Source organism: Molossus molossus, unplaced genomic scaffold, assembly GCF_014108415.1.
Source record: "Molossus molossus isolate mMolMol1 unplaced genomic scaffold, mMolMol1.p scaffold_m16_p_6, whole genome shotgun sequence".
Taxonomy (NCBI): domain Eukaryota; kingdom Metazoa; phylum Chordata; class Mammalia; order Chiroptera; family Molossidae; genus Molossus; species Molossus molossus.
In genome coordinates, this window is record NW_023425399.1 from 114,875,814 (window position 1) to 114,947,902 (window position 72,089).

The following is a 72,089-nucleotide window of genomic DNA, read 5'->3' on the forward strand; positions in this document are numbered from 1 at the left end:
ACGAACAAAACTGTGAACTTGTGCAAACACCGCCGATACCCATCCCCCTTCTCCCTCAGCAACACAAATATGATTCTGTTTCCACTGAACTTTTTTATTTTTTTTTTGGTACGTGCCCCTAGTGGGAACCGAACCCGGGACTCTCTGGTCCGCAGGCCGACGCTCCAACCGCTGAGCCAAACCGGCCAGGGCTCCACTGATCTTCTTGTGCCTGATTAATAAACCTGTATTTGGTGAAAAGATTTGTTTTAGTCAAGGTCTAATCAGGAAAATAGAATTAACTCTTTATATTTCAACCAAGAGAATTTAATAGACCAGTGCCCATGTCCCCAACAGTGCAGAGCAGGCACACGACTGGTAATGGGCACATTTGCCAAAGAGGTACCACACCCCCATCTTAACATGGTTTCAAAATACAAAAAATGTTAGAAATGTTCATAGTTACAATGTAAAATTTTAACAAATACTTCTCAAAAAAATTAACACAGCAACTAGAAAAAAAGTCAGGAAAAACAGAAAGGCTTGAGTAACCTACGTAACTTTGTTTTAATGAGTAGATACACAAAATGATACATGCGAAGCCAAAAGTGCCCCCAGTTTTCAAATACTTATGCCTGTGTAAGCAAAAGAAGCATTTCTTATGCTGTGAGGAAAACCCAAATTCCCAACAGAAGAAACAGGATCCATCACACCCCTGGTTGATGGTCTGTGATCACTGTGCGATGAGCAGGAAGTCTTGCCACACCTTTGGAAATAATTCTTGGATTCTAAAAACTCAAACTGGAAATCTCAGTCGACTGGACTTAAATATCAATGATGACAGAATCGATGTTGTACAGTCAGAGGAGAGCCTCGTAACCTCAAATGCACGTGTTAGAAACAAGAAACACTGAAAATAAAATCATTTGTCACCCAGCCCTGGATTTCCTTCATGGAGAGAACCAAAAGTAATTAGTTACAAAGGAGAATGGAGTCATAGAAGATTATGATTTAAAGTAGTAGAAATATTTTAAATATTAGTGTTCATCAAAACTAGTCTTTCAAACATCCAATACAATAAACATTGATTAATTCTGATTAGAGAAAGTAAGAATAAACATTCAAATGGTGAAAAGAAGCCAAAACTAAAGATGCAAAGAGGTTTTTGCAAAAGAAAAAAAGCTTTCATTTAAAAAAACTTTTAGTCCGGCCAGTGTGGCTCAGGGGTTGAGCATCGACCCATGTACCAAGAGGTCACTGGTTCAATTCTCGGTCAGGACACATGCCCAGGTTGTGGGCCCGATCCCCAGTGGGGGGCATGCAGGAGGCGGCCAATCGATGTTCTCTCTCATCGATGTTTCTATCTCTCTCTCCCTCTCCCTTCCTCTCTCTGTAAAACCAATAAAGGGGGAAAAAAAATTTTTAAATAGAAAAAAATTGTAAGCCAATTGATGATTTTCTAGAAGAATATATATTACAAAAATTGCCTCAAGTTGGAAAACTCGATTCGAACAATTCTCATACAACAAATTGAAAATCTAATGTTCAATTTTTACAGATTTCCTTTCAAAACTTGACAAATTAATTTTTCTATCAAGTCTAACACATCTTTATGGAAAAACCATTTCTTATAGTAACTAAAATACTGCAAACATATTCTCTTCGTGCTCATGCTGCCATGACCAGTACCATAGACTGGGTGGTTCCGACGGCAGAAAGGGGTTCTGGCAGTTACGGACATCAGGATGTTCACGATCAAGGCGCCCGCTGATGTAGCTTCTGGTGAGGACGCTCTTCGTGGCTTATAGACACAGCCTTCCATGTCCCCACATGGCCTTTCCGAGCTGTGTGTGGAGACAGAGACAGAGACAGAGACAGAGACAGAGACAGAGACAGAGGGAGAGAGCAGTGAGCACTCTAGGGTCTCTTCCTGCAAGGACACTAATCCTACCTGATCAGGGCACCACCCTTGTGACCTCCTTTAACTTCAATCACTTCCTTCAAGGCCCCAACTCCACATACAGCCACACTGTGGGTGGGGCTTGAACGGATAGATGGATTCGGGGAATGCAGAAACATTCAGTCCATAACACATGGAAAAGGAAAGCAGAATGTCCCAACGCGTTCTATGGAAATTGGGGTGCAAAGATCACCCGATCAAGTATTAGCAAATTAGCTCCAGAAGTATGACACAAAATTACTGAAAGTAGGATTCATCCCAGGATCGTTCGACATTAAGACATTTGCAACTCTTCATTTACAACGTACCTTGAGACGGTCCTCAAGTCATGCTTGGTATCCCCAAAGAGAAGGTTTCTGGGTCCGGGTCTGGGTCTGGATGACAGCAGACACACGCACTTGCCGATGGGGGGCGGGAGGCTCCGCCACCCGGGCTGCGCACGCCACATCTGCCTTGGCGTCCCCGCCGTCCTGCACCCTTGCTGCAGGCTCTGTCCTCAGCCAAGACGGCCATGCCTGCTGACAGTTCTCGTGGGCGAATGCTGAAAGTGTTATCAGCACTTGGCTGAGACTGTTTCCCTTAAATGCTTAAACTGCACTTTATTGCATAAAGCGATAAATTTAGAAGGTTGACATAGTCGCTATTAAGCAGGAATCTCTAATTTCTAATAAAAGAATGTAAAGGCCAGTTAATTGCAGATGAAATGACTTAGCAGCCACTCACTGGACACGGGATTTGAGATGTTAGAATGAAAACGGAACTTAGTGATATTCAGAAGGTGCCCTTCTCAAGGTGACTGGGACTTTCTCTACACGCAAAACATTTTTTTCTATTGCTGATCAAAGATCGTCATCTCTTCTTTGTCCCTTGGGCCCATCCCTGGTGCCGCATCGGTCTTAACTGGCTTCCCTCGGCCCTGCACACTGCAGAACCGCCTCTCAGCCTCACGCTACTGTTCCTGCTAACGCCGCCTGTTCCTTCCTTTCCATCTGCACGTGAAATTCAACCTTAAAACCAGCAGCCCTTTCCCGTGACAACCTTTATCTAAATCTACTTGGGGTTTTGTTCGCGCCAATATTATTTCCCTAAAGAGGAACCAATAACTCTAATCTCACTCACTAAAACATTGTTTTCTTAACCTTTTCACCCACAATAAAATAGCACTGGAAAACTAGAGAGAGAGCCCTGGCCGGTTTGGCTCAGCGGTTAGAGCATCGGCCTGCGGTCCGGAGAGACCCGGGTTCGGTTCCCGCTAAGGGCTCGTACTTCGGTTGCAGTTTGTCCCCGGCCCTGGTTAGTCGTGCGGGTGGCAGCCACTCGATGTGTCCCTTCACGTCGATGTTTCTGTCTGTCTCTCCCTTCCTCTCTCTCCTTCCCACTCTATCTGTACAAAAAAAAAAATGGAAAAATATCCTCGGGTGAGGATAAAAAATAAATAAATAAATAAATAAATAAATAAATAAATAAATAAATAAAAAATAAAAAGAAAACTAGAGAGAGAGAATCAAAAAGGGGGGAATCTACATCCATCCATTTTTCCTCAAAGTCACAAAAACTTTATAATTTATTAGCAAAGTTTTTAAAAATCCCCATGTAGGAAGGCGAGTGAAACTGACATGGGAATGAACAGGGGGCGGGGCGGGGGTCCCAGCCACAGTGCCCAGTAGGAAAAGCCTTTCCCACCTCATACCGAGGAATGGATGGGTCAGACAGAAATGTGCAGGTGTGTGGGGACAGAGGACATCTGGAGGACAGGAGCAGCGTGTGTTTGCATTGGTCTGGCTTCGCTGGGGTCCGTGTCCCTCTCCATTCTCTCCTGTGAATGCCCCTCCACCCGCCCACCACCACCCTGCAAAGGGCACTGGGCTGAACTTGACCTGCGTTTCCCACTCGCTGACCGTGAGGTAACCACTGACCCCTCTGAGTGTCTTAGGAGGCAAATAGGGTCGTCTTCGTTTACAGATGAGAAAACTGAGCTGTACTGAGATCCATTACTTAATTAGGGTTAGACACAAGGAAGCCAAGATTTTCATTAAGATCTTTCTCTGGAGCCTATTCAGTCCCCAAATGGGACCCAGAAATTAATAATCCTAACCGAGGAAGGCAGACTCCACTTTCAAATACACTTTGGGAATCCTGAGATAAACAAAACTACAGAGTTCATCCGATTGGGTCCCACGGTGCCACTACTGTGACCTGGGTGTCGTGACTCTCAGGAGGTGGCTCAAACGGGTGGCCTCCCCCATGCCTACGGAACACAGACGCTTTCGTCCTCAAACACCTACCAGGCTGAGTTGTTTGGAAAATACGCTTTCCCAACACGAAACTATAGCAAGGCGTCCTTCCTTGCAAGGGATGGCAGGTTTGAAGGCGCGAGGAAGGGAAAAAGAAAAACAACCCCAAATGACCCCATCAGAGCCCATAAGAAAGAGTGACGTTCCGTTACATGAGATGACAGATATTTGCTGGGTACCATGTTAAAAGGAAACGTAGTAGAGTATGTTTAAAGTAGCATTTTGAATACGACAACTAACACAGAAAATCTAACACTGAGAGAAGATGGCGAAGCCAAAGTTGTACTAAAACCATACGCAAGCTATGTCTCTATGGGCTGTATTTATACGCAGATAAAATACGTGTTCGTTAAGAGAAGAGGAAGACTTGGGAGTCGACATATGACGCACTTACTTCATTTATGTTTAGTAATAGACCCGAGCTTTTGACAAAGTGTTCTAAGAATACTGAGCAAGACATGAGTCCCGTTCTCATGAAACGCACAGTCTGCTAAGCAATAGCAACACTTCACAAATAATTACAAGAGAATCGAGTGTGTCATTGAAATGCTATGGGTGTTGGAGGAGGATTTTGTAGAGAGACTTAAACCTGTTCAAGGACTCAAAGAACCTCAGCTTTGTGACCTAACTTGTATGCATTAGGGTGAGTTATTTACCTTTCTGGTATTTAATTTCGTCATTTCGAAATGAGATTAACATCTTACAGCATCCATATGAGAAACAGGTCATATATCATGTGAAATCACCTAATAACACTGGATAAATAGTCATCACTGTCATCTATTGAGTGAGCACTGTATGCCTGGAATAATTGTCCACGTAGGAAGTCATTTAATCCTCACAACAGCCCTAAGAGTTGGGTTGGCTGCTGTCCTTTTTCCCTTTATAAATCTATACATTTACAGCTGAGACACAACCTAAGTTATCAGGTTTGGAAAGTGAAGGATCTGGGGGTCAGAGGTCAGCAGTGACCTGTACTCGAAGGTCCTAACCCTGCTTTGCACCCCCTGTAGCACTTGAGCTCCAGGGACACTGCTTTCCCCAACCCGACCCAACTGTACCCAAGGAGCTGGAGAAACTCAGGAATGGCCAAGGGCAACACAGAGCCCGCGGGAGGCCCAGGTGCCTCGTAGCAAAAGTGTAGTCATTTAAGAAGATACCCCGATACTGAACTTCAGAGTGTGTGATCCTTTAATCCTGTAAGATCAGACCCCTTTTTCACAAACAGTAAGTTATAGTAAAACTGTTGCCTGAAGGAAACCTGGCTTGTTAGAATGTATAAAACCCCAGCTCAACGGGCAGTAAGGACAGAAATACATGCACCTCGCAGCAAAACCGCAGCTCTGTAGAAACTGGTGTTGTTGCACCAGTCTGTGCCCCAGATCCAAATTGGTTGCCCATAGCCTGTCAATAAAGGGAACTGGACAAATCAATGAATGACGAGTAGAACTGATTAAACCAGTATCATAATTATAGCACCGTTTGCTGCAGAAGCTTGTAAATGCTTTGGCTTCACAGCAGAGCTGTCGGCAGGACCACGGGTGATGTATTTGCTTGTTGGTCTCTCTGGACACAGGAGTCGTGTGAAACCATATCAAAAAGGTAGATCATTCAGGTGAGGCTAATTAAAAGATAACTATATAATTTTTATAAGCTCTGGCCGGTGTGATTGAGTGGTTACAGCATCGGCCCTCACACAGAAGGGTCGCAGTGAAGGTCAAGGTTCGATTCCATTCAAGAGCACGTACCTGGGTTTCGGGTTCAGTCCCCAGCCCTGGTCATAGTCATGGGGGAGGCAACCAATTGATGTCTCTCTCACATCCATGTTTCTCTCTCACTCCCTCCCGCTCTCTCTAAAAATCAATGGGAAAATATCCTTGGGTGAGGATTAACCAAACAGAAAAATAAAAATAAATAAAAGGTAACTATATTAAGACATAAGTAGATTTTTTAGCAAATCGTTTTCAACATTATAAGATTTAAAACAGGAAAACAATAGAAAATACACGCTTAGTAATTAAAAACCACTCCGTGAGTCGTGCCTGAACCCCCAGAGATGTTGTCAAACTGCCACTGCCTCTGAGTCCGAGTTTGCATCAGGCCTCTCGTTCTACCGAAAGAGGCAGGAAAACTCCAGCAGCACTTTAGGGCTGAGGCGGTTTGGCCACGTTTCTTAACATATACCTCGGTTGCAGCACTTTAGGGCTGAGATCTGGGGAGGGGAAGTTTTTCTAGTTAAGGTCACTGGGAATTTGTGCCCAGCTGAAAACCCTGCATCTACAGACTCAAAGCCACACTGTTGAAACAAGGGAGACAGCCCGCTAGCTTCCTCCAGGGGCTTATCATCATCGACTGGTTTTCCTTGGACTCAGAGTGCATTTGATCTACCTGTGATGCAGAGCAAACGACATCTCATTCAAAGTGACCTTGGCATCGGTAAGCGGACATTTGTAGACGCCTGCACTGGAAAAGGCGGCGGACTCCAGTTTCTGCACCTACAACCATCGCCCTCGCCGTTCACTTTGCACTAAGAAAGGGCTCCCAAATTTAGAAATTTTGACTTTGTTGGAGTGTTCTGAAAAGTCATTAAAGAACTAGAGGGCCGTTGTTGGAAATTGATTTAAAGGATATGATAGATAATCAAGAATGTGGATTTCTCAACATTCCGGACATGCCCCGTGGACCTAAGCAGGACAGCAAGCTTTGCTCAGACGTCAAGATAAATGTTATTTGTACTTACTTTGTTTATTTGGGAGGATAAAGTATAAACAAGATAAACTGAAACAGCTCTTCTAACAATGTTGCTAAAACAGGCCGAGTTAAAGAAAAATCTCACACACTGCCCAAATGAAGCCAAAAAAAAAAAAAAAAGGATTCAGCAAGTTTGCTGCCAAGTCCATAAATGGCTTTACATAATTTAATGAAATTTAAATACAGTGAAAGGATAAAGCTTTGTTACTCAGACGCTTATTTCAACATTTTAAGCTATTGAGTGAGAAAAATAAATCCACAATGACCTTGCTTAGGTGTTAATCGTAATAAGATTTTCTTATTAAATTACTGGGTGACTGTCATTTATTTGCATTGTTAGCACAAATCCAAGTTGGGGAAGCAGTTGGCATGTTCATATTGTCCCCAGTGACTATAAAGAAAAATCATTTTTTCCTAATTTAATGTCATAATAGTCCATTCTCATCTCTCACTGTGTTTCTCAACTTCTGCCTGTGTTAAAAGAGGGAGGTCATCAGTGGTTTGCATTCTTTTAAAATAAGACTAGGAATAGAGGAGCCACAATGACCTGAATTTCCTCCACTAACCGTCTCCGCCGCCACCAGTGGGCTGCCTTCCCCGGGGACCCAGGGAGGGACGAGAAGGATGGGGTTTTCTCCACCAGTCATAGAAAGATGTTATTTTAAAACATTTACTTAACTAACATTTTTCTTTTTTTAAAAAGATCATGCGTTTATTGTTGAAAGAGTAAAGTACTGATCTACAAAGTGAATAAATGCAGGAGAAAGAAGAGGAAGTCATCCGCTCACCCAGAAAAACCACTGCCATCGGGGAAGGAAAAGCAACCCTCTCCGTGCTGATTAACAACATAGCCTTCTGCCCTGGCCGGTTTGGCTCAACGGTGAGAGCGTCGGCCTGCGGTCCGGAGAGACGTTCGGTTCCCGCTAAGGGCACGTACCTCGGTTGCAGTTTGTCCCCGGCCCTGGTTGGGTCTGTGGGTGACCACCATTCGATGTGTCCCTTTCACATCGATGTTTCTCTCTCTCTCTCTCCCTCCCACTCTATCTGAACAAAATATTGAAAAATGTCCTCGGGTGAGGATAAAAAAAAAAATGTAGCCTTCTGCTTAACAGTATATTGTGAAAATGTTGCCAAGTCAGAAAATGAATCTCCGCCCCTGGTTTTTTTTGTTTGTTTTGCTTGTTTTTTTAATGTTTTTATTGATTATTTTAGAGACAAGGGAACGAGGAGAGAGAGGGAGATAGAAACATCCATCAGCCACCTCTCTCATGCCCCCAACTAGCCTGTGCCCTGACTGGGAATAGGACCTGTGACCGTTCAGTGCACAGGATGACGCTCGACCGAGCCACACTGGCCAAGGCTATCTTTAACTTTTATTTTATCTTTTTTTTCTTGTATTTATTTATTTATTTTTTAAGTGTATGTGCCCTTCGCAGGATCCGAACCCAGGATTCTCTGGTCTGCGGGCCGATGCTCTATCCGCTGAGCCACATACCCCTGGTTTTTAATGGGCCCATGGTACGACTGTGCCGTGATTTCTGGAACCATCCACCTGTCGTTGGACACATTTCTCTCTCTCAACATGACTGCAACGCTTTCTTTGTAACTGCTTTGTTATGTGAATTCCCAAGATTATTTTCTTGAGATAGTTCTCTAAAAATAGAGTTGCTGAGTCAAGGGGTAGGAGCTCTTGATAAATATTTTAAAAATTGCTTTCAGAATGTCCGTGTAAAGTTCTATGCCTACCAGGGGTGGGAGCAAGCCCTCTATCCCCAGATCCTTGTTGCTATTAGTAGTAGTATTCTTATTCACCATCTTGTGGGTAAAACGTATCTCTCATGTTTAGTTTTCATTTTTCAAAGATAAGCTTGAACAACTGGATCTATGTACTAGCCATCTGTGTTTAACAGAAGCGTGTAGCCTGTACTTGCTCCACATCACAAATCATCAGGGAATGCCAATCAGAACCATGAAACTTGTCATCTCACACCTGTCAAAATAGCGACCACCAGCAAATGAACGAAAACAAGTGCTGGCAAGGCTGTAGAGAAAGGGAACCCTTGTGCACTGTCGGTGGGATTATACATGGCTGCAGCCACTATGGAAAACAGTGCGGAGGTTCCTCAGAAAGTGAAAAATGGAGCCATCACACAATCCAGCATTCCCACCTCCGGTGTATGTCTGAAGAAAACAAAAACACGAATCTGAAAAGATGCATGCACCTGTCTGACCATCGCAGCATTACTAGTAAGAGCCAAGATATGGAAGAAACCCAGGTGTCCATCAATAGATGAATGGACAGAGAACATGTGGTCCATACGTACAATGGAATATTACTTAGCAGAAGAATAGAATACAATGTTGCCATTTGCAACAACATGAATGAACCTGGAGGGTATAATGTTCATTGAAATAAGTCAGACAGAGAAAAACAAATAGGATACGATCTCACTTATTTTTGGAACCAACAACAAAAATAAATAAATAAACAAACAAACAAAACAGAAAAAGACTCCCAGATACAGAGACCAAGCTGCTCGTTGAGGGACGGGGGAAGTAAATAAATGTAAACAAAAGACTCCTGTAGCACGTATTTGGGTGCCTGACCTCTAACAGAGGACAGTTGGCGTTCTATTTCCCAACAAAAAATAAGAGAACAAAGAGGCTATGCTTTTATTAGGAGACAAAATGATGCTAAAATATAAAACTCCATTTGGGCAACAAAAAAGGCATTTTCTCCATGTTTAGTACTTTAAAGTACTTGGTTTCAGTACAGAAGAATATATGAGCAGCTGAGCTAAATATAATTATTCTTCCCATTAAACGGATTTGTAAGTTGAAAGTCAATGACATGTTGACCAATGCACAGAGAACCACCTGGGAGAGGTCCTGAAAGACTGGATCACTCCAGCTTCGTAAGAGTTCTGGGTGTATCTGCTGGTGCTCGGAGAAGCTTAATTATTCTCAGCAGTATCTTCCAGGACCCTTAACCCCTGGAGGAAAAGCGGCAGACTGAGAGCAAGCCCTTACTACCAGCGATGCCCTGGAAAGTTCAGTAAGGGCGGGGCACACTGGACCTAATGACAGACACGCCCGTGACACCCGGAACCTGGAGAATGGGCTGGGCTGCGGAAGGTCTTACACCACCAGCTACTGGGAAGACAGCACCAAAGGGAACCCCGGAGGGGGGCCAGGACCAGCCAGCTCACCTTCCCCTTTGGGGAGGAGAAGGGATGGAGAAAGGGAGAGGTCAAGAACGAAATCAGAGAGCTAAGACTAGAACCAACTAAACAAATGGTCTGAAATAGGGATGGAAGCTAGCTGTCCTGGTTTCTTTAACGTTCAGTCAGTTAGTAACAACTTTGTCCTGTAGAATTTTTTATATATCTAGAGAACATACAACGGAAGAAAACTAAACACATTCTTTCCTAAGCCTCTCATAGAGGATGTTTGACATTCTGGTCTCTAGTGGAATCATAAGAATCAAAATTAACTTGGGCCTCGGAATGAAACTCTGGGACATCGTCCCTCAGGGCAATGATAACAGACACAGGTTTGCTTCGTGTGTTTGCCTGGGTGGCTGTAAGTGGCACGAGCAACCCAGAAGGGGTTTGGATCGGTCTCTGGGTTCCCACGGGGTATCTGGATGGAAAGTTTCTCATAATAGGAAGCTTTAACAATGTTAAGCAAGGGTGGGGTTGAATCTGATTATTTGAAGGTCCGGAAATCCAGAGATTTCTTAAAAGGAACGACAGCTAATAATCTCAAAGCTGGATTATAAGATACTTTCACATGCAAGAACTTTCAGTGGGGCATTTGATCACGTCGTGGAAGAAACTCAGGCCTGTGTTGCTCTGTGATTTCGCTGAGCCGCGGTTTTCATGAAAGAGCTGAAATTCCAACCCGTATATTTTGATTCCCTCAATGCAACTTGATTGTCATTGTGTCTTTGCCAATTCACATTCAAGTTGAATTAGACTATGAATTAATTCCGCCCTCTTTCCTTCCACACTCAACCATTTTAGAAGTCCGATCAGTACAAGTGTTTGTTGAACATCCCAATTTGGGGGCTGTTTACAAAGCAAGAATTTGCTTTTATCTAACCCCATTAGTTGGACGCAAAGGAAGGGAATTTGACCTTCAGCAATTGTCTAAGATGACAAATATAAGAGCCCCAACTGCCACCTTTATCCCTTTTATTTTATTCATTTGTTTATTTATTTTTGGCATCCTCCCCAGACAAACACACGAATTAAAGTAACTGCTGGCTATATCAGGTGACTACTAGAAGAAATCAGCTATGCAAATAAGATTTACTTTCTTGATTAATTCCAAAGATAAAAACACAGTCTTCTATGCTCAACATTAGCTGGGTGCAATGTGTCATTTCTGAGTAACGTAAATCCCATTTGGTTGGACTGAGATGAAATTCCTACCCTCCAGCACCCCAGCGGAGTATACGGACAGCCAGATTTAAAGAGCGTAGCTTGTTTCTGTTTTAACAGAAAACAATGTCAATTTCTACTTTTATAGCCATTTCCTGGGGCTTTGACAAGAATGTCATAATTACGACGTATGCATGAGTCTGAGGCAAACTATTTCTTTTTTTACTAATCAAAGACAATTTGATGAGATGATGAATAAAGGAAAATCTTTAGAGGGTCTTCAGCATGTTGGGGGAACAGTGTGAGCTGCATTTCAGAACAGGGGGATTGAGATGCTTCTAAGACAAGGACGCAAAATAAAAGTCTCAACAGGGGAGTGAGGTAGGAAATACTCCGGATGCCAGGCATGGAGGGTGCCGGTGCATGTGAGACACCTGGAAGGGATCAAATAACAGAAAGGAGCACATCAGTGCCTCAAGGGTGGACAGAAGACCCCGTGGTAACGGAGAACAGGAGGACCGGCTGGGGCTGGAGCTGGGGAGGGGGCGGAGAAAGAACAGGATCGTAGAAGCCACGGGAAGAAGGTGCCGGGAGGAGCGGAGGGCCTTCAACCAGGCCGAAGGTCACGGAAAAGCTGAGTCAGCAATAAATGGAAGTCACCCCCTGGCCTTACGCAACTCGGCGCTATCGGGTCCTGGCAGACTCTGTGAGGCAGTGGGGCAGAGCCAGGAGAGAAGGCACCGAGGGGCGAGTGGAAGGGAAGAGGATGAGTGAGTGTGTGGCGCCGTTTCTTTCGGGAAGTGTGGCTCTGATTAGAGGGAGATACTATGATCGTATGACATCCAGAGGAAGCTGTTTTTGTTTTACCTTCTTTTTAAAATGGGAGAGACAGAATCATGTTTCAAAACTGACGGGAAGACCAAGTTGAGAGGGGGAAAGCTGAGAACATGCAGTAGCCAGCGGGTATGTTTATTTAGAAAGCATGACTACAGTAGCCCCTAGAGGAGGTGTTGATCTCCATCCTTCACCAGTGGCTGGAGCAGGGGGACCGATGGACTCCAAATATTCACATGCATTTGTCGGTGCAGAAAGGTCGATGGAGTTCCTACCCAACAATTTCTGTTGTCATGGTTTCGGTAGCAAGAGTCGTCATCTGCTGAGATTCGGGGTGAAGGAGGAAGGGCTGGAGGTTGGATAGAGCTTCTAGCAGCCGAAATGACTGTTCCCAGAGCTGGGACGGCAAGCCAAGCAGAGGGCACCGGGAGAAGAGCCAGGCCGTCCGCAGGAACCTTTCGCGCTCAGTGACCGTGACTTCCAGAGAGGTCAATGTGCCAGGCAGTGCAAACATAACCCCAGTGTTCCCTGCGTGAAAGATTCTGATCACTAAGAAGTGTAGCAGTTAGCGAGAGTTCGTGATTTGGTGCTCAAGAAGGAATTTGGGAATTGGACAAATTGGGCCCAAAATAACCACAGAACACCTGACAAATGGGAAGGAGGTCAAAGGTAAATCATGTTTGCATTGCTGACGGAATGACATGAACACAAAGAAAAGTCATTATGCAAGTCACAGGAAAAGGCAGGGACAAAAGAAGATATTAGTTCCTATTAACAGTATTTAACAATATCAGTTCCCATTAATAAGTATTAATAAAATTTTGATAACCACATGGGACCACATTCAAATTGCGGCACCAAGGAGGAATTCTTATTAAGTAGACAGGAACAGAAAGGACGGTTTTTATGCCCACGTGAAAGTGTACACGTACTGATTTCCTCCACCTCATGGTAACCCTAACCCTCCGACCACACAGTCACCCTAAGCGTGACCTTGGAGAGCCCCGGCTGGGCAGGAGGGTAGGATTCTGCTCTCTAACAAAATATACCCCAACCTACTTTGCTTCACCCTTCGATTTTTTTTTATCCTCACCCGAGGACATTTTTCCATTTTTGTTCACATAGAGTGGGAGAGAGAGAGAGAGAATCATTGACATGAAAGGGACACAGCGAGTGGCTGCCTCCCGCACAGACCCAACAGGGGCTGGGGACAAATCGCAACTAAGGTATGTGCCCTTGGCCGGAATCAAACCCACGACTCATTGGTTCGCAGGCCGACGCTCTAACCACTGAGCCAAACCAGCCAGCGCACCCTTAGATTATTTTTAACATAATTTCGGGCGCTCTAGCATTTCATCCTTAATCATGACACTTGCATCTCTAAAAGATAAGGACTCAAAAATAACTGTAATATTATTGTCCCCCTAAAATCATTAACTAACTCCATACTATCTTTAAATATCCATATTCAAATTCTTTCAGGTGCAAAAAAATTAGCTTTTTAATTTGTTTAAGATCCAAGTAACATTCATTACTTACAGAGGGGTGCTCTGCAGGGGGGGTGCGCTCTTCGTTCGATCTCTAGTATCCCCCTTCCTTCTGTTCCGTTTTGTTTTTGCTCACAGTTTATTCCTCGAAGGAGTTGGACTTTGGTTCTGTAGGACGGCCCGCAGCCTGGACTCTGCTCCTTGAATTCCTGTGGTTTCATTTAACATAGTTCTCTCCTCTCTGTAGTTCCAGTAAATTGGTAGATTAGAATAGACCGAAGTTTGATGTTGTTGGCAGTAATACTGTGCAAAGAGGGATTGTTAGGGTCACAGGGATCGTTTTTCTCTTCCCAAGGGCAGAGGCCATGGACAGTCTGGAGGCGTTATTTCATTAGGGGCTGCAAAAAAGTGACAGCCTAGTTCAGCCCTTCCTTCCTCGTCTGTGTTGACGAACTCCGCAAGGAGGCGCTCTCGCTCATCAGCCAACCACGCCTGCCCTCGGTGCAATCCACACGGGAACACACACGTGATAGGCTCCGATCCATGCAGGCACAGTCCTCACGGACGGACAAGCGCCATCGACACGGGCCTGCTCGTCCGGACCCTGGTGGTGGTGTCCTGCCACCTCGGTTTCTCATGCAACAAGCTGGGCTCGTTGTGTACATGGGACCTGGAAGCGGCCACTTCTCAAAGAGCTTCTCCCTTTAAACGTGAAGTGATGGCTGGAGGCCACACCAGGGCGCTAGGGGTCAACCAATCTCTGACCAGCGCGCCGGCTTCGTTAATGCTCTTCTAGGGATCTCGGCCACGCTGGGTTTTCTTCTCCGTGGCCCTTGGTTGTCGCGGTGTCTCCAGAGCACACGGGCACGTGCCCTGCACGGCCCCTGAGAGGCCCGGAGCGCACTCGGCCCCTGAGAGGTCTGGAGGGCAGCGTGGGGCACGGCCCCTGAGAGGCCGGAGGGCAGCGTGGGGCACCAGAACAGAGCATGACTCCCAGTGCATTTCTCCAGCTGTGCTCTGCAGGGGGGTGCGCGCTCAGCCATCCCTAGCTGCTCTGCAGGGGGGTGCGCGCTCAGCCATCCCTAGCCGGGGGTGCTCTGCAGGGGGGTGCGCGCTCAGCCATCCCTAGCCCGGGGTGCTCTGCAGGGGGGTGCGCTCTTCAGCCATCCCTAACCCGGGGTGCTCTGCAGGGGGGTATGCTCTCAGCCATCCGGAGCCTGGGGTGCTCTGCAGGGGGGTGCGCTCTCCAGCCATCCCTAGCAGGGGGTGCTCTGCAGGGGGGTGCTCTCCAGCCATCCCTAGCAGGGGGTGCTCTGCAGGGGGGTGCTCTCCAGCCATCCAGAGCCCGGGGTGCTCTGCAGGGGGGTGCTCTCCAGCCATCCCTAGCCGGGGGTGCTCTGCAGGGGGGTGCGCGCTCAGCCATCCCTAGCCCGGGGTGCTCTGCAGTGGGGTGCTCTCCAGCCATCCCTAGCAGGGGGTGCTCTGCAGGGGGGTGCGCTCTTCAGCCATCCCTAACCCGGGGTGCTCTGCAGGGGGGTATGCTCTCAGCCATCCGGAGCCTGGGGTGCTCTGCAGGGGGATGCACTCTCCAGCCATCCCTAGCAGGGGGTGCTCTGCAGGGGGGTGCTCTCCAGTCATCCAGAGCCCGGGGTGCTCTGCAGGGGGGTGCTCTCCAGCCATCCCTAGCAGGGGGTGCTCTGCAGGGGGGTGCGCGCTCAGCCATCCCTAACCCGGGGTGCTCTGCAGGGGGGTATGCTCTCAGCCATCCGGAGCCTGGGGTGCTCTGCAGGGGGATGCACTCTCCAGCCATCCCTAGCAGGGGGTGCTCTGCAGGGGGGTGCTCTCCAGTCATCCAGAGCCCGGGGTGCTCTGCAGGGGGGTGCTCTCCAGCCATCCCTAGCAGGGGGTGCTCTGCAGGGGGGTGCGCTCTCCAGTCATCCAGAGCCCGGGGTGCTCTGCAGGGGGGTGCTCTCCAGCCATCCCTAGCAGGGGGTGCTCTGCAGGGGGGTGCGCTCTCCAGCCATCCCTAGCCGGGGTGAGCGTTGGGCGTCACATCACGGTAGGCAGTTACCACTGTGTCCTGCTCACCGCTCAGCACCTCTGGGAAGTGCAGACACACCACAAGCTCTCAGTGAGGCCAGAGGCCACTCTGGGGACCTGTCTCAGCAGCTCGCACGGGGGGGCCCAGCTTCGCCGATGGTGAAGAGTCAGCCCGTCAAGAACGTCAAAACTACTGAACAAGGTCTGGCTGGCTGCTCCTGTGGCAGGGGTCTGTCTGTGGAACCCAAACCGGTCTGCGTCAGCGACCATCTGGCCCTGCCGGTCATCGTCTGAGACAGGAGACGCTCTCTCCTCTCCCAGGGTGCGTGGTACGTAAGAAAGACACTGGACAGCTGCAGCAGAAGCATCACCCTTTGCAAAAGGAGCAGAAATTTCCCCTTCGGACAAAGGAAATGAAGGTTTCTTCCTAGGAGTGAGTTATCTCCCGGGGGTCCTCGCGGACAGTTGCTGTATTTCACTAGGTTAATGCAGATGTTTGTTCGAGAGGCCTCTGTATAAAGCAGTGGCCAAGTCATCCTAGTTATTTAGTTACTTTAACATAAAGTTAAATGTTTAAATGAGAAGACAGCCCCCATGGACCTGCCCTTACCGAGGGCATATTTCTCACTGTTGAACCCACAGGGGTTAACTAGTATCTGTGTTGAAACTGTGTTTCTAGTTCCTCTTAGTCTTGTCATTACTCTGCCTCGCTGGGACTTCTGATGCTTTTAAACACCCCCCCCCCGAAACGCTGTCAGAATTGGTAGCAGGAGCGCCCCCCTCTATCATCACGCTCCATCTCCTTCACTGGGGACGTGGTCCACGGCAGCCCCTCGAATATCAGCCTTCACCCCGGTCTTCACCGTGCTCTTGTTTTCTGAACCTCAAAGAAACCGATCACCTTTGACCCACACTTGCTCTTCTTCTTCACCCCGTGTCCCTGAATGACCGCACCGGGGGTGGCCGTGCACCCAGGAACTGGAGGTCACCTGGATCCCTTCCTATCCTGCGAACCCCCACTGACTAGACTGCAGCCATGTCTCCATCACTGTGGCTGGCTCGGCCGCCCAGCTTCCTTTTAGGCCCTCGCCCTCTGGGCTGCCCACCTCCAATCCAGTGCGGTGCCAAACGGGAGCCAGCTGCCATGGCCGCTTCACATCCTAATTAAAAATGCAGCCCCTCGGTCACGCCCGCAGCAGTTCAAGTGCTCGCCAGCTACGTGGGGCAAGTGGTACTGCGTGCACAGCTCAGACCTGAAGCCTTCCCGTCATCACAGAACACTGTTCCGCAGTCCTGCGTGGCTCACTCACATTCCAGTGATGCTCCAGGGCGAATGGACAAAGCCCTGCCTGCCTCCCCCTGCCGAGCTCCTGGAGATCCCTCCGAGCAATCAGCCTCCGGGACGCTTCCCCGGCCCTGGGAGGGTGATGACACGCTCCACCTCTGAGCACCAGTGACGTCGTGGGCTCCCCCTTAGCAGAGCGCTGACCGCAAACAGCAATGACCATCTGTTGATCTGTCCATTTCTTCCACCAGGGTGTAACGTTGAGGACAGGAATGAAGACCGTATCTCAGGATGGTGATACGTGCCCTTAAGTATGCGTTCATTAATCCCATAAACATGCACTGAGCAGCTCTGGGAACGGCACACACTGGGCACACAGCGATTCAACGCATTTCGTGTATTGAGACCCCAAATAAGTGTTTGTTGCGCCGTAAGTGTTTGTTGACTAAGTAAATCTTGACTGTGACTCTAGGGGGTCAATGTCTCAGAAATCAAGTGCTACGTGTTTCAACATAATGTATTTCGCAGGTCTGTCACACAGAGCACTAGACTATAAAAAAACCCCACGTTTACCCGATGAACATTGTTTTGCTTTCTTCCCATGAAAGAACAGATTTGGGGGGCAGAGTCATCCCATTGACTATAATCTTCAGGGAGACAGAGTCTACGTCTCTTTTGCTCAAAATTGTATTCTGCACCTAACAAAATGCCAAAAATATTGCCCATCCTCAAGAACCACTTATTGAGCAAATGTTAAATAAAAACAGGTATCGATTTGTTTCCTGAGTTCTTTAATCATAAATAAAAAGTATTCTTGAAAAGGTCCTCCTTATTGCAAGCCAAATGTCTTAACAGCTTTCTTTTCCAAATTAGATTAACCTTTAAAATACTTAAAAGGCACAAGGAAACATTGTGTAACAATGAAGTATAAATAAAATGCACCTTTAAAAAATATGTTACAATTATTCTGCTGGGTAAAGTGCCTATTGCATCATCCATTTCATTCCATTAGGTAGTTTTCACCATACGACCCTTCCTTTGTGATGTATCCCTAGAGACGAGACCAGACTATAATACTACAGATATTTTAAAAGCGATGGTGAAGTTGTATAAAGCAGCCAGAATATACGGTACTTGTTCTTCAAGTCACAGGAGAAATGTACATAGAGTATCAGCAATTTAAAAGATTTCAAGGGAGGAAAATGAGCGAAGTTATGGATCAAGTGTCTCATCGCAATGCTTTGAGTAATTCTCATAAAAAGCGTGAGCTTTAAATTGAAACGCTTCAAGGGCCTTGACAGAGAGTATAATGCTGAAACGTTGTGTGGATGAGGAACCTAGTTCCCTGACATCCAAACCTCAATTCTTCCTGCGGAATTTAGCAACTTCAAATTATCATTTCATGAATTTAAAATAATCTGAACATAAATGTTCTTGCATTTAACAGAGTAAGCAAACACTAGTTTGCAGATAATCTTACACGTTCCTTGTTCACCATGAATAAAGTCATGAGCTGCCAACAAGTCATCGATAGAACTAATTGATAGTGTTAAATGTTCATGGAATACGATAGAATCTTCTGTTATTTACACTCTTTTATGGTGTCTATAAGGTCTCAACTTTCCTTTTTTCTGTACTTCATTAGTTCCAAATTACTTAATTCTTATTTACTTCATACCATTTGTTCAATATTTAGACCAAACACCATTTCCTTGGCAAGTCGCATAATGTTTTGAAATCCATAAACTCGATGAGTCAACAAGAATGTGAGAAATGTATTGCTGTTTGGCCTTTTTCCAAACCTCTCTATCTGATTTAAGTGTGGCAGATGATGTTAGCAAATAATGAACTCAGAAAAAAACCACACAGACCATATGGCTGCAATGGATGTGATTCTAAAATAGTACCTGCAGACTTTTATTAGGATAAAGAAGATGTTACAGGATATACGCACAGCAAAATTTCCCTTTTAAATTAAATAAGTGAATATTAAACTGAAGGAAAGGAATTCATTAAAATATTAGGTTCTACATATGGTTGCCAAAATCTATAATCAAGTTGTTTTCAGTCAAATACACAGTCACAGATAGAGGTACAAGTAAATGTACACACACACACACACACACACACACGAATTCTAATTAATGTTTAATATATTAGGAATGTCAAAATAGATTTGTGGCCCTGGCCAGTTTTGCTCAGTGGTTAGAGCGTTGGCCCTCGAACCAAGCGGGCCAAACAGTCTTGGGTTCAATTCCAGTCAAGGGCACATACCTCAGTTGCAGCTCTTCCCCAGACCTGGTTGGGGTCACGCAGGACGGAGGCAGCCAGTCGATGTGTCCCTCTCATGTTGATGTTTCTCTCTCTCGATCCCTCTCTCTCATCCCCTCCCGCTCTATCTGAAGATAAATGGAAAAAAATATCCTTGAATGAGGATTTTTTTAAAAAAGATTTGAGTCTGCTTCTTAAGCTGAGCTTCCTATAAACTTGGACTACACGGTGCTGTGTCTGTCCGTGTTATAGAAACCAGTGCACTATTTTTATGACACACAGATCTGCCGGGACGGGGTGTGAAATCTGCACACTCTCTCTGCGCTCAGAAATCACCTCGCAGACAGTGAGGAGCTGAGTCATCAATGACTCCGGTGTTAAGATGAAGCATTGCAGGCTTGTTGCAATTCTTAGACGTCTAAGAATTAACTCTCATCTACTTTTAAAACGGTGTTAAGAGAATTAAAGAGAGATTTACAGTATCCAATGATACAGCACAAAACTGAACTCACACAGATCAGAATAACAGTTCACATACATCACCAAACTTACAACTGTAAATATTAGGGTATCACAGGGAGAGGAACACCTGTTCATTATCAACAAACTGGATTACTCTCCAAATTGATCCCAAAAATGTCTGGAAGTATAAATATAACTCAAGCAAATTCATTATGTGAAAACCACGTGACGAGGCACAGTAGAACGAAGGCTCAGTGTTTGGTGTAAGTGAACTAATTCTTCGTGAAAATGCAAGATGGGTCAACTCCTACCGAAATGCTTCCCGGAATATAATCACAACTAACGTTATGTAGTTATGACCACGCACTAGCCCTGTTCTGATTACTTTATGTAGATCAGTTCATTTTATCCTCATGATTAAATGGTATCATTATTCTTCCACTTTACAGAGAAGGAAAAATGTCGAGTAACTTTTGTAAAGATTCACAGCCAAACTGGAGGGGTCTGGAGTCTGGGGCCCTGATCTCTGCGCTCTTCGTCTTCTGCGAACATGATCTCTTACAGATCAGCAGCAGAATCTTCTGGTCTAAGAAAACATATTGCTAACCCAGGTGTGTGTCACAGACACCAATTCACGTTGTTTTATCGTTAAAACAAAGTATTCAGATTCCCTTAAATAGGCGAGCTGTTATGTGTGCTTGTATGTTAACTTTTTAAAAACAAATATGCTTTTAGTGTTTTTTAGAGAGAAAGAGGAAAGGAGAGGGAGAGAGAGAGAAATGTCAGTGAGAGAGAAATATCCACTGGCTGCCTCCTACAGGCCCCTGCTGGGGATCAAGCCCAACACCCGGGAATCGAACCAGCAACCTTTCAGTGCCTGGGATCATGCCCAACCCACTGAGCCACACCGGCCAGGGCTGTATGCTAACTCTTTATTAAATAGAATGTCACACAGATGGATGGTGATTTACAACTCAACTTCTGTGCATAAGAAGACAAAGATACAGACACAGTTTCGTGACCTGACCGAGGTCATTGAGGAGTGGAATAAGGAACAGGGGGTGAGTCTCCTTGTTCCCCATCCCCACCCCCAAGTGCTCTCTCTCTCTGAGCAGTCAAGAGGCCGCCAACCTCCTTCTGATAGTCCACTGGCTGAGTTAGGATCATTTTATTCCTCTCACAAGTTTTGCTATAAATACCTTGAGAAAATATCTGTGTATGTATAAAACCAGAATATAAGTGTGAGGTAGCATGATTCTTTTCATCAGTGCTGTTATGGGGAAAAAAAATAAAAAGAATAATTTCCAAAAGGGGGGAGGTTCTCTTCCTTTCTTGTTAAACTGCATTGATTCAGTGCCAAACACAGCATGTTTTCCCAGCGTGAAAAGGCGTGTTAAATATTAGAGAAAGCGTACACGTATGTGGCCAGGTGCTTGAGACCAGCCGGGCTCTCAGCATGGTGACCCGTAAGGTACACGACATCGGTACATTCCAATGCGCTTCTCTCAGTATACGTCACTGTCCCAAAAACATCGTTTCGCGTCTCTGTGACCAGCCTTCATGACGTCTACCGGTCTGATGGAAGGTCAAGCTTGGTGAAGAGTCAACGATGTCATTTCTTCTTGTCACGAGCAACCACACTGGCTCGAAGACCCACAAAACCACCCCAGAAAAGATGTCTCTGCGGCACCCAGCGGCACCTCCTTGTAAAAGGGAAACAGAAACGTGAATATCTCATCCATCGCTGGGCGCTCGCAGGAGAGCTCATGGATCATCTCTGAGCAGCAGCGTTGATCATCCGCGCCTTTGAGGGTCACTGCTGACTAATTTTTAAGTAATTTTGCATCTGGTCTCAATGAGGCGTCGATGAGGGAAAACAGTCGATAAAATCGCATCCATATTTGCTGAAGTCTTGCACCATTAATCGGATTCGGAGATGAAAAACACAGCTAACACTTCCAATGTCCATTCGCTGGTTAGTCACCATTTGTAACGGCTGTGTTCATGCCCCTGACTCCCTCTCCTGCCCTCTCGGCCAGGGGCCAGGGGTCAGGACGTGCTGTCTCCGAGGAGCCGGGTTTCCGCTGGTTGGTGCTGCGGGGAGTTTTCCTCGGCTCGTTCTGCACGTGAGAGGACGAGAGTGCAGGTGACTCCACCCGGGCGTACATCACAGACACCGGCAGTGTCCCCCCCGCGGACTCGGTCGGTGCAACTGCACCGGCAGGTCTCCATCAGCCCAGCACGCGAAGAGTGGGACTTGTTTGTCAGCAACGTGCCCAGAAAACAAGCCGTCCCGTGAGAAAAGGCAACGCGGCACACTTTTAACTCGCTCACCACAGATGACTGGCTGTCAGTACGGCTCCATGACCAAAAATGTTCCGTGTCCACGGACGTCGCCAATGACCTTCACCCATCGGTACGACTTTCCTCCTCCAAGACCCAGAGTCCCCACGAAGTGACTGACTCCCTTCGCCGAGTGAGTACATGACATCAACCTGAACTGGACAAGGTATGGCTGCAGCAAATGTCACTCTTGCAAAATGATCCTCATCTTGCTCGAGGGCTCGAGTCTGGGTGGGGGCAGATTAAATTGTTGCGGTCATTCTGGCTTCGGTGTCTTCCAAACATCACAGTCACTGCTGAAATGATAGTCCCAGTCGGTGCTCAGAACTCCTCACCAAGGCTGATTCTTCTCCGATGCCCTGTTCTCTCTGCCTGTCCTGCCCCAGCCAAGGCATCTCACGGGGACGTGGGCGGAGGGTCTCGTACTGGCCTCTGGGTCCCCGTCACCCGCACACCAACACACCTGTGCTGCTCGGTTAGCTATCACCGTGTAGCAAACCTCCAACCTAGTGTTGCAAACAGTAACTATTGTATTTGGCCCCTGGATTTCGTGAGCTAGGAAGTTGGAGAGGTTTGTCTTTACTTCGTGGTGTCTGAGGCTTCACGAGACTCATGATGTCAGGACCACTCAGGGAACCTGGTCAGGAAGGGTGCTCACTGTCATGTCTGGTTTCCTGGGTGGCGTGAGGTGGAGGTTGGACTCTTGACCAGACAGCCCCACCTGGTCTCCCGTGACGCCGGACCCAGAGGGGTCTGCAGAGTCAGGGATGCATTTGCTCCCCCAAAGCATCTCCACTTCGAGAGGCATCCACCGTCCTCTCTGAGTGCATCACAGATCGACCTGGCCGACCAGTGAGGAATCTTCCTCTCTCCCGATCGAGTCCATGAGACAAGGGCACTTGTGTCTGTTCAGGGAACTCGAAACAGCTTTCACCAAGTCTATCATGAATATGCAGGCACGCTGAATCATTTCCTCTCCATCCTCAGGGCTCACAGGAGCAGAGTGCTTTCTGAAAGAGTTCATATCAAGCCCACTTGTTTGCATTCAAGAGTTAGAGTACCCAGGCCAGACACACGCAGGCTAACTCCCCTTCCGTTTTTGGAACTGCAGGAGGTTGCTGCAGGAAGAGAGAGCTCATTCTGCAGCAAGAATAGGAGACACACAGCTGCTTCTACTGAGCCCTTGGAGCTTTGCAGACTAAGACTTCAGAAGACTCTTTAAAAATCTCTCTACCTCCCTAGTTGAGGTCATGTAAGTGTCTCAAGGGTGTTCATTTAACAACAACAAGAAATGCGCCTGGGCAAGCACGAGGCTGCAAGTAAAGGCGTGAAATCCTGGAGAAATGGGTGGGGTCGGTTATCACACAGAAATGCTTGAACATTCATGATGCACAGCAGGATCGACTGCAGCTCTTGGCGGACAAACTCTTCCACGTGGACGGGCGTGCAGAAGGGGCCTGGACTTTTCTGGACGTAACTCCGGCAGGTGAATGAATCCATGACTCACCCTGGCAGCATGGTTACGAAAGGACTTCGGTCTTCCTTGTTTTGTTTTGTTTTTATCCTCACCAGAGGACATTTCTCCATTTTTTGTTCAGGTAGAGTGGGAGGGAGAGAGAGGAACAGAGAGAGAGAGAGAGAAACATCGACATGAAAGGGACACATCGAGTGGCTGCCACCCGCACAACCGACCAGGGCCGGGGACAAACTGTAACCGAAGTACATGCCCTTAGCGGGAACTGAACCCGGGTCTCTCAGGACCGCAGGCCGACGCTCTAACCGCTGAGCCAAACCGGCCAGGGCCGGTCTTCCTTGTTTTAAGTCTCTTACTGACTTGCACTTCATTTTCGCAGAGCACATGAGAACTGCGTCATAGACCCCATCGAGCACACTTTTATTTTTATCCTCACCCGAGGACATGTTTGCATTCATCTTCAGATAGAGCAGGAGGGAGAGAGGGAGGAAGAGAGAGAGGGAAACATCGACTTGAGAGAGACACATCGACTGGTTGCCACCCACACGACCCCAACCAGGGCCAGGGACAACTGCAACCGAGGTACGTGCCCTTAGCGGGAACCAAACCCAGGACCCTCTGGTCCATGGGCCGATGCTGTAACCGCTGAGCCAAACCGGCCTGGGCCCAAGTACACTTCTGGGAGGCAGGCCCATGCCCAGCAAGCTTCCTCCGCACCTCGCTGTGGGGAGGCCAGCAGGGGAAGGGGGGGTGCAGAACGGCCCCTCGGGGTGAGGGTGTGCTACAAAATCGTTCTCTCCTTCTCCCTAAGGGAAGGGCACCACTGTTGGTAAAGAATTGTCAAGTTCTATTGTCCTGAACACCCAGTGTCCCTATGAAAAGAAAGATTCAAAGTTGCTCCAGTACCTGAAATCCACTAACTGCGCATTGTTCCCAGGCTTGTCACCCCCCCCCCCCCCCCCGCCCCAGCACTTTGCAATCAGCGGTACTGTAGTGTTTAGGGCTGTTGCTATTATTATCATCATCATCATTACTTCCTCTTATTAGACAACAAGCCAATGTTACAGCACAGAATTTAAAACCCTAAAACTCAGAAGATGTAGTTAATTATTTTCATCATAGTGAGTTCGTTCCCCGGAGGAGATATAACGTGATCTTCAGACAGCAGTTGTGCAGAACAGAAAATTAAAATTAAAAAAAGGAAAACAAAGAATGGGAGAAAGTGCGTTGGATAAACAGTCAGAGCTTGTTTATACTGCTGACGCGTGGGAGCTGGGACCTGCGGGTTGTGTTTATGACCTCGAGGTACTGGGATGGGGAAATAATGCGTGGACGGTACACAAAACAGGATTTCTGCAGAATCGGAATGTCTGCAGTGTCCACAGCCCGATCCTGGGGTGGGAGGAGGCTGGAAGGCAAACCGTAATCACGAAATCGGCCGTGGGGAGGAGGAGAAATCACCAAGGCTGGTGATCACAAAAGTAAATGCTGATACAAGGGAATGTCGACAGCCACTGGGTCCTAAAATTAAGTCTAAAAGAGCTTCATTAGTTCTTAATAAGATGTGACGGAACGAACATTATCCACGTACCTTAGTGAAGCAAAGCTTGCAAGTTGCAGGAAGGTGATGTAGATGCGGGAACCACGGATGTACCCGCGGAGACTCAAAGGCAAAGCGTTATTGAAAAGGGTTCTGAAATATTTGCAGTCACACTCATCGAAGTTGATACGTTTGTCAACAGATTGAGAGAACGACTTGATCCCAAGGCCACTGAACAGTGTGAAACCTTCTACAATCCTCTTTCTTGGGGTTTGCAGGGATACAGAGACCTTCCGCCTCTAATGTGTGAAGCGTGAAACTTTCTGAGGTCGGACGTTTGCATGTTCGTGGAGCAGGCACGTGGGTACTGTTATTTACCAGACATGAGACCATGTCAGCCACAGCCTTCGCGCTGAGATCACGCCACGCTGTAGCCCAGGGTCTCTGTCGTTTCCACGCTGGGTCCCATGTGTCGTGGCTGTGTTCTGTGGGAAGCTGATCTTGTCGCGGTGGGAGCTCACGTGGATCGTGCGTGGATCTGACCCTCTTCCTAACGCACGGCAGGTGTTCCTGGGTGTTTATTAAGGAAAAGACCGAAGAAGCAATACTTGTAGGAGGCCGTTCACATCAAGATGGTTACAGATGCCTCTCGTGTGTATTTCTGGCTTAAGATGAAGTGGAACCCGGGGCCATGTACCAGACATGGCTGTTGGGAGTGGCAGCCTGTTGACCGTCCTGTGAAACAGAACAGGGAGGCGGTGCAGGGGCCGCATGCAGATGGCACCCCAAACGCAGCCCCGGTCTCTAGGCGGACGGAACTGCAGCTCACACAGCAGAGGGCTCTTTCCCACGACGCCTGACCTGTGTGAGGGGTGACTCCCCGCTCACCTCTCATCACTCCTTGGGCTTTTCCACTTGGAAGTGACCTCGTGGGGGAGGCCACCCCGTGGTCAGGCCCCAGCCTGGGCGAGCGCCCCTCTGAAACGTTTCTGCAGCGCCCGAGCTACAGGGTCGGCCTCGTTCATCACCCAGAAGGCAATTTCCTGTTTCCTTGTCTTTTCCCTGAGCCCATGAACTCGGGGACAGCACGTTGTACTCTATTCTTAAATATATTCCCAGGAAGAAGCACGATGCCCGACCCCGTGGGACGGACCCTGTGGCTTACTCTTCTCCGGCGTCTGACGACCATGCCAGGCCCTCCGGTCTGCCCCGCTTCCAGCATGAACGGGTCTGTGGCCCCGCTTCCCAGGGTGGCCCAGGGTGGCTCCCGGGAATTTTCCTTGTTTGTGGTAAGCATCAGAAGGGAGAAAACACCTCTCCGTGGGATGTCACCTTGTCTGCACGTGGCACCCAGGACACGTGTCCCTGTGGGAACCAGATGTGTTCACGTGGCAGAAGGACAAAAAGTCACCAGTGTGCTCAACATCGGGGAACTGCTGCCCCGATTCCGACACCACCTGCCCCGGGACCAGTGAAAACCTGAGAAAAACTGTCAGTGGGGGGTGAGCCCCCAACTGACCCGCCGCGGCCCCCCCCCCGCCCGCCCGTCAGGGGGTCCTGATGTCTACCAAATGCTTCGTCGCTTCAGCCTGCTATTAAAGCACCTGCTACTGACGGGAGAGACCTGCACAGGGGACAGTCCTCGGGGTCACCACGCCTGATGGAGCTGGGAGCCGAGGGTGGCCAGCATCTCGGCAGCTTTCTAAGGCGCTTTGGGGTTCAGATTCCGGAAGAACCCTCCGCTGTGGTGCGTGAACTGTCCTCATTTAGAAAACCTGTAGGACCGCACCCGCCAGGCCCAGTGGTTTCCGGCAGCGGCCCGAGCAGCACGGTCTGACACCCGAGGTGGCGGGATTCCAGCGCCCGGTCACCGCGGGGGCTCTGCCACTTCGATCGTCAAGCCCAGAATCCGAATGACGCCAAGATCGGGCTTTTCCGACAGTCCCGGGCTATGTGAAAAATAACCCGAAAATGCAGTCAAAATGCCATGCCCTGGACTAACGCGTGCGAGTTTTAAATGTGCCTTTTAAGTGGCACTTAGCCATTCATTCCCGACGCGCGAAGTGAATACCTCGCAGCTGCTATGGAATCTGAAGCCCAAAAGCAGTGGCCAAGAAAGACAAAATCTTTGCCCTCGAGGGGTTACCTACATTCCACGGGGAGCCAGCCGGAGGACAGCCGTCCGAGGGACTCTGTGGACAACAGAATGCGACACTGTCACCCCACACCTATGGTCCTGGAGCAGGGTGATAGCAGAGTCAGGGCGACACTCAGCAACGCCGTTAGGTACTCAGGGGTGTTCCTGTCTTTCTGGCTTGGCCACACGGACGCACCAGTCTCTGGTCACTCGGAAGGGCACCAGTCTCTGGCCACACGGACGCACCAGTCTCTGGTCACTCGGAAGGGCACCAGTCTCTGGTCACATGGACGCACCAGTCTCTGGCCACTCGGAAGGGCACCAGACTTCGCTCCAGGTGAAACGACAAGATGCGGAAGGATTTTAAGCAGGAGCGTGAACTTGTTGTAACCCAGGAGATCGATCACACTCAGACTCAATTTTTCAGTTTTGGGGGATGCTTTATTACCTGCGCGGGGACTGCAGCCAACCTACACAGAGGAGAACTGCAGCCCCGAGCTCAGGGGGAGGGCTGCTTATAGAGGGCAGGGGTCACTCAAGAGTTTAGCAGAGCAAGCAAGCTGCTTGTACAGAAGCCGAGGCAGTTAGCGATAAGCAGGAGGGAACGGAGGGGGGAGGGAGCTGAGGCGAAAGGGAACTGGGTGAACTGGGTCAGCATACATCGATCCTGTTATTCATTCCATTATCCAAGTTTTAAAAACTAACAAATTCGAGACGGATATCAGCGGTCAGTCAGGTGCAATACACACATGTTGAACAGTTACAGTTTTATGGGGTGAAGGGAGCTTCAGTTTCTCCCTATCAGTTTCTTTACAGAGCATGCAGGACACTCTGGCCTTGGGGCCGTTTCTGTCCTCCCTTTGCCTGAAGGATGTTGCTTTTCAAATTCCCAGTGAAGGTCAAACTCTGGTTAATTTTTATGGGGCTAAAGCCGTCTATACCATTCCCCATTGTTCGTCTTGCGGTTTCTGAGGTTGTTAATTAGGGCAGCTCAAAGACAAGTTGTTTTTCTTTATTGGATTCTAAGGACAGTGAGCTACAACAAACTGAATTCATTCAAAAGGTAAAAGCCCCCTTTTCACGTGGCGCTTCCGTCATTTTTATTTTAGCCAAAGCTGGAGGAAGACATTCAGTGCTGCCTCCATTCAGTACATGGGGAAACTGAGGCTCAGGGAGGGTCCTCTCTTGCCCATGGCAATTCAACTGGTGAGAGAGAGAGCGAGAGAGAGCGAGAGCAAACCCGAGGTCTCCTCCAGTGCGTCCCGCTAACCTCTCACACGGTTGCCTCCCTCACATCCGCCTTCAACCAAGTTACACGCAACAACAATCAAGTGTCAAGTAGGAACATTTTCTTTAAATGTCCACATATCTAAAATGACCTCTGACTATAACCATGGCCTCAGGTTGAGCTGACGAGACACGAAAGTGTGGCCCACGAATGCGCGTGCAAGACACGCTCTGACCTAACACTCGAAAAGCTTTCGCGTGAAAAAGACCGAACCCGACCGACGGCGATGCACCGCACGTGGCCAGGCGACCGAGCCCCCACCCTCCCCCCTTTCCGTCCGCAGACAGGACGCGATGTGCCTGGGAGGCCCCTACCTGGCCTGTAGCCTCCTGCGCTGGGCTCGTCACTGCTGGGTCGCCGTCCGCCCTTCAAGGCCGGTCCACACCACTGGCCGTCCTTCGTGTGACCTCTGGCGTCGACCACAGTGCCTACCGTGAAGAAGATGACAAGGGCTTTTAGGATCCATGCGTTGCTCTCAATGCATCAAACCCACGGCCGTAAGCAGGTGGCACGTTGAGACGGTTAGGAAATGCTAGGGTATTGTCTTGAACAAGAACGAACCGAGGACATCAAAGCCAGGGAAGCAATCCAACGCACCTGAAGAATTTAACAAATCGTACAAGGAAAAGAGAACGAGGCCTCTACCTCTGCTGGTGCAGGTCTCTGGACACCTTGCGCAGACACCAACTTTTCCCCGATTACATGTAAACTTCTGGCTTGGCCGCCTGTGGGCTGTGAGGTCCCCAGAGAGGCCGAGGTTTGCTCCAGGGTGGGGCAGGGGGCACTGGGAAATCTCTCTGCCAATAAACCCGCGCCCTGAAGGGGACAGCCCTGCCGGGAGGAGACCGTAAAGATGGTGTGTCAGCCCTCGGCACAGTGAAGGGTTGCAAAGTGAGGGACCGAGGAGTCCCGTACCATGAGCTCTGTTGAATCTTTATCGGTAGCAAAGCTTTTCCGTAAAGAACACAGCGGGCCCAGACCGTTGACAGAAATGCATCACACACTCGAGGCCCAAAGGCACCTTGCTTAAACCATCCGAGGGTGTAGACGCCACAGGTGTGTTCAGTTACAATACGACACAGATGGGCTCAGGGCACGAGGGAAAGACAGGTCAGCCCTGCTCATGAACACTGACCCAAAACTGCAGCATTGTCACAAACCGGGTCCCACAAAGTATGAAAGGGATAAAATAGTGGGGGGGGGGGGACTGTAACCGAAAAATTCACAGACAAGTCAGCGAATGATGGTTATGTGACGTTTATCACATGAACATGGAAAAGGCGTTAAGCCCCATTAGAGACAGAAAGTTTATTTGAGAAATTTTAATATTCATTCACAATAAAAATGCCTAGAAAACAAGAAAAGGGGGTGAAAAAGTTTGGCTCTCTTTGGGTGATAATCCTCGAACAAAATATACAGTAATTTTCATGCTTCATGCTTAAATAATTATGATCTGGAACAAGGAAGGAACCTCCTTAGAAGCAATTCTGTTCAACCTCATCCTGGAGGGTCTTGTCAGTGCAGCGAGATAAGAAAATTATACATAATATTTGGAAGAAAAATAAAAATCACCACTATTTCCATAGATAGATTGTTAGAATTAGTAAGGATGCAGCTATCAGTTGGAAGCAAAATCACTAAGTAAAATCTGCACACAAGTAAGAGCTAGCAAAATATCATAAAAAAGGTATCAATTATAATTTATATCAACATTATTAATTACAATACATAAATTTTGTGGGGGAAGTGATAAAACTTTGATGAACATAAAAAGAACAACAAATTAAAAGGAGATTTTTATCCAACTTACAGATTTCAAGACTCATTATCATGAAGATGTCCACTGTAGAAACACTGTATGAAAACATGTCAACTCTTAACAGAGACTCAAAGCAAGTCTTTAGAAATCCCAGACAGAATTTGGGGTGAAACTTGACAAATTCTTCCACCCCAGACCAATGTGCTTTTTAATGCAGTTCTGCAGTTCTTTGATCATCCTGAACTACACTGTTTTTATGTTTGTTTGTTTATATCTTTGTTGATTTTTGAGAGAGAGAGGAAGGGAGAGAGAGAGAGAGAGATAGAAACATCGATGTGAGAGAAAACCATCGATCGGCTGCCTCCTGCACTCCCCACACGGGGGTTGGAGCCTGCAACCCCGGCGTGTGCCCTGACGGGGAATTGAACCGGGACCTCCAAGTCCATGGGGTGACGCTCCATCCACTGAGCCACACCGGCCGGGTGGACTACAGTGTTTTAATGAAGGGCCTGAGTGGAGCACAGGGCCAGCTGGAAGAGCCCGTTTCCATGGTCACGCAGGGAACACGAGCCCGTCGGCCAGCCGCCTTTTCTCACCCCAGCAGTTGTGACTGTCAGGGGAGGACATTCAGTCTAGAATCAGAAGTTACGTCCTGGGCTCTCGCGAGCTCAGAAAGTCCCCCAGAACCCCCAATCCCATACTAGGAAGTGAGAGGCAAAAATATCTGGTGAACTTTCCTTAGAGTTAAGTGACACATGTCAGCTGAGTATCCACTGAAATTATAAAGATGCAGAGAAAAATGCAATCCCAGAGCAGGGCAGTGGCCCAGATGGGTGGAAGGAAAAAAATTGGAAGCCATCACCTCTGACCTCTACAGCAGCCAAGAAATGGCTAAGACAGGGACAGCAAAAGCTGAGTACAAAACGTGGGCACATCAAGAAACTGTCGCCACGCTCAGTTAGACACATCGGATCTGCCAGGGCCAAGGCAAGAAGAGCCAGGCGCCAAGTGCCACCTTCACGCCAGGGAGAGCGTGGCGTGGACGGCCTGGAGTGGCCAGGTCCGACCCAGCTGCTCCGTGCTGTGGCGGCAGCCGCGCGCTGGCTTACAGTCGGGTTCGGACACGGCCTCCGCAGAGAACAGGGATACTGGGCCGGCTGAGCCCAGAGACAAACTCACATTTTTTAAAATTGTAAGCAATTTTATCTCTCTGGATTTCGCAGCGGCAGAGAGAACCGACCTCATCCGGGAGATCCTTACAAGTAGCCAGGCCTCTCCTTTGTGTCCTCGGAGGAGCAAACGAGGCAGCCAGCTGCCAGGGACCCCACGGGGGGGCCGCTGGGTGCAGATTCTGAATGAAAACCAACGAGACGACCTCTCCGTAGGTTCAGGTCATAAGAAGGCAACAAACCACTTTTCACTGAAGAGGTTACTGAGATATGTGTCAGTCCATGTGGTTCTAAGATATCCTGCAAAAGAGATGCTGCGTCTTCCCCAATATTGACATTTTGTAAAGCACTGGGGTGTCCCATCCGCAGCGAGATATTTACATGGACACGCGTCAGCAAATGCAGGCTGATCCCCCCGGGCTGCTGGCCCCCGGGCGGGGTGCATCGGTGCCATTCAGTTCTGGCGTCTGAGTAGGTTCCTGTTCCACCCAGACGGTCAGGACACAGGACATTCTGCCCCAGGCAGCGTTAGGGAAGCGGAGGCCCGTCTTCTCCTGCAGCGCTCTCTGTGGGCCTGGACACCGGCATCTCTCTGAAACGCTCTTACTGCCGTGCCCCTCGTCCCTCCTGCAGCGCCCACTCCTCAGCGTCCTCGGAGGCTCTTTGACGGCCCTGCTCTTGGCCCTCTCGGCACCAGGCTCCAAGGGCGATGGTGCGAATCTCAGGTTTCAGCCTGCTGGCTGCTGGGCGAGGCGAGCAGGTCGGCCTCCTCCAGCTACATCGGTTCAAACCCCCCCGCGACTCTAAGCCTTCGCCTTCCTTACCCTGAAACCTGAAGGGAACTCAAGGTCGCCAGGAGGGGTCACCGTAGAGGCTTTACGACGGTCACTCACACCTCAGAGACACTTTTACGTCTCACTCCCAAGGCCTGCACCACGTCCCAGCCAGAGTTGGGCTTGCCGAAAAGTCCGACTTGCAGAGACGGGAGGGACCCTCGTGAGGAATGAATTGTTGAGAATCAGAAATGCCTCGAACAGAAAATTACTTTGTTTCCCATTGTGGACAAAATAAGCTTAATGGCCCCTGAAAACACCAAATAAAGAGGGAAATAATTGCTTCATCTTGTGGAGGGTAGTGATCTCTGAAATTGGATAAAATAAAACAGAGGAATCAGCCATCATCATGTTGAAAATGAACAAAAAGAACCCTGGCCAACAAATGGAAGACTCCCGTGTAGAACCCAACCTCTCCATTTCAGACGTAAGTATTCCGTGCGCGCTCACCGGTTAATGGCAATCATGATATTTGTTTTAAAAAGATGAAATTGACTGTAGGGGGAAATGTCAACATTAAAAACGTTTAATAAAAAAATAAAATGAAATTACCGTTAATATATCTGTGAACCACCTAACATACCATATCACGCGTCACATTGAACTGTTGATTGAGTATAGTGTGAACAGGGGAATGCAGAGCTTTCAATCACGTGAATGAATGAAAATGAGGGGAAGAAGTTGTTTGGTAAATGTTGCCTTACTGGCTGCCATCCGATCCTACTGCAATGAATTGGTTTACTTATCACGGGATAAGTAAATTATTTGCAATATTACAGTCCAACTGTGATTCTGCCCAAAAGTAAACCAACTTACTATTGACACTGACCAGGAAGGAAATGCTTTATTTATACCACTTGGAACAATATCTTTGAAACTTGAACATCAGTTGTTAATATACTTAGCACATATTGAAAGATGCAAATTAAAACAACAATGAGGTATCACCTCACATCTGTCAGAATGGCCGCCATCAACAAATCATCAAACAACAAGTGTTGGCGAGGGTGTGGAGAAAAGGGGACTCTAGTGCACTGCTGGTGGGAATGCAGACTGGTGCAGCGCTGTGGAAAAAAATATGGTGTTACCTCAAAAAATTAAAAATTGAACTGCCATTTGACCCAGTGATCCCACTTCTAGGAATATATCCTAAGAAGCCTGAAACACCAATCAGAAAGAATATATGTACCCCCATGTTTGTAGCAGCACTATTTACAATAGCTAAGATCTGGAAACAGCCCAAATGTCCATCAGTAGATGAATGGATAAAAAAGGTGTGGTACATATACACAATGGAGTACTATGCAGCTGTAAGAAAGAAAGACCTCTTATCCTTTGAGATGACATGGAGGGACCTGGAGAGTATTATCCTAAGTGAAACAAGCCAAACAGAGAAAGACAAGTATCATATGATCTCACTTATTGGTAGAATATAATAAATATAACAGTGTAAGGAATGGGGTAGTCCCAGAGACGTGGAAGTGGGGTACAGACTGACAATCCCCAGAAGAGGGGGGTGGGGGGAGATAAACCACAGAACTTATATGCATGTGGGCATGAACAGTGGACATGGTCAACAAAGCTGGGGACAGGGCAGGGAGGGAGGGAGAGGGGAGAATCAGTGGGGGGGAAAGGAGAAGCATCTGTAACAAAAATTAATTAATTAATTAAAAAAAAAAAACTTGAAGAAATGACAGGCGATTTCCAAAAAAAAAATAGCGGAAGAACTCCCAGATCTCACGGGTTAGCGAGAAAAACTGCTCAGCTCATCGCACAGGCTTCGTATTTCATGACTAAAATAATGTTCTTTCACTGAGCGACAACAGACGTTCATGTGACAGTATGTTCCTTTGTTTTACACCCTCGCCTTTCACAGGAGCCTGCAGCACTCTCTGGGAGGGAGGCTGTCGTCTTACCCTTCTCGCCGGACCGCAGTCCCTACAATCACATCGGCCACAGCGCTGAGCAGCCCACTCACCAGTGAGAACCAAAATGAGACTTCGCTTTGTGGTTCATGAGTTTTATCCCCAGAAAGACCTCCTGAGTGTAGCTCAAACAAACCCTTAAAATGCGTAATAAGAACAAATGAGTTCTACGAATGCACAGATGAAACATCACAGCACCCGTCTCTGGGGACATCGGGTGCCTGGACACAGGTACCCATCGCATGAAAGACAACAGGAGTACTGCGAGCCACATGTTCCGCGGTTGGAAGTGCGCGTGCAGACGTGTCCAGGTGGCACACACGCCTCCGTCGCGCACACGCCAGCCTGTGGTCAGCGCTGGTGCCTCACCCAGGCCTCCTATCGGACCTCTGCAGCCTGTGCCTGCACAGCCGAGAAACGAGCCGGACTCGGAGGGTCACGGGGATACACACGACTTGGAAAGAAATGAACTGGGCTGGACAGGCGATCAAATCCAACAGCGCCAACATTTCTACCGATGTCAAATGACAAACAAAGATCAAATCCAACAGCGCCAACATTTCTATCGATTTCAAACGACAAACAAAGATCAAATCCAACAGCGCCAACATTTCTATCGATGTCAAACGACAAACAAAACAAACGTTTAGAAGAGGAACTTTGAGTCCCTCCTCAACCCAAACACAGCCATCGTGGCCAGCAATCGGCTTTCGTTGTCATTTTACGAAACGACTTCCCCACCTACGTTTTCCCAGTTTAGACCCCTCTTCTACACTCGGCCCTGTACCTCCGATTACCCTCGGAGCAGCTAAATGTACGTACTTCTTTAGCCCCGAAAGGCAGCACGCCAACACCGAATCATCCTGGCCTCTCCTCGACCAAGAAATGGCCCCTCTCCCACTCATCTGCTCTGGAAACTCGGGAACGCGGCCGCAGTCCGCCCCCAAGGCTGCCGCCTCTGCAGCGTCACGGTGTCTGCTTCCATCTGTCTCCATTTGCTGACGCCGCCCCGGACAGGTCCCCGTTATCTGTTCCCTGGACAGGCGATGGCTTCTTAACCGCGGAAGGTGGAGATGAAGCCCCCGCCGCCCCACAGTTCCCTCGGCGAGAACCCAATGCACCAGGTCGCTCCCTCCCCCGGTGATGTTGGTTCTTCCTGGGCCCTGGCGAACCCGGCTGGAGACGGCCGTGCCGAGATGTTCCGTGTAAAGCAGAGAGGGCTGGGCCGCGCTCCTGAAGACGAACCCACAACATCAGCCGTCCACGTTGCCGGGGACCTTCCGACGCTGGTGTGAGAATGGGGGGAGGAAGTCCCCCTGAAGGAAGACACGGGGCTCAGTGCTCCCTGAACATGATCCGACCACAAAGTACTGTCTCAAGTAGACTGACTAGTAGCTTGGCTTGCAAGGTTTACTCTAAACTCCTTGATTAACATTTTTTTCTCCTGAGTCACATACCTGGACTCCGGAAGAAAGAAAAGGGTTTCAACAGACTGATTCCGCGGCGCGGGCATCACAGAGGCAACAGGGCGGATGGAGACAGAGCAGTGTGCCTGTCTCAAGGCAGTAGCCGCTGCCCCAGGGATGTTTCTCCCCTGGTGCCTGCCTTTCAGACTCAGAGTGTATCGCTGTCACAGAACAGGGCTTCCGAGGAAAAGAAGGAGTAAGCCCGCCCCGTGAGGCAGGTCCCCACCACGAGGTCAGGCAGGGACTCTGAGGCCATCAGGTCTGGGACTTCACCTCCAGAATGAGTTGGAACTCTCTCATGACACGAAGCATGACTACATGGGTGCTGCCACTTCACTGTGAAAAGATCGCATCAAAATACAGGATGGCCCTGGCCAGGTGGCCCCGTTGGTTGGAGTGTCATCCCACGGACTGAGGGGTCCCAGATGGATTCCCGGAAGGGAGACAAGCCCAGGTTGCGGGCTCCATCCCCAGCAGGGGGCGTGCAGGAGGCAGCTGATGGATGTTTCTCTCTCACATCCATGTTTCTCTCTCTCCCTTTCCTTACCTCTCTCTCCAAAATCAACAAAAACATGTTTTTATATATTTTAAAGCTGAAATGCAACTGGCTATGGAGAGGCTAGGAGAAGACAGAAAGTTACAGAGAGGTTCCTTGGAGTGAGGGTGTGTTACAAACACATTCTCTCCTTCTCCCCGAGGGAAGGGCATCGCTGTTCATAAAGAGTTGTCAAGTTATATCGCCCTGAAGACCCAGTGTCCCTATGAAAAGAAAAGATGCAAAGTTGCTTCAGTACCTGGAATGTGTTTCGTGTTAGTCAAAGTCCAAAGGACCCCGCATCCACTTCACAATCACTGTCTCCGGGTAGCGGCTTCCAAGTGTCGGTCACTCTCCGTTCCTCAACCCCTCGTCCTGTCCTGGGGACCATCCTGGTGGTGGTTGAAGCCTGCCAGGCGCCAGACACGGGGGCGGCTGTGCCTGATCACCCCTCCTCGGTGGCTTCCCTTCCACAAACGAGGACGCGCACAGGCGCAGCCAGTGTGCCTGCGGCCTGCGCCCGGCCAGTGGGGGGCGCAGCCTGAGCCAGCCCAGCCGTGCCCTCACCAAGCAGCGATAAGCCGGCCCCGCCACCTCGCGCTTCGACGCTCGCGGTTTTCTCAAATATATTCATTAAAAAGTTGATGGAGACAGTGAAAAGGAAACAGCGCGCTCGGTTGTCTGAGTCAATCATACACCCTGTTTACAATTAAGATTAAAACGACTGTGCGTGTAAACTGGAGGCCCACGGATTCCAGCGCCCCAGGGATCCTTCAACGCCAGGTGCACCCGCTCGAGCCTGGAACGATTCGCCGCGACAAACGAGGGACGACTGTACTTCCCGTGTGCGTCCTGCCAAAGGTGTGTGTGACTCACTCCCCATTCGGAGCCCAATCGTCCTTTAATAAAATGAGGCTTATTTTGCCCACACGCGACATTATGTATAAAAGCCCTCAGGACGACCTCAGTGCAGAGACGAGCAATAATGAAGAATGCGAGCGTAGTAAGGCACCGCCAGCCTTGGAGTCGCGGCGTCACCCCCGGGCCGCAGGGTGCCCCCCGTGCCGGGGCCTTCTGCAGAGAGCTGAGGGCAGGGCGGTGTCTGCGTGCATGTGTGCACACCCCACTTGGCAATTCCTCTGCAGTGTCCTAAGATGCAGAGATGTCAGACTTGATTGCCCACAGCCGCTGAGTAGCTGGAGAAACAGAAGTAGCGTCAGCGTTTTCCCCTGACACGGACAGTCGCTCGCCGTCGCCGTCCTGAGGGCCTCTCCCTCCGCGCTCTGGCTTAGCAGCTGCTGTCGACAGTGGTCTCAAACCAGAAAACTTCTGTTTAACGAGCGCAGCGGGAACAGCTGGAGCAGAGGAGAATCAGGACGGCGGGGGGAGGGGGGGACCTCCCACCACGCAGGACACGCAAACTCCAGATTCTTAAGGTCGAGTGCAGCCTTTGGAGGGAGAAAAGGGCTCTAATCTCAGCGATGAGTCTGCAGTGGTTTAACTTTGGGGTGGGGTGACGTGGGGTCCTGTCTCACCTAACTGCTCAGCTCTGGGACATTCTGGGGAACTACTCCAGGGGGGTCACTTCTCATAAAGGCCGCCGAGCTGTATTTGTTTGCTTCCCTTCCAAGCCAGGCACAGCCAACCTAGACCTCTGAGAAAGGCAAACGACGGGTTTGCAGACACAGTGCATTCAACTGGGTACTTAGAAGGTTCTTACACTTCGTATTTGGAAAATTAAAGAAAGGGAAATTAAGTGGTTTGAAACTAGACAAACATTCAGGCAAGGTGAACCCGTGAGCGTCTCTCTGACGCCATCTGTTTGACAGACAAGAGGTGGCTGGTGGAGACTTGTGGTCATCTGGGATCTCGCCACATGTCTTTCTTACCTGCCAAGGGACACGGGTCTGCTCCGGTGCATGGCTGCCGCTCCCAGATGCCTGGTGGGGTTTGCACACCGGCTAAGAGTGGTCTGCGAAGAAAGCGCTGTCCTACCAGGGCAGGGGAGTTCGAACAGCCAGCAGCGCATCAAGGGGCCACTGATTACTGTCAGGGACTGTACCAGCAGAGGGGCAGGGGTGGGCATTCTTGACTGCAGAGCGTCCCAACGCGTGAGTAGTAACATTTCTTATGCAAATGCCCAGCTTTCCTTTCGAGGAGGTGGCGAGGGAGCAGCCTTGGTTTCATTTAGCCATGATGAAGGCTTTTGGCAAAATGCTAGACATGAGCACAGACGGACAGATGGCGCTTCTGAGGAAGACACGAAAGCCCGGATCCCTGGCAGCTGGTGGAGTTGCAAACCCCCAGCCGCGTCCACTCTTCTCCATGAGCCTCTACACGCTTCATTACTTTGGAGCCTCTCAGTGTGGCCGGGAATACAGGGCGAAGCCGTCTCTCAGGCCACGTGAGGTCAGTTTGAAACGCGCTGCGGTTAGAAGGCAGGGTCACCGTCACGCCAGCCGCTCCCACCACGACAGCTGCGGCTGAGCGCGGCGTCAATGTCAAAGCAAAGGCAGGCACTGCGGTGCTGCTTTGACCGGGAGGCCGGAGAATTCCCACCGGCTGGCGGCTTGTAAACCCAAGGGGTCGCTTCCCACAGTCCTGGAGGCTGGAAGCCTGAGGTCAGGGTGCCAGTGTGGTCCGGGGAAAGCCCCTCTGGGTGGCAGACGGCCGTTGTCCCAGGTCCTCGCCTGGCAGAGACAGGAGGCAGGCTCTCTGCTACTGTCATAAATAGGGCACCAACTCCATTCACAAGGGCTCCACCCTCGTGACACCATCTAATCCACTGTCACACTGGGACAGGGTCTCAGCACGTGAGTTTCAGGTGGACATTCATGCCCGTAGCAGCCACACGACATGTGTTCAACTACAAATCCATGCCATGGGTTTGTAACCCTGCGACCACTGGACGTAATGACAGGAGACATTGGGAGACTCACGGAGCTGTTTCTAGTAGCTGCATACAGGGGGCGGGGCCAGTCCCATCACCTGACCCAGGGGAGGCCCTGGGGTGGAAAAGGGGGCAGGTGTGTCCACTGTAGAGAATTAAAGTGAGTAACTGAACTGACTACCAGGGAGGGGCTCGTGTAGTTTGTTGGTCTAAGTTCTGAATGGTCTCTGTGGAGCCCTGACCGGTTTGGCTCAACAGTTAAGAGCGTCAGCCTGCGGACCAGGGAGTTCCGGGTTCGATTCCAGCCAAGAGCACGTACCTCAGTTGTGGTTCATCCCCAGCCCTGGTCGGGGTCGTGCAGGAGGCAACCAGTCGATGTGTCCCTCTCACATCGATGTTTCTCTCTCTCCCTCCCTCCCACTCTATCTGATAATAAATAGAAAAATATCCTTGGGTGAGGATAGATAGATATCTAGATAGATATCTAGATAGAAAGATAGAAAGATAGAAAGAAAGATAGATAGATAGATAGATAGATAGATAGATAGATAGATAGATAGATAAAATGGGGCCTTGAGGATGGGCCCTACTCCAATATGACTGGTGTCCTTATAAAAAAGAGGAGATTAAGCCCGGTCGGTGTGGCTCAGTGGTTGAGCGTCGACCCTGAACCAAGAGGTCGCTGGTTCGATTCCAGGTCAGGGCACATGCCCAGGTTGTGGGCCCGATCCCCAGTGGGGGGCACGCAGAATCGATGTTCTCTCTCGTTGATGTTTCTATCTCTCTCCCCCTCTCCTTTGCTCTCTAAAATCAATAAAGGGGGAAAAATTTTTTTAAAAAGAGGAGACTAAGACACAGACACGCACAGGAGAAAGATCACGTGAGGACACAGCAAGAAGTCAGAAATCTGCCACCCAAGGGGAGAGGCCTTGGAAGGAACAAACCACGTCAACACCTGGATCTGGAACCTGGAGCCCCAGAACCGTGAGAAAATACATTTCTGTTGTTTAAGCCACCCAGTGGGTGGCACTTGTCAGAATACTCGCTAAGCACCGCAGCTCGTCTGGGCAAAGCCTGACCAGCTCAGAGTCGGTGAAGCTCCCTCGAGGACACCCCTGGCGCTCGGGAAGGGCAACGGGTCCAAAGGTAAGTGTCCGACTTGAATCGCCGTGACAGACTGCCCACGGATAATCGATCTCTTTGTATCCTTAAATGGCTTCATGTTGTCAACACTAGCATCGTGCCTTCGTCTCCTTACAAAGCAATGGCTACTTTGATTATAAATCAACAGCTGGGCAGGGCCACGGAGGACAGGACACTGCGGACGCCGCTCTTCCCGGGGTCCCCGAGAGTCGGAGGGGGCGCGATGGCACAGAGCCCGGGGGGGCACAGGCTCGCCTGAGGTGCGGCACACTAGCTGTGCCCAGGATGTTAACACCGTGGCTCATTTCAAAATTTCTAGAACTGGCAAAGCCTCGGGGAGGCATGGATACTTTACACCTTCTGTTCACACACACTCACTTTCGGATTCTCTCTGATCTCTGGAATCCACCCCCTAATCTCAGCATCCCGGCAGGTCCTGCGCGCCCCGGGCTACGAGGTGCGGGGCCGGGAGAGGCCTGGCTCAGAGGAAAGGGAACAGCAGCCACCACCTCGTTACAGGCAGTGAGAGGCACTTCGGATATAGTCCTCGTGTTAACTATCTAATATCCGCAACCCCCCGAAAGTGCGATCCCCATCCAACAATTGCTGAAGTGGTATTATTTGTATATATGCTTCGTTAAATAAAACGTATACAAGCCCTGGCCAGTTTGGCTCAGCGGTTAGAGCGTTGGCCTGCGGTCCGGAGAGGCCCGGGTTCAGTTCCCGCTAAGGGCACGTGCCTCGGTTGCAGTTTGTCCCCGGCCCTGGTTGGTCGTGCGGGTGGCAGCCACTCGATGTGTCCCTTCACGTCGATGTTTCTCTCTCTCCCTCCCACTCTATCTGTACAAAAAAAAAAAAAAGTATACGAAAATGTATTTCACTTGTTTTCTGTCTGTCTTACTGAACGTGTCCCCTGGAGTATTCTGAGCTCCATACATGTGGTTGGATCTGCATTTCTCTGGGTAGAGCCGACTAGAAGACTGGGTTTCGGGTTCCTGTGGAAGGGAGGAGAAATTTGACCAGAAGGGAGAAGAAAGCAGACCCCTCTGGGAAAACGAAGGTTCTCCCTGCATCTAAACAGACGGTGACGTTCGGAAGGAAAAGGAGGAGGGAACAGATCAGAGCGTACACTGGTTCTGGGACGTAGCCAAGACCGAAGAGGGCCAGCTGTCCCGGGACGGGGTGGGGCCTGCGGAGGAGTCCTGGAGGGTGGTGCTTACGTCCTGGGTGTGCACACTCCCCGGGACACTGTAGGTGTTGAGGGCATCGACGCTCACCTGACCAAAGACTTTCCTAGCCGCTCTCAGACACGTGCCAGCGCCTTTCCCACGGAAACCTCGGGGCTTGACCGTCAGCATCAAACGTACCAGCTGCTGACCGCCCTCAAACGGTACACTCCCGTCTGACAGAATGTGGCTCAGCCGCGCACAGTAGATTTCACAGTCTTACGGCAGCAGTGATGACATCCAAGGTGACTGCAGGGTTGACGGGGGGAAGCTGCCCAGGGGCATCATGGCAGAAGAGGGGAACTGGAAAAGTCAGGATCCCCGACGGGTGGAGGAGTCAATGACCCCAGCGTCATTCCCTTCCAGAGCTGCCGCTCACCCGCACCAAGGGCGGCTCATCCTCCAGCCGGCTCCCCGCAGAGCTGAGCCCCGGCTGAGCCAGAAGCCCACGAGCGCCCCGGTCATGCGTGGAGAGGTGCTGGTCTCTCCGCTCGGGCCAGCCACTGCCTTCAGGGGGGCAGGAATCATATCTAACACTCACATCCCTTCGACTACTCCCCGACGCCCACTGCATGAGCCATGGATACCCGTAAACCTTCGCCGACTCCGTCGTCACGCAGACAAACCCAGTGTCAACTGTTGACTTACGCAGCACGTCCCGCTCTCCCCGTCGGACAACGCCCCAGGGGTCACGCCGACGGAGCCCACGATGCTCCGGACGCTCTGGAGCAGGGGAGGCGGTCTGCCTGGCAGAATCCATCCTCCCTCCTCTGCGCCTTTGCCGGGAACACTCTGCTCTTCAGCTGGAAAGTAACTGTCAACGCCCTGAAGCTGCCTCAGCAGCGTGTAAGTGCTGAGCTGTCCGTCAGCACCCCCGCTGTCCCCTTATTTAGGGCAGCAGAGTATCCCTTCTGTGTGCAGACTGGAAACAGCAGAACAGGCTTTCTCGGCCTGAGCGCAGTGGAAATCGGGGTCAGATAGTTCCCGGTCGGGACAGCTTTCCAGGACATCGTGAGAGGAGCAGGATCCTCCCTGGCCTCTGCCCACTGAATACCAGTAGCACGCCCGACCTGGGCCATAAAAATGCTCCAGACCTTGCCCAACGTCCCCTGGGCAACGGAGGTGCCCCTTCGATTGAAAACCGCTGCAGTGCAGGAAGACGAGGTATAAGAGGAAGGTATTTCCTTGCATCGTGATCTGAAAAAATGACGCGACGTGAGTGAAAGGCAAGGGTCACAAAGCAATGGAAGTGACCACACAGATATTCTGCTTTTTAAATACCCCACAGAGCAAGTGATGAGACGGGAGGAAAAACAGTGACATCCCCCGGGCGGATCACTCAAGCACGGCTCCGGGGACCCACGTGGCGCCGAGTGGAGGGGGAGGCTGCAGGCACCACCTCACGGACCCGTTGCCTCGCGAGCCTCCGTGCCTGTCAGGCAAACCATGACCCGAACGCAACGCTGGATTCGACACGTTCAAAGTCTTGAACGCACAGCCAATGCCCCGCGTAGCTCTTTGTGACAGAGAGAAGCACACTGCTACCTCTGCTCCTGGTTTGCGAGACACCAAACGGACTCCAGAGCTTCGAATGTGGGCAGAAGTCTCCGGTCACTGCTGCCGGGGCTCGGAAAGCCTTTGTCTGCTCTGCGGGCAGCTTTTCGCAGGACACTGTCCACGCCACGCCTGTGAGGAACCCCTGGACCGAGGGGCAGGGTCAACCATCTCCTGACGAGTCCCTGGAGCGGCTGCGCTCAGGCCCCACTTGCCTATTGGAAAACCTTCCCTGGTGTCCCCGCGGCGCGACTCTCTGTCACCCTCAGCGCTCAGGCCTGGCGTCACTTTGGGCTGTGGGGTTCGAACGACAGCTGCAAAATACGCTAAGCTTCTGATCGGGTGAGCCACAAATTGTGTGTGGCCTGGTGCAAAACGAAGGGTGCGGCCCCTTGCTCACAACTCATTGAAATGTCAATGCCCTGGCCGGTTTGGCTCAGTGGTTAGAGCGTCGGCCTGCGGTCCAGAGAGACCCGGGTTCGGTTCCTGCAAGGGGCATGTACCTCGGTTGCAGTTTGTCCCCGGCCCTGGTTGGGTCGTGTGGGTGGCAGCCACTCGATGTGTCTCTCTCACATCGATGTTTCTCTCTCTCTCTCTCTCTCTCTCTCTCTCTCTCTCTCTCTCTCTCTCTCTTCTTCTCTCTCCCTCCCACTCTATCTGAGCAAAGAACGAAAAAATGTCCTCAGGTGAGGATAAAACAATTTTTAGAAATTTAAAAAATGTCAAGAAGGTGGCAGGAGAGTGTCCACGCGAGCCTGGGCCCTTCTCAGCGGGGCACTGCGTCTCTGACAGGCCCTCAGGCTCCCCGTGAGGCAGGTGGCCCTGCCCCAGTTTTCTGTGAAGCTTGGGGGCGGTCTCCACCTCTGTGCATCATCCCTCCCCAAACGTCAACACAGAAAATGGGATTTTCTGAACCCAAGTATGCTGGGCATTTACAAAATCTGCTTCTTTAACCTCTCGTGTTTGGAGTGCTCTGTCCCAACGGCCGACCTAGAATAGTTACGGACATGTCTTCAAATTGTGACGTCCGCCCTGACCCACTTCCACCTGGCTTGCTTTCCTTCTGAATGGAGAGCGAGTGAGGGGTGCATGTGCCACGGGTACGTGAGCCCTCTGAGGGGTGAGAGTGGGTTCCACAGGCCACAGAGGAAACCCAGCCTTGTTACTGGGCAGCAGACGCAGACATTGTTTTGTGGGGTCGAGGACTTCTCGGCCTGTGAGGGGTTTTCAAATAGAGAAAAATATGATTGAGGATTGAGAGGGCTCCCTGTCGTGGGCTCTTTTAAAAATGTACAGTTGCAGCCACTGGCTAAAGCGTACGTGGTGAGGGGAGCCAGTGGTGGTGATAAGGAGCATGAGCTCCTTAGCATTTGGAATGCATGAGCTCATCTTACCCCGATGACCTCCCGAAGGCCCCGCCCCCTACACCATCGCATTGAGTTGTGAGAGGACAGACATTCAGCCCATTACAGAGATAACAGAGAGGAGGTTTCTCCCTGTGTCCTCTGGGGGTGTCTGTAGGGATAGGTGGGCCCTGTGCGAATGGAGGTCTTAGGCAGTGGGCACAGTCTGACCAAGGGAGGAGGCTTGGCCATGTGCCGCACGTCAGTCAGGACGACAGGAGGCTGAGAAAACCGCACCGGTCAAACATGTGAACAATAAAAGGGCACTAAATACAGATCCATCAACAGCCACATCTAAAAACAAAACAAATAAGCAGAACAGAAACAGACTCGCAGGTAGAGAACATTCTGACCGTTGCCCGATGGGAGGGGGGGAAAGAGGGAAGGTGAAGGGATTAAGAAGTACAGGTTGGCAGCCACAGAACAGTCCTGGGGTGTCGGGTACAGCGCAGGGGATGTGGTTGGTGACGTCTGGTCACCACGTGTGGTGTTGTATGGGTGCGGGATTTACCAGGATAATCCCTTGGAGAGGTGTATGGTGTCTGGTCCCCGGGATGTACACCTGAAACTAATACAATATTGCATGTCAATCGTAACTGGGGAAAAAATATGATTAAAAAACAAAGTATTGGTCACTGCTTGTTACCGAAGGCAACCCAGTTTGAGAACACGCCTTCCCAGGGCCGCGCTGAGCAGAAACCCAGCCTCCAACGTCCGCTGTCCATTTCTGCTAGTGCTGAAGGGCAGCGTGGAGCCTGCTGCCCTCCAAGAGGTGTAGTTGCCGTTCCGAGCGGAGTATCTCAGGCCACGTCCCTGGGAAGCACACAGCAGCCATTCCTAAACATCAGCCGGGACAACGGGTATCCGAGAGTCACCGAGGGCTAGAATTCAGGGCTATGCACTCACCACAACAAGAGGGCGAGACCCCTGGACCTTCACTGAACCCCTGCCAACTACTTCCCACCGGGCAATGGGTGGGGCTAGGAGACGCTGCCTCCCTCCCCGGCCGTGATGGGGGTTCGGGGGCACATGGCAGGAGGCTGAGGCAGCCTTGGGGTCTGAAGCCAGCCTCCAGACAACAGAGGAACCGACGGAGCCCGCCGCCCGCAAGGGGACTGTGCCAACGCTCCAGCACGAGCAGCTCCACCACGTGCTCCTGCAGCAGGACCGTCCCAGCAGAGCCTCACGTGAAGCCACTGCTCCCCGCTGCTCCCCGCTGCAGGCTTGTGACCCCCAAACAGGGAACCCAGCTGGACATTGCGGGATGCCAGACTCACAGCAATTTCGGATTCTTTTAAGCCACTAGGCTCGTGGTAGAACTGTTATACTGTAGTAAAAAGCACCCCCTTCCTATGTTTTCTTTTTTCTCTCCTGTAAATATTGGTATGTCTCAGCCCGGCCAGTGTGGCTCAGTGGTTGAGCGTCGACCCATGCACCAAGAGGTCGCCAGTTCAATTCCTGGTCAGGACACATGCCCAGGTTGTGGGCCCGATCCCCAGTGGGGGGCACGCGGGAGGCGGCCAATCCATGTTCTCTCTCATCGATGTTTCTATCTCTCTCTCTCCCCCTCTCCCTTCCTGTCTCTCTAAAATCAATAAAGGAAAAAAAAAAAGTTTTTTAATAAATAAATAAATATTGGTATGTCTCGAGGTTCCGTGGGGGGATCACCGTGTTGTGTTTTGTTTTCCACGTTGCAGACCCCTCCTCATCCGACTGCATGTCCACTGCCCAAGTGCTGAGGGCAGCCCCACCTCCAGAGCTCAGGTAGCCACCGGCTCCTGCGTTCCCAGAGCCAGCTCAGAGCCACGCCCCGCGCCGGAGCTGCCGTTGCACCCGCGGCCTGGCTCCTGTGGCTCCACTGGTGGCTCCATGACAAAACCCACTGGTCCCCTGGACTCTGCCCGCCCTTGTCCTCAGCCGCGAGGCGGGGCCAGCGGAGCTGCCCAGTGTCTTACGCATCTCTCCTCCCCCTGTCCACGCCACCAGCTCAGGGCAGGTCCTCACCACGCCTTCCCGGCAGCTGCCCATCGCCCTTCCATCTCCCGTCTCGTGGCCTCAGAGGGAGCACTGTCCTTCGTGCCCACACCTCCGCGGCCGCCGTCACCTGGTGTCCAACCCTCGGGGCGCCCCTCAGCCTCTCCTTCACTAGCTCACTGCCTACATTCCACTGGAACGTCATGGTCCCCTAGACACAGGGAGGTCCTCCATCATCACGTCCCTCCTCCACCTTCTTGTCCTTGACCTCAGATTCATTTCTGAAGAAAGGCCCTGCGGCCCCTGGGCCTCCCTGTGCAGAGGGCTCGCCCCAAGGCTTCATACGCCCCGCAACTTGGCTGGCCATCGCTAGTGTCTGGGTGGTCCTTCTATCAGGGCAGAGACGCGCGCCCCAGCAGGGCCAGCGCTCTATTCCCGCCGTTGATGGAACACCAGACGCTGCAGGTGCTCCGCCCCTTTGCGGCTACGTCACCAGCATGTACCAAAATGCCTGAGACAGGGCAGACACTCAATCTGCTCTATCTGATGAATGAAAATGAGGAAACTGAATATTTAAACGAAATACAAAACACTCCCATGTGAACTCTCAGGGAAATGTTCTCGGCTTAATTTAAGTATCAGGTCATGAAACTACATGTCTTTTTTAAATTGCCTTTCTCCGAGCGGCATGACTGACAAAGAATACAATGTGATGTTTGTTTTTTAGAGGTGCGTGCGTACACGCTGTGAGGCGCTGATCACAGCCAAGCTAATTAGCACATCCGTCACCTCGCGCCATTACCACTTTGTGGTGAGAATACGGTATTCTCTCTCAGCAGATTTCAAGTATAAACACATTATTGTTAATTATAGTAACTGCATTAAACGTTACTCAGATCCTCAGCACGGATTCATGTTATCACTGAACGGGTGTACTACTGACCAACATCTCCTCACCTCCCTCTACTCTCCGGTCTTACAAATTTGACCTTTAGAGATGCCACATATGAGTGAGATCACGCAACATTTGTCCTGCTGTGAGTGACTACTCTTACTTATCATAATGTCTCCTAGGTCCATCCACATTGTCGCAAATGGACAGAATTTTCTTCATTTTGTATTGCTGAATAATATTCCACCTATATCTAGATAGATGATAGATAGATAGATAGACAGATAGATAGATAGATAGACAGATAGATAGATAGATAGACAGACTTATCACTTTCATAAATCCATTCTTGCATGCACTCAGGTTGTTTCCATATCTTGGACATTGGGAATAATGTTGTAAGGAACCTGGGAGCGCAGATATCTATTCAATATCTCGATTTCCTTTCCTTTGTATAAACAGTCAGAACTGAAATTGCTGGGTCGTATGGCGCATGAACTTCCATTGCTGGGGACCCCCGCACTGCCTTCCACAGTGGCTGCACAAATGTCCGTTCCCCCGAACAGGGCACAAGGGTTCCCTTTTCTCCACGTCCAGCACTCGGTATCGCTCGTCTTTTTGATGACGGCCATGCTGACAGGTGCGAGGTCAGGAAGCCGTACTTCCCCCTGGAATTAAACTGTCCCATGCACATCACCGGGCACCTTCTGGGAGTCCCCCTTTTCATCCAATTCCATTGTTAGATAGTTACAAATACATCGAACTTTCCAGTAGACACCAGCAAGAAATTTGAGAAGGAAATGATACCAGAGGAGCAATTTTACGGCTTCCAAGAGTCGGTGTCCAGTGTAGCTGCCCGTTCTCAGCTCAAGGGAGCAGAAAGCTATTTCTCCAGGGCTGATAGACTGGATGTCCCCTCACTGCCTGCCCTTGACCAGGGCAATGATAGACTGGATGTCCCATCACTGCCTGCCCTTGACCAGGGCAATGATAGACTGGATTCCCATCACTGCCTGCCCTTGACCAGGGCAATGATAGACTGGATTCCCCATCACTGCCTGCCCTTGACCAGGGCTATGACAGACTGGATTCCCCATCACTGCCTGCCCTTGACCAGGGCTATGATAGACTGGATGTCCCATCACGGCCTGCCCTTGACCAGGGCAATGATAGACTGGATGTCCCATCACTGCCTGCCCTTGACCAGGGCAATGATAGACTGGATTCCCCATCACTGCCTGCCCTTGACCAGGGCTATGACAGACTCGATGTCCCATCACTGCCTGCCCTTGACCAGGGCTATGATAGACTGGATTCCCCATCACTGCCTGCCCTTGACCAGGGCTATGATAGACTGGATGTCCCATCACTGCCTGCCCTTGACCAGGGCAATGATAGACTGGATGTCCCATCACGGCCTGCCCTTGACCAGGGCAATGATAGACTGGATTCCCCATCACTGCCTGCCTTAGACCAGGGCTATGATAGACTGGATTCCCCATCACGGCCTGCCCTTGACCAGGGCTATGATAGACTGGATTCCCCATCACTGCCTGCCTTAGACCAGGGCTATGATAGACTGGATTCCCCATCACGGCCTGCCCTTGACCAGGGCAATGATAGACTGGATTCCCATCACTGCCTGCCCTTGATCAGGGCTATGACAGACTGGATGTCCCATCACGGCCTGCCCTTGCCCACTTTGATAATCACATATAAAATCTCTTCAGTAACAGAGAAGGCTGAAAGCAACAGAAGGTTTCACATCAGGGACGATCACTCCTCTCGGTTTTCCCAGGATGAACGCCCCCTTCCATTCCTTCCACGGCCTCCATCCAGGCGCTGGGTCGAGAGCAGGGCCTGACCACACGTCTCCCCGGCCTGGTGCCTCCCGGCGCCTGCCTCCACCCTCCACGCAGCAGCAGGTGCAGAGCCAGGATGGAGGGGGGGTTCCTTTAGAACCACAGGGACATCAACACAGGTACGATTTAGGGGCCAAACCGCTCGGACTCTAACAACATTGTTCTGGAAATTGAAGACATGACAAGGACTATGCTCTCAAACGCGTGAGCTGAATGAATCCACTTGGAAAACCATGTTCACAGCCTTTCGACGGTCTTCTACGATGGGCTTCGAGTACAGTGTTCTGGGCTCAGGGGCCCTTTATAAACAGGGTCGAGGTCCAACCCCTAGAAAAGGGTCGAAGGAATACATGTAAGCATCTGTTAGATGTGTTAGGGAAGAAGGGGAAACCCCAGGAACAAAGGCTGCGGGTGGCCGCGCTGCGGGGCCTCCTCCTGTGGGGCGCACGGGTCCCTCCCTGTGGCCCTGGGCCTGAGGCCTGGGGGAGCAGCGCAGGAAACACTCCCGGGGAGAAATACGCTTTTTAACAAGGTCAGGAAGGAAGGAAGGAAGGAATTGTGCGAGGAAGACAAACAACAGGAAAAGTGCGACTCCGTTTTTCCAGCCCTGTGAAAACAAGCTCGCGTTTGGCAACAAATGGGTCATCATTGGTCGGTCAATCCTATGTCTAATTTCATCCATGTAATTCAGCGGGTCTCAAGCTGTGGTCGTGACCCTTTTGGGGGTCGAACGACCCTTTCACAGAGGTCGCCTAAGACCATCGGGAAACACATATTTCCGATGGTCTTAGGAAGGAGACACTGCTCCTCCTCCTGGGTCAGTCTCCAGGCAGGTCCGCCCACAGGTAGACAAGCCCACAGGCGGACACACCCACAGGCAGACACACCCACAGGCAGACGCGCCCACAGGCAGATATGAGGACCTGTATCAAAGGGTCCCGGCATTAGGAAGGTTGAGAACCACTGATTGTAATTCTGTTTCTCCAAGGCTTATTCTAAATATCACTGTATTTTTACACATAACCACATCAATATTAGACACCTTGATGTCTATAACATTTTATTTTTGTCACTTTCTTTGGTTAAAGCTTTTTGTTGTTGTTGTTAACTATTGCCCTATATACACAAACTGGGAATTCCCTTGGCTTAAAACTGGTCTCCTTTTTTAATATGAAGGGAAACACTCATTAAGGAGATGAGGGATTTACCCTTCAAACTACAGACAGATGCCTGGGGTAGGATGGAGAGACAACCCCTGTGCCTAAGAAGGTGCATGTATGTGTGGACAGTGTGTGTGTGAGTGTGTGTGCATGAATGTGTGTATGCATATGTGAGTGTGTGAGTACATATGTGTGTGAGTGTTTGTGCATGAATGTGTGTATGCATATGTGAGTGTGTGTGAGTACATATATGTGTGAGTGTGCGTGCATGAATGTGTGCATGCGTATGTGAGTGTGAGTACGTGTGTGTGTGTGTATGAATGTGTGTATGCATATGTGAGTGTATGTGAGTACATGTGTGTGAGTCTGCATGAATGTGTGTATGCGTATGTGAGTGTGTGAGTACATATGTGTGAGTGTGCATGAATGTGAGTATGCGTGTGTGAGTGTGTGAGTACATATGTGTGAGTGTGCGTGTGTGAATGTGTATATGTGTATGTGTGTGAGTACATATGTGTGAGTTGCGTGCATGAATGTGTATGTGAGTACATGTGTGAGTGTGCATGAATGTGTGTATGCGTATGTGAGTGTGAGTACATATGTGTGTGAGTGTGTGTGCATGAATGTGTGTATGCATATGTTAGTGTGTGTGAGTATATATGTGTGTGAGTGTGTATACGGGTATGAGTGTGTATATGTGAGAGTCAATGTATGTATGTGTCGTGACCAAAACCTCACGATAAAACAATTAAAGCAGCAAATGCTTTGCACGTTTTATTGTGCTCATGTAAAAAGTACTGAAGCATTTCCCTAGATCTTCCCCAAAGCAAGCAAGGGCAACAGTAGCAGCCGTTTTTCAACGTTTTACTTAGATTTGGTTTTTTATACACCACAGGAGCTTGTAAAGAAATGTCCAGGGGCCCTGGCCAGGTGGCTCCGTTGGTTGGAGCATCATCCCATACACCAATACACCAAAAGGTTGTGAGTTCGATCCTTGATCAGGGTGTGTATGGGAGGCAACTGATCGATGTTTCCAACATCAATGTTTCTCTCTCTCTCTCTCTCTTCCTCTCTCTAAAATCAATACAAGAACATCCTCAGATAGGATTAAAACTAGAAGCACACAGGGGAGTCCTGCGTACCCGCTCCCCAGCCCCCCCAATGTGGACCTCTTGACTGGAGCTGAGATGTCACTGTTCACACGAGCACACCTGCTATGTCTAATGTGCACGTCCGCGTGTGTCCCTGCAACTTTTCACAGGCATGGCCTTGGGTTACCCCTATCAAAGCACACTCCGGTCACCCCACTAGCCACACCCATGTCCTCTCCCCACAACCCCTGCCTCCTCACAGCCACGGCGCCCCCTCTGCCTAGGAAAGTGTTACTCCGTGAACGTCGTGGAGGTGAGGTCAGGCCGTACGCATCCTTTTGAGACCAGCTTTTTCCCACTCAGCACGATTTCCTCGCCCTGCATCCGAGCCAGAGTCAATAGTCCATTATTTTCATCTCTGAGCAGTATCCCAGGCATGGGCATGACACCGCCGGTTCAGTCACTCACCCACCGGACATTTGGGTGGTTTCCAGTAGATGGAAATAAATTTGTAGGATCTGGGGGAAAAATATGCACCAGATTTGGAAGATACACTAACAAAAAAGAATATTTCCATGGTGACATTTTGGGATGTCTAGGGCTCAATAAAATATAAGATTAACGTTTCCCCCTCTCTCTCGCTCTCATCAATCAATAATTTTTTTTTTTTTAACTTAAGAAACAGGCAAAAGTGTCTCAGGGATAAGAACTTCAAACAGACATTTTTGTTGAGAAAGCAGAGGACTCAACAGAAATTTTCAGCCGGAGCAAAGACTTCATTTCGCTTTTGCTGAAGGACTTCCTCGCGTCCTCTTCGTCTTTTTGACATAACTCCAATCTACCTTCTGCAAATTGAATCTTTAATAAAAATAAGTGCAGATTGCAAATGAGAAAGTGTTTCTACATATGGGAAGAGGTGAATTTTGTCCTTGTAATACTATGTTCTGCTTAATCTAATCAAAGACTTAATACAATCTTTTGAAAGGGAAAAAAAAATTTTCCCTCTAGTTTTTTGTGAATATGACTACTAGAAAATTTCATTGCACACATGTGTGCATGATATATTTCTGTTCACACCCCATAGCACAACACTGCCTCTTTAGAAAGATACATTTTTTTCCACCAATTTATGTCCTGTGCACAGAACAGTCCCTGAATATTTTATAAATGTGGAGAGGAAGGGACGGAGGGAGGACTCTACATGGATAGAACCTGTAAGAGTAGGAATGATCCTATAGGTATAAACTTAGCTTGTCAGGTGCAGAGTAAAGAATTCTCCCTGTCTCTTCCCTTTCTACCACAACTAAACTGACAAGTGGTTGATTTTTTCAGGAACTTGAACATAAAGAGGTGGATACTTTTGTACTGTATCTCTAGAAAAATTAGAAAATCATTCCTTTTATGAAAAGATTTGGCAAAGAGCACTGTGAAGTCCACGGAGGCTGCTGGTTGGGGCGGGGGGGAGCTCACCTCCTGTACAGTGACCTGTGTCCGCAGATGCCCACCCACACCTGGGAATGCTCGGGCCACCCTCACCCCACGGGCGCTCCGCCCTCACCCCACGGGCGCTGACGCCCACAGGTTTCTTAAATGCCAGAGGTGGGTTTCCTTCCGCTATTCCCACCTCTCCTGGGTTATTTTTAAAGAATAATGAACAGAGATGACTCACCCACGGCCCTGCAGGAAAGGAACAAACCTACGTAGGTAATGTATTGTTTGCAGAGCTAACTTTTGAGAAAAGTCAACCCACCCTGCTTCCCTGCCCCCCAGAAGACTTTCCTCCACCTCCACTCTGCAGTGCAGGGAAGACTCAGCCCTGTCAAGTCGCCAACAGGGAGACAGTCAAGACGAGGGGACAGACGAGCTCTCTTTCTGTTCTTCCTGGGGTTTAAGAACACCCTTAAGTGATCTCCCCACTGACGATTTCCCCTTCCTCTCTCTTCAGCCCTGTCCTACTATATCGGCCTGTTAGCCTTCACTCCGCCTACAGATATTCTTCCGAACTGCCAACCTGAGCAGACATCCCCACTCACCCCGTTCTCTGCCCCTGCGGCCGAGGTTGTGTGTCCCCCAAAGTGCTCCCTTCCCCCGGGCGCACAGCTCCACAGCTCTCCCCGTCTTCTGACCGTCACACGTGGTCCTCGGGGACCCCGCTCCAGCCATGCCCACGCCTGGCTCACATGCCCCCTGCAGGGCACCCCCACCCCCACCCTCCCCGGTCAGAGGCCCAGCAGGGCACCCTGAGGCCCCGGGGGACGGCGGGGCCACAAGTCAGGGAACTGCATTTTCTGAAACACCACAGGAATGGCCACTGGACAGTTCTGTGAGTCTCGCCGAATAGCTGGGGAGAAAGACCCTGTTCCTCCTGAATCTCACGGGGGGAGGCGGATGGAAGACCGCTGAGCCCGTGGACGAAGAGCTGGGTGAGGGCTGGCGGCCCTCCCGCAGCATCAGAGGGAAGACGCCCCAGGTTAGGCCGCAGGAGGTCCACCTGCCGGGAGGAGCAGCGAAGGCGTCCACCGTCTCAGCCACAGTGAAACGGAACGTCAGCGCATGGCCGAGGTCACACCCCGAGGGCCACAAAGTCCATTCTTCCTAATGAGCCCGGACTGCCATCACTCTGCAAGCACCGCTCAGGAGGTCCTGCGGCCAACCAGGCCCAAGGCTCACGCGAGGAGCCGCCCTGGGTGTGGTACCGAGGTCCGTGGAACTCACCAGAAGCAAATCCACGAGGAACCTTCTGAAACTAGGAAATATTTCACAAGGAAACTGGAAGCCCTTTTCCCTCTTTACCGTGTGACGCTTACAACAAGGGTTTGACCCCCGAAGCCACCTGGGCAGGAAGCAGACAGGCCCGGGTGACATTCGGAGAAGGTGCTCCCGCCAGCCGCGTGGAGGGTGGGACACGGTCACTTGCCCAGGGCCCGGCTCTGCGACGCCTGCCCGGACTTCACAGTGGACGCCCTGAGGCTGCCCTGCACCTCCCACTTCTCCTTTCCCAGGTAGGACGATATTGTGACCATGTCGTCCCTCCATGTCACTGAGCACGGTGTCATCTGAAGGTGCTGGGGTGGGCCCTGTGCGCTGTGACCATTGGGACTGGGGCTGAGTACGCTGGGAAGGAGTGTGTTCTGCGAGGGTCGGAAGACTGAGAAGTGCGGTTGGTGGGTGGCAGTGGACACGACAGGTGCTTTCATGTGATCGCAAACCATTTCCGCCTCGTGCTGAGCACACGGGTCTGCGTGTCTGCGTCTGCGCGTCTGCATCTGCGTCCGAGACAGCGCTCTGTCCAGTTCTGCCCAGGGGCGGGGCTGCCGATAAAAGGCTGTCCGATGACCCTCAGCTCTCCGCCTTCTCCTCGTGGCCAACCAGGCAGCCGGCAGAGGACAGGGGCTCTGGGAGCCACGGTACAAGGGCTTGGGCCCCGGGTGCCCACGCGGAAGGCTGCTTGCTGGCCGTCAACACTGTCTTGTTACATGAGGGGGAAATAAACATCTGCCGTGTTAATCCACTGCGATTGGGGTCGTATATTACAACCGTGAGACTGATCAATATATTACAACCGTGAGACTGATCAATGTAACGGAAAAAACCTCCTTAATAAATGTAGCAGAGGTAATACAAAAAGATACTATGTCATTGGGTTCTACCTTAAATTCTTCGAATCGTGCACCACGTGGGTGCTCTGGGAACCAGGAAACCAACAAAAGTAGCATTTGCTCCCTCGGAACTTGACTGAAGGGCCATCATCCGTGAAAAGTTGACTAAGCAGCCACTTCAGGAGAGAAGCTTTCTGGTAGCCACCGAAGACACGAGCAAGTGCCCTGGCCAGTGTGGCTCAGCGGTTAGAGCGCCGGCCCACAGACTGAAGGGCCCCGGGTTCGATTTCCGGTCAAGGGCATGTGCCTGGGCTGCAGGTTCGATCAGGATCGTGTGGGAGGCAACCAATCGACGTGTCTGTCTCACATCGTTATTTCTCTCTGTCTCTCCCTCCCTTCCACTCTATCTAAAAAAAACCAGTGGGAAAATTCCTCACGTGAGGATTAACAACAACAACAAAAAAGCAAAAGATGGTCGCTGTCCCCAGGGTGCTGCTAATCCGCGGAGAGCTATTTCATCCACTCACAGAACTGAATGTACCGCCCAGGTGGCTTCCCTTCCAAGATCTCTTCAACGGTAACAGACAAGAACATAAAGAGAAGCAAAGTGCTTCCTAGAAACACGAGCCAGTTGCCAACCAAACTCACCTTTCAAACCCTAACCCCTTCTCTCAAAACCATCTTGCAAGTGGACGCCGAAGGGCCGGGGACAGACCCCGAGACAAGAGAGAGGCGTCTACACGAGGAAGCTCCCAGTCTGGCAGACAGCTCGGACCCCCGCTGGGCCACCCCTCCCGGGACGCCAGGGCATCGTACACACGTGGCCACGGAGCGCCAGGACTGGGTGGAACTGCAGGGTACACGAGGGGCCGTACGCCCAGGTGAATCATGACTTCAAATCCAAGCTAGTCCCAAAGTTTCCGGCTCCCGTCTGAGGGGGTGTGCTGCCTGCTTTTGCCGGTGGAATTACCAGCAATTTCCACACCGTCTCCCAATCATCCGAGAAACCTACTGCTCTTGGAGGGGCCTCCGCCTGCCTTTGGAGGGGCGCTCCTCCCAGGCCTGTGGCTCACACTGGGGGAGACGGGCCTTCGGCCGTGCGGGGGCTGCAGGTCAGGCAGCCAGGCTGCTGCACGCCGACTGCACAGCCCCTGCCCGAGTGCGGTGCACACTCGAACACCCCCGTCCACGTTTTCCTCCTCTGTGGGCTTGTTTCCGTGGCTTTACAATCCTTTTCTTCAAAGAGCAACAAGCAAAGGAATGTTTTAGGCGGCCGTTGTAATCCGTGACCACAAATGAGAGTTCGCAGAGCTGCTGAAGACGCAGGGACTGTGGGGAGCTTCTCGGGGAGGAAAATGAATAGTTAAGTGCACCGGGGACGGAGCTGCGCGAGGTCGGAGGGAAGCTAGTCCGGCAAAAGGAAGAATAATTCCCTGACACCAGGCTGAGGGGTGGTCGGGGATCCATACACAGGTAAAGGGTGGCTATTTGGATTTATAGGGTATGAACGCAGAGAAATACATAGAATTGTTCATGCCTTTGAGGAACTTGAACGGTTATTATTACAAATGGCTAAAGATAAGAACAGCCTCCAGCCTGTTCTAGTCCCTTCTGCACCCAAGCCCAGAAAGTAGCTGAGCAGGGCCCAGGGTCTGCAGGATTCACCAGGCCGAGCCTGGCACTGGGCACACACACAACTCGGGCATCACACCTGTGTCTAACCTGGGGGCTCAGCATCCTCATTGTCACCGAGAGACCTCATGTTTGTGGTCAGGCCTCATTTTAGGTCCAACATTCCTCGACTGGTGACCAAGTTGTTTTTCCCAAATTCAGGGAGACCCCTCCTGAAGCTCGGGGATTACACAGTTCCGTGGCCTCTGTGGATTTTCTGGGCCTTCAGTGGCTCCAAACTGTTCTGCTTTCCCTTGACGAATAGCATGTTCCTCTTCACGAGGACCTAAAATCGTCTTGTTGACGAGGTCACTCGGCTTCCAGTTACTCATAAATGACGAGGCTGTTTTTGCCTGCCCCGCCCGTACCCCGAATCCTCCCTTCCCACCACGCACGTGTGATCGGGTCTCCCTGCCTGGGATAATCCCCAGCCTGCCTCACTGTCCCCCCTCCAGAGTCCTGTCTGACCTCTGCCCCCCGTTCTGCGCGGTGTAGCCTTTGACCGCCTCTCCACCCGCCCTCTCTACTGCTCCTTTAAACATCAACACTAAAACCGAGACCTTTCCTTCCCTGGGCTCATCTCCCCCCTGGACCACCCATCCCGAACTGGTCCAGCTCTCCCTCACCCCTTCAGGCTTCCCAGTGCAGGGTCCTCTCCAATTCCCTGCCTCTTCACCTGGGCAGGACCAAACGGTTCCTTCCCTGTCCCAGGGACCCTCGGCCACGGTTCCACCGCCGCCCTCGAAAAGCCACAGACTGGAAGTCAGCACCACCCAGTTCAAGAAGCCAGTGGGTCTCCCCACCGCTCTGGGTCGTCCTCGTGCAGGAACCCGAGTTCGAACTTCACTCGCGTGGGGTTCACTGGGCGTCGGGAGCAAGTGCCCAGCCAGGTTCTCCAAGGGCAGGGCCTGCTCGTCGGTATTCTTAACCGGTGCCAGTCCAATTCTCATGCGGGTCAGAAACACCAGTACTGACGTCCTCCATCGTCTTCAGAACATGGGGGCCAGCTGCCCCGAATCAGCCAGTCGACCTGAAGCCAGTCTGTAATAAGACTTCGAAGCCTTTTGTATTTCACGTGAGGATGACATCAGTCTCTTCCCTAGAGAATCAGTTATCAGAATTGTGCACCAGACTGTCCGGTAGGTAGTCACAACCGCCTCAGCCCTCACCCACTGCTGGTCACCATCCTGCTTGGGGCATTCCAGCGACAACTCACTCCGCAGCAACGACCTCCTCACTTCCGTCGGCTTTAGTCTTCCTGCCCCTAACGAGCTCCTGTCCCTTCCGTCTTCCATAGGCAAGGCGACCCTTTAGCCTCGAGAGGCAGACACTACGGATCCCAGAAAGAGAACCGCTAAGAGGCAGCAGAATAAAGTCGTAAAAAGTGCAGAGTCGATGGTCAGCGGGCAGGGATGTCACACTGATTCTGCGAACGAAAGCTAATTAGCTCTAGACCAACCACTGCATGACTTTATGCCCCAGCTCCCTCCACCGAAACGCGGTGGCTTGTCGAAATGGGCTCCGATAAGTTGCAATAATTACATCGGGTATCCGTATGTAGCATTTATCAGTATCAGTTAGATGGCAGCTGCATGTTGCTGAAGGGCCCAATGACATAGGTGGATAGGGTTGGAAACCTTTTTGCAAAATTTCTTCTCATTGCAGGAAACCCCTCCACAAGGGAGAAAGAGAGAGAACATCTTGTTATGGAATACGCACCACATCTAGAACGCGCTCTGCGTCACGGACAGCCCGGGAGATTGCAGAGACCGAACGAACCCTCACGTGTATGCAGCAAGCAGATCCAAGCCGTTACCCAAGGTTCTCAAGATAAACGACGGCAATTCCCCCGGAGAAGGACTCTGCACATGTCACAAACAGCCCGTGCCAGAGTCGCCTGGTGACTGGTGACCACCGTGCTGGCTCTGGGCAAAGAGGAAACACACTTCTCACATCTCCACCGCAGGAGGTGGTTTGACACTTTGGAGCAAAGAGCCCAGGAGGTCCCGCTCCTCCCCTCCCACAGAGACTGGGGGGTTGAGCACCTCTTCCTTGAGGACAGTGTTCCAAAGCGTGGCCCCAAGTCCTTGAGAATGACATTCCTGGGCCCTGAAGCTGGCCAGTCCTATTCAGCTTTGAAAAAGATTGACATTCGTTTCAAAGAGACGGGGACAGAATTTACAATTGAACGGTTTCCACAGTGAAGGCTCTCAAGGGGGGAAGGAGCAAATCATCCCTGTTATTTTTAAGAGAGAATGAAGCCTCTCATTTTACAATGAGTGTTTGCCTCTCCCATAAGTTAGCTACAAAGAAAAGGAAAGGCTGGGAGGAGGAAAGGAAGAGAAACCCCCAGGTGACAGGCAGGGTGTTCGTGGATCACCGAGGTGCGCCTGAACGTGTTGAGAATGCAGTACGTGTTAAGGATACCTGCAGGGCTCGGCTGATGCGGCGCGGTGATTGAGCATCGACCCCTGCACCAGGAGGTCACTGGTTCGATTCCCAGTCAGGGCATCTGCAGGAGGATAAAGAAACAACTAAGCCTTTTTTTATTTGGGGGAGATTTATTTTTTCCCTCTACCACATCTGATGCCACAGAATTAGCAGAGATATAAGGCCCAACAGCAAGCCACCTGACTGGGGACTGGACTCCATTCACCAGCCAAAAGACTTTTTTTTTTTTGGTCCAACTATAAGTGATTTAGTAACATTACTGCTTAAGTAGCAGAAATTAGATGGTATCTTTCATGGGGATTTCTAATAAAACATTTTAAGCTTGGGATTGTAACTCTTGGACATGCTTGGCTGTATTCACAGTCTCCTTTTTTTAATTAATGTCAATATCCTAAGCTGGGCTGGCTGTTCGAGGCCATCAAAATGAATTGCGGTATCGGAGGGCCAGCGTTACCTCTACCCTTGATAAATGGATATTTGACTTTGCTCCCTTCATCAGTTGCTTTTGCAAGAGATTCCAAAATGTCCCTTCGCCGTACTCGTTTCTAGCTTCCGTATTAAACCTTCAACCACGACAACCCTGAGTCCCTGGCTTCACTGTGTTACTTCCTGGGATCTGCAGGAGATAAATAAGCAGAGAATAAAACAAGCTTCAAGAGCCGGAGAAATGTTCCTGCAATTCCAGACTCTACGTGCTGCCCAGGATGGGAACTCCAACTGCGACAGGGAGGGCAGGGTGCAGGAGGGGCAGGTGGCAGAACTCCACGCCAGCCTCACCGTCGCCCACCTTCCTGTGCGGGGTGACCACCCAGCCTCCCTCGGACCACAGCCAACGGCAGCTCCTCACCCCTACATCCTGCCTCTGCCTGGGTTCCTAAAGGCTCCTGGACAAAAGGTTTTGTTCTTGCCCTGGCCGGTTTGGCTCAGCGGTTGGAGTGTCGGCCTGCGGGCCAGAGAGTCCCGGGTTCAGTTTCCGTTAAGGGCACATACCAAAAAAAAAAAAAAAGATTTGTTCTTTTTTCCCAAATCACTAAGTGGTATCAGAAACAGGCTCACTTTCTCTTTCTTATATTTATCCAAAAATTGCACTTCAAAATGTGCACTTTACATTAGAAAGGCACATGGTTTTGAGACTACGTGATGCTCGCGAGAACACTCAGGGCTCAGTGTGTTAACTCGGGTTCTGACATTAAGTTTGAGCCTGAGAGTCTTGCTTAATTTCTCTACGACAATGTCCTGACTTCTGAGATTCCTACCGACCGTACACGCGGTGGTGAGTTGACCGTGCAGCTGAAATTCCGCAAAGGCTAAAATTGCTTCGTTCCATGTCTCCATGCGGGTCCAGTCGAGGACCTCAGCTGACACGAGGGAGAGGCACGGCCCGCGCTTGCGGAACGGACACTGACATAGGCATGCTGGCTGCAAAGACGAACGGAGTCGATGGACCCCAAAGCACGTTGAACGTCATAGACTGATGTCCACGTACTAGCTATCATTGCGAAGAACATTATTACAACATTTCAGGAGAGCACGTTTCCGTAGGACTAACAGACGGTGTACCACAATGTCTAAGACACACATCGCTATAAAGGAGAGCTCATTTCTGCACATCGATGCCCTCGTAACGTACGTGTTCACGGGCGATTGGAAGGGGAGATGCGCCCGGTGCTTGGCTCTGGTGCTAAAGTCAATCCCGGTTTCCATTCTCAAAGCGCATCGCCGCGGCGGCCGGGCCAGCTCGCATCGGCATGCGCTCGCGGTCTGGGGACCGAGTGGCGTTTGAACACAGGCTGCTCTCTCGAGGGCCACACGCCACCATCGCGAGCTCCCGCTGCTTCTGCTCCCTTCGATCTGGGGGGAGTCACATGTCATCCAGCATCTTAAGAAGAACTCTCGCACGCTTGCCTCCACAATTAGACTCCAGCCATCCTGTTTCTTTCCGCGTACTGAGTTGGTATTTTCTTACCTAGATTCAAAATTCACATCACGGAGATCATCGCCAGGAGAAGAAGAGCTGAAACCCCCGATAATTAGAGAAAACTGAAAGGGAAGTATTAGTGATCGCCAGGGTAACAAATGGAACCTGGCGTCGGGCTGGAGGTTTCGGTCTCTGCGCTGAAAAGGAATTTCACCACTGAGCCTGGGCTCTGCAGCCTAACGCCTACTTGCGCTGCTCCGTTGGCGCACGCACCAGGGCCGCGAGGATGTGCCCGCGCTGGGTGTACCGTGACCCCGGCACCCCACGGACCCACAGGTGGGGCTGTAGTCAGGACGGCGGGCGGCTGAGCAGGCGGCATCTCCTGGAGCCCCCGCCGGGACGGGCCTCAGACTCACGGTGCCTCTCGAAAGCTACAGCCAGACTTCGATACATTCCTACAGACTGTGAGATCAGGGATGATCTCCAAGCAACAAGAGAAATGGGAATGTGATACACAAGATAAAGATGAAAGCATAAAAATAAAAAAATAGCTCACATCCCCACCAAGGAGGGAAAAAATCTGAACTGAGCATAACGTGCCTGAACACACCTCTCACCACCACCTCTGTCCTCTGACAGAATAAGCCGAATGTCCTCCCCGTGGGCCCCAGCAGTCACAGACAACGCCCTTTTATACTCAGTACATCCGATTAAAACTGGGTTTTTCATATGAGAACAGGACACATATAAAAACAAAACAAACAACAACCAGAAATACACAGACCCAGAGAGAGCTGACTGACGTCGGGAATAAGAAATCTGATTTTGCGACTTTTACCGACAAAGACTTTTACAATGAGGTGACATTTTTACAGCCACACGTCACGCTGTAGATAGTGCCCTCATATTTCGGGAACAGAGTTTTACTATCCAAACGATTCCACTGCCTCCCAAGTAGGCTAGGGTTGATAAGTGTATTTGCATTGAACATCTCCTAAGAATAAGCACAGATACCGAAACAGGTCTTAAATTTTGAGCTGACTCCTTGAAGTTATTCCTGGGAAGACAGTCACCCCATGTTCCCACCCAGAGGAGTCGGTTGCCCCCCGTTTGTGGTGACAATGAATAGAATCTCCTAATATCAAGAGCTGCAGGCACGGGGACACTGTCTTCAGTGGCTGGAGCATTTAGCATCCCGGGGTGTCTCGGTCTATCCATCATTTAAGTTGTCATTCTGTCTGCCTCCATGCTTAACTCGCCCAGGATTTATGGGGACTTCTCTTTAACATGTCCCTATGCCATTAAGTGGTTTAGAGTCTTATTTTCAGGACAAGCTCCTTTTAATAAACAGACTGTGCAAAGCATCAGCAGGGAAACAGAGGATCATGAGGGAAAGGCAGTTCCTGCAATTTCCCAGTGAAGGAGTCGTATAAAACCGATTCGTGGTGACAAGGGCACTTTCTCCATAAAACGACGCCACACACAGCACGTCCTCTCCTGGGGTGATGACAGGTCCGTGGACTCTGCCAGAAATCCTCCCACTTCGGGAGCAAAGCATGGGAACACCCTCCCACCCAGGGCTGTGCCCACGGCCGTGAACGAGAGAGCTGGAGAAGACAATTCCCAAACCTCAGGGCCACTGTTAGCGCCCATTTCTGGAGGTGACACGAGCAATGCCTGTGGGTTCTAGGGTTGGCACCCCACTACTGGTGCAAATATGGGGACACTGGTATTCTAAGGAGAATGTAACGATGTCTATACAATCTGATTGGTCAAAACCAGGTTTTAAGTTTCCAAAAAGATTCTCCTCTGGGGTATGCAAAGTCCAAGTTTGTAGGAGTCAGGATCCTGCACAGACATGTACTGCAGTCGAGGTGGACAGTGTCTGACCTCCCAGAGCAAGGGAATGGAAAGAGGGGGACGGGGGACTCCACCACCCGGACATTCGGAGAGAGAACCACTCATTAGGACAGCCTGCCCCACCTGGGCCTGCTTCCAACTCTACCACCGTGATAACAGGTGCCGGCTGGGCAGGCTCAGGCCGGTGACGAACATTCACATCCTTGGATGCATGAGCTGATCTGGTGGGTGTACGTGGAGGGTAACAGATAGGATCTCTCCACATCCATACGTCTTCAGAAGATGCCACATCATTGCCCAGCCTGAACCCTCGATGCCCATCTGTTAGCATCAAGTGTCAAATGCAAAGATTTCCCCCCAAAGTTTCTCGTCCAATGTTTCATGTCTTAGCAGATGGTCCTGCCACCCACCCAGGCTGCCTGGGCAAGGAGCTCCCTTCCTCAGCGCCAGAAAGAAGTCAGTGACTTTGCTCCAACCACCTGACTACCTCTTCCCCCCACAACTACAGCCTCGTTGAGGACACCTCCTCCCCTCCCCTGAGCAGGGCAGCACCATTGCAACTGTCATCGGGACTGAAGGCAGTTTTGCTCCCCTAAACTCCACTTTGACACCACCCCTGCATCTTTTCAATATTAGCCACTACTGTGGATTTTGTAAACTATGTGGGGAATTAATGTGCCCACGGATGTGCACGAGGCAGTCCCGTGGGGGCCTCCTCGACTCCCCACGTAAGGGCAGCGCCGGAACAGCGGCCACGCGGGGGCTGATCTCTGAAGAGTCGGCACCAGGAGTATTGCTGACGTTCACGTTCCCTTCAGAGCCTGGAAGATGTTAAATTCGGTTGAGCAATCATTCAAAGCTCCCTTATAAAGCATTTACTCTTTGAAAGAATATGATTGGCATTTCACATTCTGAATCCAAATGCTTCCCAGGAATTAAAGCTTAGAAGAATCAGTAAACCCGTGTACAGTGGGTGACATTTGGCATGACAATAAAAAAGAATGTTATTTGCTAAGAACTAATATACACTTTCACTTTGCAAAAGTCTCCAGGGGTGACAAGGTACGAAGTCAGTGTGTGGGTGTGAGGCCCTTTTACACGGATCTGCACTGTTACCCTTGAAGGAGGAAACCAACCACCAGAAATTATTCACATGAATCAACAATTAATAATCCCATCAGCTATATTAATATAACAATGTGCACGTATTTTATTTCTATTTCATGCTTCCCAAATGTATGTGAGGTAGGATAGAACAAAGTCCCTCCTGTGGGTGTTCTTTTCCAAAATTAACTTGTGCAGAGATGTGTGTGTGTGTGTGTGTGTGAGAGAGAGAGAGAGAGAGAGAGAGAGAGAGAGAGACTAGATAATCTATATCAGCATTAATTGAAACTTCCCATTTCAATTTTTAAAAAAAAAAAAAAATTATCAGGACTATCTTTTATCTTTTGTCATTCCATCTGCTTGAAGCACAAGGTATTCATTTAGAACTGGACCCCAAAGGCAAACAGGGAAGCACATTTAAGAGAGCCCATTGGGGTGAGTTGGCATCAGAGCCAGCTCCTCTCAGTTCTTCATTTCTGGGTTCTGACTCCAATGCTCACTTGGTTCAGTCATCTACCCACAGAGTTCGCTCCTGGGCAGGGATCAGGGGTCATTAAAGGGCTTAACAGGAGGAGGATATAATTACCAAATACCCAGTCCATTTTATAGAAGCCTGGTGAAGTCTAATAATAAAAATGTCCAGATTATAAATTGTGGGGTTACCTTTTACAGCAAACCAAACAATATGGGGAAAATGAATTGCTTTATCTGCATTTAATCACTACACAATATACATTTTTCAATTCTCCTGTACGTGCACAAGACTCATTTTTTTTCCCCCTGAAAAGAGCATTTTCTAAATGATGTCCATAAATTTCTGTACTACATTTAGTCTAAACAATTAGGACACATTTTATTTTCTGAGCGTCTTCCCTTGTTGGGAAGACGAGGACCCAAGGTTCCCCTCCATCCTGACATGGTAGCGTAGGAAGTGTGGCACTTCAATTAAACTGCGATGTCCTCCAAGCCAGAAGTTCACTGGATAATAATCTGCCTTTGATTTCCATTCAAATTGCGTGAGCATCTCAGAAGTGCTCCCGTTTATTTTAATAAGGACAATAACACATCTGACAGAGTTGGGGAAGCTGCTTTAAATGTCTCTTCTCAACACGAGAACTTTTATTTCTTGCACATTCGAAAGGCGTTCAAAACAAAAAAGGTTAGAAAAGCAAGCCCCTACCAAAAGGGTGCTCCTGTGGTGCTGTCCAAGGTACTTCAAAGAGACTGTGGAGTTGCTCTCATCTGCGTGACCATCATGAAAACAACCAGACAGAGAAAAATCCTTGCAGAAGTGTGTGCCCAGCAACTCACACACAGAACTCTGTGGCTCTTGCTTTGCTCTCCTGGTGCACAGTTTAAGACCCTGCGAAACCTTCTCTCAGTAAAGTGTGTAATTGAGCAGGCATTACCCTATAGAAAGCTCACTATAGAAGGTGTACAGTCATTCAAATGCGGCTATCACTGTCCCCGATATATGTAAAAATTAATTTAAGAATTTCTTTTTTTTTCCCTCACCCGAGGACATTTTTCCATTTTTTTTCAGGTAGAGTGGGAAGGAGAGAGAGAACAGAGAGAGAGAGAGAGAAACATCGACATGAAAGGGACACACCGAGTGGCTGCCACCCGCACGACCAACCAGGGCCGGGGACAAACTGCAACCGAGGTACGCGCCCCCAGCGGGAACCGAACCCAGGTCTCTCTGGACCACAGGTCAACGCTCCAACCGCTGAGCCAAACCGGCCAGGGCTAATTTAAGAATTTCTTTATGGAACCGTCTACAAGCCACATAATAAAAAATCAAATTCCTTACTTTTACTTGCCCAAGCTTGCTAATCAAAAACTATGCTATTTGGCTTGATTGTTCTCATTAATCAGTACAGTTGGTTTTACAGTTATTCTTCTTGAGCCTTTCCACAACTCAAATTCACTCTCTGGTGATGAAAATTTACTGTCTCTATGAATATGCAGAAGAATGTGCTGATGTTCTTGAAGGTCATCTCAGAAAATCTCCTACGTGTCATGTTCTGAATAAGACAGAGGGCAGTGTAGCCTCCTAAGGCCATTGCTTTCAAAGAGGCATTGCTTAGTTTGAAGGGCAATTATAGAAAATTATTAAGGAACTCATTTGTCCAAATATATAAAGGTAACTAAGTTGGAATACGAGGTGAGATTGGATGGCATTTCTGAAAATATTTTTAAGTTACTGAATATAGTTTATACCATACCCCTTAATGGGTTTGTCCCACCATCGTATGGACAATAGATCCCAACCACATGGTGTTAGTCAATTATTTTGGAAACCAATGTCTAAAATATAATACAGCAAAAAATGACAGTGTAAGAATTTTCTCTGACACAATGTTATATTGTTTTAGTTCAAACAACAGTGGCAAGTAAAAGAACAGCAACAACGAATAAAGCCCCATCAAAGCATTCTACTTTTTTATATAAATTAATCAGTTGGATAGTGCAGAGTTGTGAAAATACCCTCTTTTATTTTTTCATACCACCCTACCTAAGAAAGTGTGCTTCGTTCTTCAATTACCCATAGCTTTCTCCTGATCTGAAGTAAAGAAAAACTAGATTAGAAGTGGAAGCGAAATTAGGTTCCTAAAAAGGCTGTTGGAAGGTGCAAGCAGAGAGAAATGTTGTTTTTCATGCCGGAAAGAAGAAAGAAACTACGGTAACTGACATGATGAAGAGGTATGCGAGCTGTAAGGGCAATTATGCCCCTCACCTCTTGGCCCCCTGTTCTCTGGCTTCACGTCCTGAGCCATTTGATTCAGAGTCTTCAGAATATGCTGCTTGCTCCTGGCAACCAGGCCAACCCTGCAATGCTGTCTATGTTAGAAATGTTCCTACATAGCAATCTATCCTGCTTCCGGCCCCAGCTGCCGCTGTGTTGGCTCCTACCGCTAGCCTTGGCAGTCCTATCCCAAAACTATATTTATATACCATATGATTTTGTGTGTGTGTGAATTTGTTTTTGAGGAAAAGTGCATACCTAGTGCCGAAGTTTGATCTGGCCAATAAATCATACCAAATATATGTGGGAACTTGGCTAGTGGGCCCTTGGAAGGATACTAACAAATCTGGGAAACTAGCTGATCTTTGGTCAAGATCCAAGTAACTTTCTAGACACAAAATTAATCCTCTCATAATCTAAAGAAAAATGGGCTGAGAGAGACAAGAAGATAAAATGGAGACTGAGCAGGAGGACTAGACAGAAAAATGAGGGAACATAAGTGAATGAAGAGGATTAGTAAGGGAAATGTGTCTTCTTCCATGTTCAAAGCAGTCTAATCGGCTGGGTATAAAATGATCTGTCCAGGGTGCTGATGTCAAATTCATAACCAAGTTTGATGTAAGGAAATGGTTTTTGTTTTGTTTTTCAGCAAACCCTTTCCTAAAAACCTGAGATCACATTCCAGTAAGTACGTCTCTACTTAATATATATGGATGTGTGTGTGTGTGTGTGTGTGTGTGTGTGTGTGTGTTATGAGAGATATTAGAAAATACATTGTCCTACTATTCTGTAACTAATAAGAATATGAAGGAAAGATAAAGAAGAAATAAATATATATTGAAACAAAAAAAAGTGGAAAATTTCTCTCAAGCAGAACAGTATAGATAAGCTAAAAATCTATGAGCTAAATAAAATCCATCCAATGAAGTTACATAAAGGGCAACAAAGTACATTCAAAGACAGTAGGGGAAAAGATAAAATATATAAATTATAAACAAATTACAACAGAGATGAACAACAAAATCAAACTTGGACTCTGAAAACTTCAGTAAAATAGATAAACTTCTAATGGCAATGATGAAGAAGAGAAAACTCAATATTGTAAAGAAAAGGAGGAGCATTTTAATAGAAACTGAACACATTGCATTGATTTTTTTAAAGGCCATTTTGAACAAACATATGCTAATGGATATTCAAATGTAGGTAAAATTGGCCAATTTCTAGTAAAATACAAGTTACCAAAGCTAATTCAAGAAGAATTAGAAAACCATAGTTCCAAAATGTGCAATATCCCTATTAAGAAGCGTATACAACATTATGGAAGAAAATTAAAGAACATACAATGAATGAAGGGACAAAACTCAATGACTCAAGATTCTAAATGTAGCAATTTACTCTGGGTTGATCTACATATTTAATACTACCCCAATAAAAATTCCAACAGGTATGTGTGTGCGTGTGTGCATGTGTATGTGTGTAAGGCTTGATGAGATCATTTTTTTATGAAAAAAAAAAAAAGGTAACAAATACTCAAGAATCTTTTAAAGAGACAGAAGAGATATCAAGATGTATTGTCAGAGGGAGATATTGATACCAAAGGGAGAGGAGCCCATGGGAGAGAACACAGAGCTCAGACTCAGTCCCAAGCATAAAGGATCGTTTGACATTTGCCAGAGGTCTCATTTTACCACAGTGGGGTAAAGGACACATTTGGAACAAACCTATCATCAAATCAATACAAAATGCTAGGATAGTTACAGATGCAGACATAAAACCTAACATTTGATTACTTTTACCCAGAAATTAACCACAGGTTGAGTAGAGATCTTATATGGACAGCAAAATACTAAAACCACAAAAGCTTTTTGCAGATACTATGTGAAGACCTGCATGTCCTGACCTCCACCGAGCGAAGGATTTCCTCTAGAAGACACAAAGCAACAGTAAGTATGGAAAAGACACATGATGTGGTTCACTGAGTAAAAATAAAGAACTTTTGTCCCTCAGAAAAATTACAAATGAGCCAAAAGACAAGGAGCTGTGTCCAGGCGGTAAAACCGAGTTCCCGTAAGCTAAACACATTGCCCGAGCTCACACCAGTGGGCAGGAGGCCGGGCCGAGGGCCCCTGGGAGCCTGCTCTTCCTCAGCACCGCTGCAGGGCCCAGCCACCCCTGGGGGAGCCCGTTGTAACGCCAGGTTCGCTGCATGGCCGTGTGTTCCCTTCGCACCCACCGAGGCCCAGGGGCCCACGAGATGGCCTCAGAGTGAACCTCGCTCCACATTCGGAAGACCATGGCCCAATTCCCCAGACACTGGCCAACACAACTTCCTTAAATGTCCGAGGACTGGCTTGAGCTTCCAACCTGTTCACGGCGACAAACACAATGTGTTTCTACACTTTCAGGGAAATAAGTCCCCTCATTGTCAATCAGAAAGCACTAAGACCGAACTCCATTTAAACTCTGTAAAGCGAGCCAGGTGTCATCACCTGTCTCTTACAACATTCAATCTATGAACCGTCTCCTGCATCAACCTTCGGGAAATGCTACCTTCAGATCCCCAGCAAGTTCAGGGCCAGCGCGGGAAACTGTATTCATTACAAACACATTTATATGCTAAGGTTGATCTTTACAAGTCAGTAATTCTACTTGCATATTTAAATAGAAGGGAAGAAAAAGAAGTTGTGAGTTAGCTTTTGAATGCAGGAAGGCTTTCCTTTGGGGGATAGTATTTATAAATCTTACAACAATACCAAACATGTCTAAAGGGAGAGGATCAGATTATGCACAGAGATAATCCATGAACCAGTCACAATATATTCAAAGGGGCCGTTGGAAATCACAGGAAGCATCCGCCCCCATTCCCTGTGCCCGCTACCTGCATTCTGTACGGAGGGGAGCAGTTTTTGTGTACACGCAGGAAGTGAATATCTTGACTATTAATCTGTGCTCACCCACCCTGTGAAGGCTCCACATCAAATTTTACACCATAACAACATCAGAATAAGGTGGAATTCACATTGAGAAGCTGAGAGGCAGCTGAATAAAAACAATTTTTTTTCAAGCAACAGAAATGATGCCATTAGGCGTTAGGAGAAATTCGGAAAGTCTGAATTTAGGAAGAAAGAGCTATGTTTTCTCTACAGCTTTGTCAACTATAAACTGTTATGCAAATGTTGACGTCTCAGGTGATAATTTTCTCCTGTTAAGAGTTGGCAGCAGAATTCCTCTGGGAACTCCTGAGGAGACGGAACCAGACTGCTCTCCTGCGTGTCCTGAGAAAGGAGTTGGACGTCACATCTCTCTGTGCCCAAGTGCCCCCGGATGCGGATGGGCCCGGTGCCAGGGTTGAGCCGTGCCTCTCCGAACCTGACCCTTTCTGACTTTGTGCTGGACTCTCGGGTTGTGGAATCCTGTCTGCCACTGGAGTTCGGGGTGCGGACATGTAGAGGCACAAATGTCAGATGTGAGAGGTCAGGGACAACCAAAGCCAGATTGCGGAGGTAACTCTGGGTCTCGACACAGGACCTACTCTGAGTCAAGAAGACTGGCGTGAACAGGGCGTGAGTTCATTCTGGGTAGTGAGGCTAGCTCACCCTGACCCGGTCCTTCTAGCAAAGTCTCGGCTTGAGAGAGGGGGAGGACTGTTGAGCCAAGAAGTGTCACTCTGGGCCGTCCCTTGATTAAATGTGATACAGAGAGAAGGCGAAATCTTCCCCCACCATGGAAGTACTATAGCTTGGGAGGGTCACTGGAGACATTACACCAAGGTGATCTCACGACAAATGGCAGGGATAATCGGGGGACAAAGGCAGCCATTACATCCAGACCCGTTGGCTGGCGGGCACCCCACTCACCCTGTGTTCCTCTGAAGCTACAGTTCCTATGACATCATTGGCTCAGAAGCGCCTGCGTCAACCGACCAAGACTGGGTGGCTTAGTCGGAATGGGACTCTGTGGGATGCTGGAAACTTAGACTTAGCCACAGATAGCGGTCGTGAATGGGCTGAGCTGTGAAATGCTCAGTACCTTGGGGCTCAAGCCAGACCCCTTTGCCCACAAATGATCACAACCCAAGGCAAAACTGTCACTTCACAAGAGAGATGAGCCGGCAGGTGACGAGGGGATTGGGCCTGAGGCTGAAACAGGGAAACAGGTTTTTTTCCTGGACACACGTAAGCACTTTGGGGGATGCTCAGTGGAACGTCCACTGCCAGGCAAGGGGCGCTGGGCTCAGGACGTGGAGTTTTGAGTGCGTGTGTTTCCTGCTGGCGAAGAGGAGAAGTTGAGGCTAAACAGATTGGGGAAAGAGGGCCAGCTACATTTGGTGAGTCACTCCTTCGGCAAAACTACCAACCCCTCCGAAAGCAGAACAGAGAACAGGCACGCCCCCCACCCCTCCTCACACAGGCACGGCCTCAGGAGTGCATCCCAGATGCTGTCCTGCACCCCCAGCCCCCCGGGTTCCCTTCCCGACTTCCCTGGCCTTCCGCACAGCCCTGGACTCCCTTGCTCCAAACTCAGACACCCGGACCGGCTCCTGCTGCCCTGTAGAAGCAGTGGAGTGAGCACGCAGAAAGCCTTGATTTCAATGACCAAACAAGGGTTGTTGAGAACTTCGACACTACCCAGAAAAGAAAAGTGCTTTTTCCATACCGGACAGCGAGAATGAACTCCCCTGGTCTCAGTGAACCCCGACATAGAAGAGCGTCCTTGCCCAAGCTCACCATCTGTTGGGCGGTGACCTGCACAGACACAGATGGTGTGACCGTCCCTGTGTCTGGAATCCAGGAGACACGCATCACCCCAGCTCCGGCACCCCAGGCAGGGGGGTACATAGGCTGCCCCTTGATCCCTCCCACTCAGAACCTTCCCTTCTCGTGAGCATGTGTCTGAAAGACGCTCACCCGTATACATTCTACATGCGTTTTACAGGGGAAATTAGAGGCATTAATTTTGAGTAAAAAAAAAAATCCTACTCTTTCTAAAGGGTCTAAATTCAACAAGGGCAAAAGAGAAGTATATTCTGGTTGAGAAAAAAATAATAATAGGCCATTTAACAAGCAGTAAAATCTGTGCCCCAGAATATGTTTCAAGATTATATCTAGCCCTGGGCAGTTTGGCTCAGATATTAGGACATTAGCCCACAGACTAAAAGGTCATGGGTTCGATTCCCAGTCAAGGGCACGTACCTGGGTTGCAGGCTCAGTCAGTCCCCAGCCCTGGTTGGGGTCATGCAGGAGGCAACCAACCGATGTGTCTCTCTCGAATCAATGTTTCTCTCTCTCTCTCTCTCTCTCTCTCTCTCTCTCTCTCTCTTTCTCTCTC